This window comes from Triticum dicoccoides, chromosome 4B, assembly GCF_002162155.2.
Source record: "Triticum dicoccoides isolate Atlit2015 ecotype Zavitan chromosome 4B, WEW_v2.0, whole genome shotgun sequence".
NCBI classification, from domain to species: Eukaryota; Viridiplantae; Streptophyta; class Magnoliopsida; order Poales; family Poaceae; genus Triticum; species Triticum dicoccoides.
In genome coordinates this window covers 57,725,024-57,797,112 of record NC_041387.1, presented here as the reverse complement: position 1 = coordinate 57,797,112, position 72,089 = coordinate 57,725,024, and the positions used below count along the sequence as shown (strand labels likewise).

The following is a 72,089-nucleotide window of genomic DNA, read 5'->3' as shown; positions in this document are numbered from 1 at the left end:
ATAGTAATTTTCGGTTAGGTAGTTCCCCTTTTTATAACCTAAGTACTAGCACTAGTACTAATACCTGCATAGTGGGAACACATTCAGGTTTGGTACGTACTAGTAGGTGTGAGCAGGCTTTCGAATGTGATGGGAACAAGGTAAAGATTAATTGATGGTTTTGGTTTCGAGGCCCGAAACGGCTCCCGATGAGTTTAGCGGAACATAAATTTCAAGTACTACACTGCTCAAATGCGTAAATATTATGTTACTATCAAAAATTGGCACAAAATACGAAGGAGACCAATGGAAGTACTACTAGCAACCCACGATTTAACTATTCGCATGAGCGCAGTGGAGTAATAATGTCTTTCTTCCGCCCTCACGTCCACTCAATTTGCATGCGCTGTATTAATTGACCATCAATGAAGTGAGTGACTTTACACGCGTCAAATTATCACATGGGGTGGATCTTGGTACAAAATTGCGTCCGCCCGTGTACCCGTGTGTGCGTGCGAGGGAATGAGTGCGTGCGTGGCGTGCGTGCACATCTTCGCTTCGTGCATGTACCGCCAGTATGGCTCAGGGAGGACGAGTGCATTCTTCTAGAACCAGCAGCACGCCAATGTGATCAATCCACACAAGGAGGTCGCGACAACGCCTCCACATGTGCCACGTGGCTTCATGAACTGTAAGAGAGACACTGTGTAGCGTGCCATTGGTATTCTAATTTACGTGTTTTGCACATACTTGAAGTACTAGTAAGGTACACGTGCATTGCACGCATCAGATTTTGCAACCAAATTAAAAATAAATACCACACTATAGCATGTAATCTCTGAGTCATATATGCGTGATGTAGCCCTTCGTTTAATTCTTATAGTTCATCTCATTAAAAATCAATTAGTTTTTATAAAAAAAACTAAGAACGCGTGAATAGGAAAAACATGGGATTATAGTGGAATGTCGTCTTGAATCCTACAAGATTGTACGAGTGTTTGATTGTGCATAGAAAAAATGTAGAATTCTTTCAAAGAGGTTTGAGTGGATGGGATGTTTCCTATGAAATCTAGTGCAAATGAATCATATGGAAAAGTTCCTATGGTTTACAATCCTACGAATCAAACAACCAAGATAGGAAAAATTCCTAATGATTAGAATCCTCCGAAATTCCTTTGAGAATCCTTTGAATCAAAGAAGCCCTTAATCTATTTTATGATTCATGGAATTGTGCGTTGTAAAGCATAAAGTAAAAACAAATAATGGCAATTCAACTAGAAAAAAAGTTTGGGCAGTTATGATACGGAAGAGTCTAGAACAAAAGAGAACCACTGTTGTTTTGAGATTTGTGCAATATGCTTAAGCTCAACCATGGAGTCTGCTAGATTGTACATGTGGCAAAATCTGGTGGGGGCTAGAAGATGGTGCGAGGGGCCGAGTGGAGGGAGACTATGAAGGAATGCACAAGTGCGAGATCGATATTTAGAGAGAGGGGGCGAACACGTGCGCTGTTGCACGCAGTGGCGGAGCCATGAAAAATAAATGAGCTAGGGGGCCAAGCATTGCTAATCCTTTACAAGGAGGGTCAATTCATGAAATTAAACCTTTTTTAGCAGCAATTGTCTAATGATCACATTCATATTAGCCTCGATATATAGTGATGTTAGGGAGGGGAGGGCAGGGCCCTTACTGCCCCCTATCTTCGCCATTGTGCACGCGTCTGAGAGATGAAGCGGAAGGCATGGATGATGAGAGGGGGACATTGGATATATAATTAATGTGGGTGTATTAGCTATATATGTTAATCCTATATAGAGAGGTATAGATTGATCGATGTGAACGTGGGAAAGAGGGTGAGACCTCACTGGATATATCGATTGATCAGTTTGTGTTGAAAACTATGAAAGACCTAGCTATATACACACATACATAGAGGAACATCGATCGTTGTGCATGCACGCGTGAGAGATAAAGAATGCCCGATATGATGGAGAGGGGGATGTGTGTGGGTGTGTGCCTTCATGGGAGACCGACCTGAAGAAAAAATTTGCATGCGTGTGATGGATAATGTCGACTGGTAGTGTGTGTGCATGCATGCACGAGAGAAAGTTAGTGGTACAGTTATAAAGAGAAGACTAATGTGTGGGTGTAAAAGAATAGGTGAGGTCATAATCAATGTAAAGTTGAATTCAAATATTTGAATAAGAGATCCTGATGTTTGAAACCCATGCATGCATGAATATAACGGAGATCTACGTGGTGTGGTTTGGAAACGAGCATGTTGTAATGTATACACATTGAACAAGGTCAGACTGATTTGAATTTGAGATACCGATGGCAGACATCATTTGCCCACGTCGCATCCGTGCATGGACACACTATTCTAATTGGAGATGATGGGCGGCTTTCGCATCACATATCTATATCTATACCCCTATATATATATTATATTATATATATTTTATATTGTGTGCGGGTAACTTTAACTTTGAAAGATGGTCGTTGGATGAGGCGAATCCGATGGTCCAAAGATGGAAAATTTGAGCACTATTGGCCATTGGATATCATCTAGATTCCACTAGATTTCGCCACATGTATAATCTAGAAGACTCCATGGTTGAACTTAAGCATAATGCACAAACATCAAAACACAAGCACTTCTTATTTGTTCTAGAATCTTCCGTATCAGAATTGCCCAAAGTTTTTCTACATGATTTGCCATTATTTGTTTTTACTTTATGTCTTACAACGCACAATTCCATGAATCTTTAAATAGATTAGCTTTCTTATAAAAACTAGATGATTTTGAATGAAATGAACTATAAGAATTAAACGAACATCTACATCATGCATATATGACTCAAAGCTTGCATGCTATAATGTGGTATTTATTCATAATTTGGTTGCCAAATCTCATGTGTGCAATGCACGTGTACCTTACTCTAGTCTAAATGGTGTTTGGGTGTGTGTTGTGCGTGTTGAGGTGCAAATTGTCTTTTTTTGGTACACGTTAAGCTTGTTCTTCCGAAATTTCAAGCCGCGCCTTGTTATGCCGAAAATTGAAGCTAGTGTCTCTGTCTATCGTGCTGCGAAACTCCCGCCTCTTCAACCCGCGCCTTGTTAGCCCGAAATATTTAAGATATATCTTTGTCTCATTGTGCTCCGACAACTCCCTCCATCTCAACACGCGCCTTGCTATTCCGAAATTACAACGCGCGCGAAAACTCCCACCTCCTGTGAAATCCCGACACGTGAAATGCCCGTGGTACCCCTGAACCGAAAGAACCGCCTCAAATCGATGGGGGGTACTTTCGTAACTTACCCCACATTTCAGACAAGCGCGTCTCTAAGCCATGGTTCCCCACTGTCATCCCATCTGCCCACCCATTCGTACACCGAGGCCGCGAAAACCCGCGACGAAACCCCACACCCTGCTCCGTCCACCACCCAGCCGGAGCCTCTTCCCCGACGACATCATCCACAGCAACACCTCGACGTCCCTCATCCATCGTACCGGATGAGGATCCGTCGTCGATCTCATCGTCCTGTCGGTTCAGCCACCCCGTCCTCCACCTCCAAGGAGCTGCCCCGATGTTCCACTCGTCTTTCGCGCCACCTCCATTCCCACACCACCGTCTTCACCTTCACCACCGGAAGAGCATCATCATCACCGTTTCCTCGGATGAAGTTGCGGCCTAATCGGCACCACCAAAGAGGTTGTACACTAATCGCCGCATTTTCTTCTTGATTCGATCTCATGGTGCTGCCGGTGCTCGGTCCCAAGCCGACACGGCGCGGCTCCATCCACGGCGGCGTCGCCGACCACTTCCTCCACGGCGTCGCTCCCTCGGTGGCGATGTCCACATCAGTAGGAGTTGTTGCTGCTTTAGCTCTCGCTCGCGCTGCTGCTCTGCTCTTGCTCTCGGTCCCCTGCCTGGTCTGCTCTTGCTATTGCTCTTGCTCGTGCTGCTGCTCTTGCTCTTGCTCTTGCTTGCGATGCTGCTCCAATTTGGCTACACTTCAGTCGACTGAATCGACTTTTGGGTCAGTCGATTTTCAAGGGGTGGGTTCACCTGGGTGAAGGAAGAACCAGCCGCAGCGGGGAGGGGGGATCGCCGGAGAGGTACCACACTATCTATCTTAGGGTTCAGGATGGGGGCGGTGGTCACCGGCGTTGGCGGGGCGGTGGCGTGGGGATCGCCGGAGAAAAAGCTCGGCACGGGCGGGGCTAGAGGGATGGCCGGGGCGGCGGCGGACCGGCGGTGGGGAGTGTTTCCGGGGCAGGCGGGGCGGCGCACCACCGGCCGCGGGCGGCGGGGGGCTACTGTTTGGCCGGTGGTTGCTGGCGGCTCAGGGTGGTGGAGGTTGAAGATGAACCGCAGGCCCTTGATTTCGTATCCAACGGCTGCAAAATTGACTGACCAGAGATGAAAAAGTCAGTCAACCGACATGTAGCCTCACCTTGCTAGTGCGTTCAGTTTCGACAGCAAAATTCAGTTTCGACAGCAAAATTCAGTTTCGACAGTTAGGTTCAGTTTCGGCAATTAAGTTCAGTTTCGACAGTTAAGTTCAGTTTCGACAGTTAAGTTCAGAGATGAGCGGCTGATGTATTTTACATCTAGCACTTTGTGGTTATGTATTTTACGTCATGTATTGGAGATGCTATTAGAATTCCACTCAGGTTAACGTTGTTCGTTGTCTCTCTTGTCCTGCTTCAGCCTCGACGTTGTACAACTCATCGGAGCTGCTCCAACGATGAAACCCTCCATCACAGCAGAGCAGTACCTCAGGCTTCATCTCCAGACGCCTAAGATCTTCTTCCCCTCCTCTGACAGCAAAGTCAGCCAGAGCATCCTCACCGGCCAACCCAATCATGCTGAGATCGACATGGCTTCACCAAAGAGGTTGTACACTTGTTGCATCTCTTTTTTACTCTACACGTTATATATATTGTCCACTGAGCACTCGTAGTAACGGGAAATACGATTATTTTATCCTACTATATGACAAGCAGTGAGGTACCAGGCAACTTAGCTATCCGTGATGGACTCTCTTGAACGCCATCATTATTTATCTCTGCGCGTTTGAGCTGTGCATTTGTTGATGGGCCTGGGAGTTGAGCTAGTATGGCAGTGGCATGGGTCCAAAGTAATAGAAGTAGCACAAAAACATTTTTTTAGTGTAGGATTTTCCTTGCTCAAGCCTGCCTACTAGAATCGCTAGTGCTTGAAAGGAAAAGTGAATGAAAAACATAGGAATTGAAAAGTTTCCTATGGTACTACTTTTCATGAATTTGGTCCAAAGGAATGGAGCAAAGGAAAACTGTAGGATTTGTTCCTTTAGTGTATCCTTGAAAGAAAAACCGTAGGAATTCTAATTTCCACTTCTCCTCCTTTTCATATTCCTATTCATCAAGCACAAGACTAATAGATAGTAGCATAATAGCATTATAACCGTACATTTTCTTGTGGTTTGACTTAATCTCACCATGCTTTTTTGCATCCTGTGATCTTCCTATTGTGAATCAAACACCCAGATTGGCAGAAATCCTGTGTTTTTAAATTCTCTGTTTTGCACGTGCATTCCTATCCTATTCCTGTCTATTTCTTATCCCTGCATTGTTAGAATCCTCAAATTCAAACAAGCCCTTACTCAATTACTTCTGTTACAGATATGTGTCAAAGAAAACCTTGTGTGGTTTGTCCTGCTCCTCCGGCGCTGTGTTCCACCCCAGCTCGGCTGCTCCAATGACGGAAGGGTTCACCACAGCAGGGATCCGCTCTCCAGACTGTCTTTCGCCGCCTCAGATCTTCTTCCCCACCGCCGGCAGCCACGACAACTGCATTACCATCATCAACTGAGCAGATGACCTTGAGGACTACACGGGTCCGCAAGAGAGGTCGCACTCTTCCGTGTCTGCTTACGTTATGCGTCTCTTAATATGATGACATGCTACATTATCGTTGTGTTCACCTATTAGACTCCGAGTCAGGTCCAAACTAATGCTGAAACTTGAGTTTTAAATGGTTGTGGGGTACATATTGGGGCAGCAATCAGTACTATCTGTCTACTATCTGGTTAATCTCCGGTGTCTACTATGAGTTTCATGTTGGGTGCAAACAAACATTAAAGGAGACATTATCTGTATTTTTTAACTAAAGCTATTGTCTGCCTGCTATCATTGGTTTTGGGTCTATCCATAGTTTGCTACCATCACTCTGGATTTGTGCATGCACTCCTTACATAATCTCACTATGTTTTATTCCTATGCATGCCAGTTATTGTACACAATGGAACTGATCATGTAGAGCAAAAGAGACGAGCCTTGTGTGGCAATAAAATTTCATGCAGATGTCGTTCCATGGTGGGCGCAAAGGCAGCCCCCCCTCCACCCATTTCGGATCGTAATCAAGAGGAAGATAACTGTTCTGAGGGGGATTCGGAAGGAGAAGACCACTCCTATTTACCCCATGAGGTCTTCGCTCTAACTTGGCATGCTGATGTTGGTAATATCATGCATATGGTGCCTTGCATTGCCTACTGTATACATTAAAGATGTCATCTGCTTAGTTTAGACATGATTTGTGTCAATGCCATCTGTTTAGTTCCTTTATCGTATATGTGAATCATGCAATGCCATCTTGTCTAGCCAGGCATCATATATGTGAATTTTGCAATGCCACCCTGGTTAGCCAGTCATCTTATATGTGAATTATATCATGCCATCATTTTTTTATTATGTGTTAAATTTGTCAACAATTTTAGTACATTCAATTACTCTTCCTGTGCATCAGCCATTCGGCACGGTCATGGAAAAATCTGGAGTGGAAACAAGGTCTTCAGAGCAGACAATGCTATCTGACAAAGCGCATGTCTTGCTAGTTACCGATAGCTCCTCAGAGGAGGATTCAGAGACAGATGACCAATCATATTTCCCCCCCGAGGTGCATGCCCTAACTTGGCAGGGTTATGTTACTCATATCGTGTGTATGGTATCTTGCATTGCTATGTCATTTGCTTAGTTTAGACATGCTTTGTGTGAATGCCACCTGTTTAGTGTCTAATTACCATATATGTGAATTATGCAATGCCATCTTGTTGCAAGACATTATATATGTGAATTATGCAGTGTTATCTTGTTGCAAGGCATTATGATGTGAATTATGCAATGCCATGCTGTTTAGGCAAGCATCATATATGTGAATTATATCATGCCGTCCTTTTTTGTATTTCTCATTGCTTTTGTCGACAATGTTTGTATATTCAACTGCTCTTCCTGTGCATCAGCCATTTGAATTGGTGATGGAGAAATCTGGAGTGAAAACAAGGTCTCAGAGCAGACAATGCTACCTGCTGAAGCAGATATCTTGCTGGTTACAGATAGCTCTTCAGAGGAGGATTCAGAGGTAGATGACCAGTCCTATTATCCCCCTGAGGTGTATGCTCAAACTTGGCAGGGTTATATTACTCATATAATGCATATGTTGTATTGCAATGCTTAGTTTTTACATCATATACACAATATTGAATGCCATCTCCTTAGTTGACACATCATATATGCAATTGCCCTCTGCTCACTTCCTTAGTATATATATCATATATTTGAATTATGTCATGCCATGATGTTTACATAGACAGCATTTATCTGAATTATGGCATGCCAACCCATTTTCTAAAGACATAATTAGTTATATCATCTCATCCTGTTTACATAGTCATCATATTTTAAATTATGTCATTCTATCCGTGAATTATATCATGCCATCATGTTTCCATAGACGGCATGTTTGTGATTTATGGCATGCCAACCACTTTAATAGACACATCGTATAGTTATATCATGTCATCCTGTTTACATAGTCATCATATTTTGAAGTATGCCATTCTATCATGTTTAGTTAGCCATCATACATGTGAAATTGTGTCATGCTATCCTGTTTAATTAGCCACCATATATGTGAAATTACGTCATGCTATTCTGTTTGCTTAGACAACATAAATGTGAATTATTTCATGCCCTGTTTTCTTCCCTACTATCCATTGCACATGTCTATCTTACAATGTCCGTACATTCAATTACTTTTCTTATTTATCAGCCATTTCAATTGGAGGGAGTGATGGCAGTATCTGTGGGAGTAAAAACACGGTCTTCAGAAAAGATCGTGCTACATGTCGATGCAGATAGAACCACGGTTGTACTTGCCCAAGAATCAGCCCCACCACACATAACCCACACTCATGCAGATTGTACCCCTACCCAGTTGGACAGAGAACTAGCTACACCCCTTCTAACCCCAACCCCAGGAGATAGACACCCAATTCCCGTTGACACAACACCGTCTCCACCACAGAGCACCCAAACACGAGCAGTTAGTAAGGCAACTGCAGTGCCCAAATCACGAGGACCACCACTCCGAACCCGAAGTCAACGCTTAAAGCAGAAGAAGAATTGTTCTCAGGTCAGGTTCCATAGCTATGGTTCATACTACTTTGCTCTTGCATCACTGTATTTACTGATACCAACCAATTTCAAATTTGAAGGATGCAATTGAAACTCCAATGGCGCAACAGGTATGTTTTAAACCTGTTTCGTCAACGTGTTTGGCTGTTTGCTATTGTAACTTGCTCTATGTTTATTTCAGTTTCAATTGAATAAACAGTTATGTTCTCATGCCATGCACATTACAAGTGTTGTTATTGTTGTGTAGTTTCCCACACTTATATTCTGTCTATGCTGCTTTGTCTTAAACAGATATGATTCGAACTGTATCTATCTTGATTTGGCAACATAAACTAGAATGATATAGACCATACAGTGACCATACTACATAGATATATGTTTGTTTCATGTTGTTATCCTGTCCACCTTACTAGTGAACTGGTTTACCAAAATGAGTTTCATATACTACATTGCAAACCTGAGATGTGTTTGTTTGTTTCTCTTTTAGAACGCGGATAAAATATTGGAGAAGAGTACCTTGTTATGCAATGGTAAAGGAAGTAATGCAGATAAGGTTCAAGATAGTGAGACATCCCTGTTGGTCTCCAAGAAAGCTGATAAAACTATATTGAGGACACTGAGACAACCCCAAAGTCCTGTCTTGATGTAGTGTTCGAGTTACTAGCTACCACTACTGGCACCAGCTCTTCGAACTCGTTACCTGAATCAGTTCGGCTTCTTGAGTCTCCACTTCAAGTTGAAAGAGTTCGATCAGATGTTATGCGACAGGAAGTCGAAGGACTGAGGAAGTCCCTGCAGAATTCAGATGCATACTTTCTGGTGCAACAGCAAGCGCTGGAGGACTTAAGCGCCAAACAAGAGAAAGTTAATAAGCTTGCTAAGCATCTTGCCAGCATTATGGGTACCCAGGATATTGTTTCTTGAGCTCTTCTGAAGTGGTTTCAGTTCTAGACTTGTTTTGCTGCGGCATTTATATGTTGATGTGTTCCCTATATTTGCACTAGTGGCGAACTTTGATGCCCAGTGGATGTAATATGTGTAATAGCCGTGATAGCCTAGTGTAAGTTGCTTGCTTATTTATTTCCTTGTTGTCTTGTTTATTTGTTTGCTTGTAGTCAGTGCAGTTCTTTTTCTGCTATTTGCTAGTGGCTGCAATAACCTATTTTTTAAAACTAGGTCACAATAACCATGGGCTAATATTTACTGTAGTGACACTGGGCCTCCTACGGGCCATAGAAATAGTGGGCCTTCTACGGGCCGTAGAAATAGTAGGCCTTCTACGGGCCGTAGAAACGTTGGGCCTTCTACGGGCCGTAGAAACAATGGGCCTTCTACAGGCCGTATCATCAATGGGCCTTATACGGGCCGTATGATCGATTGGCCAAACATGGGCCAATAACAGGCCGTATTATGGCCATAAACGGGCTAGAGTTGGAATCGTCCGTTCATGGGCCGACCATAATGGGCCATTGTTAATAGGTCGTATTTGATGATGCTATGAAAACGGCCCAACGTATTAACGCACCACAAACGGGCCGACTGTAACCACGGGCTGAATTTGGCCCACAAGCAGAAAATGACAGTAACGGGCCGTAAGTAAACGAATGCTGGAAATGAGCCCAAGAATAAATGGGCTCTGAGAAGGCCGAAAGATAACATGGGCTGGAAACGGCCCAATGGAATAACGGGCCATTAATTGGTATAAAGTGATACACTGTTCATTACGGGCCAGTTTCACCACGGGCCGTTAATGGGTGTAAAGTGATACACTGTTCATTGCGGGCTAGTTTCACCACGGGCCGTTAATAGGCCAAGAGTTACATAGGGCCTCATATGGGCCGAAAGACGTCATGGGCCATACATGGGCCAGAAGTGAAAACGGGCTGGAATCATATTGGATGGCCCAGATGACGCTACTGGGCCTAATTCGGATAGGGCGTAATGGGCCTTGGGTTAGCGGGCCGTAAACGGGCTATATGCGAACAGACCGTTAACAGGCTTTCCATGGGCCGGCCCACCACCTTTTGATCAAGTCAAACGGGTTGGCCTTTTCACAGGAATGGGCCTCTATTAGGCCGTGCCACGTGCTGACGTATCATAGGCGCCTTCTGTCCAATGAGTGGATGACATCTGTCCCAATGATGAGCCGACACGTGTTTCCTCCAGCCAATGATGATTTTACACGTGGAAAATCCCCATTGGTCGGGGCTGTTAACGGGTTATCGGATCCAAAACCGACCCACTAGCTTAACGGTGTTCCGTTATGGTGGATGCCACGTGTCGGTCACCCTTGACGAAAGCACTTCTGTGACGCGCGATTTATCTCCACGGAAGTGGACACTTTCGTGATGATAATTTTGGTAAAGTCATGGAACACTTCTACGACAGCACAGGTATGACTATCTTGATTCTGTCATAAAATCGTCATGGATGTACATGCATGACAAAAAACACGACCTACTGTGACAAACACGTATCATCACGGAAGTCTATTTTTTGTAGTGATTATTCATGCTAGAATTGTATTAACCGGAAACTTAGTACATGTGTGAATACATAGACAAAACATATTGTCCCTAGTATGCCTCTACTTGACTAGCTCGTTAATCAAAGATGGTTATGTTTCCTAACCATAGACATGTGTTTTCATTGATAAACGGGATCACATCATTAGGAGAATGATGTGATGGACATGACCCATCCGTTAGCTTAGCATTATGATCGCTATAGTTTCATTGCTACTGCTTTCTTCATGACTTATACATGTTCCTCATACTATGAGATTATGCAACTCCCGAATACCAGAGGAACACCTTGTATGCTATCAAACGTCACAACGTAAATGGATGATTATAAAGATTCTCTACAGGTGTCTCCGAAGGTGTTTGTTGGGTTGGCATAGATCGAGATTAGGATTTGTCACTCCATGTTTCGGAGAGGTATCCCTCTCGGTAATACTCATCACTATTAGCCTTGCAAGCAATGTGACTAATGAGTTAGTTGCGGAATGAAGTATTACGGAACGAGTAAAGAGACTTGCCGGTAATGAGATTGAACTAGGTATGATGATACCAGCGATCGAATCTCAGGCAAGTAACATATAATTGACAAAGGGAACAACGTATGTTGTTATGCGGTTTCACTGATAAAGATCTTTGTAGAATATGTAGGAGCCAATATGAGCATCCAGGTTCCGCTATTGGTTATTGACCGAAGATGTGTCTCGGTCATGTCTACATAGTTCTCGAACCTGTAGGGTCCGCACGCTTAATGTTCGATGACGATATGCATTATGAGTTATGTGTTTTGATGACCGAAGTTTGTTCGGAGGCCCGAATGAGATCACGGATGTGACGAGGAGTCTCAAAATGGTCGAGACATAAAGATTGATATATTGGACCATGTTATTCAGACACCGGATGAGTTCCGGGAAGTTTCGGGTAAAACTGGAGTGCTAGAGGGGTTACTGGAACCCCCCAGGGGAACTAATGGGCCACCATGGGCCTTAGTGGAGAGAGAGGAGGGCGGCCAGGGCAGGCCACCCCCCCCCCTTGGAGTCCGAATAGGACAAGGGAAAGGGGGGTGGCACCCCCCTTTCCTACTCCCTCCCCCTTTCCTTCCTTTCCCCTCTCTCCCTTGAAGTGGAATCCTACTAGGACTAGGAAGTCCTAGTAGGACTCCTCCTCTTGGGCGTGCCCCCTATGGCAGGCCGGCCTCCCCCTCCCTCCTTTATATACAGGGGCAGGGGGCACCCTAGAACACATAAGTTTCTCTTAACCATGTGCGGTGCCCCCTCCATAGTTACACACCTCGATCATACCATCGTAGTGCTTAGGCGAAGCCCTGTGCCAGTAACATCATCATCACCGTCACCACGCCGTCGTGCTGACGGAACTCACCCTCGTCTTCAACTGGATCAAGAGCACGAGGGACGTCATCGAGCTGAACACGGAGGTGTCGTACGTTCGGTACTTGATGGATTGGATCGCGAAGAAGTTCAACTACATCTACCGCATTATTGAAACGCTTCCGCTTTCGGTCTATGAGGGTACGTGGACACACCCTCCCCTCTCGTTGCTATGCATCACCTAGATAGATCTTGCGTGATCGAAATTACCGTGTTCCCCAACAGTGCTCCCCTCGGAGCCCCCCTCTGGTACTTCCTTGGCCATCGTGTGTCTTCTGGTCCAAAAAAAATCTCCAAAAAGTTTTGCTGCATTTGGACTCCGTTTGGTATTGATTTTCTGCAAAGCAAAAAACAGCAACTGGCACTGGGAACTATGTCAATAGGTTAGTCCCAAAAATTATATAAAGTTGCTATGAAATGATTGTAAAACATCCAAGATTGATAATATAACAACATGGACAATAAAAAATTATAAATACATTGGAGACGTATCAGATATGTCTCCAACGTATCTATAATTTTTTATTGTTCCATGCTATTATATTATCTGTTTTGGATGTTTTATATGCATTAATATGCTATTTTATATTATTTTTGGGACTAACCTATTAATATGTTTTGAAGCCCTCCGTGACTGATTCCCCCTCTGGTAGAGTACCGGAAAAGGCCTTCAGATGGAATTGCGGAAGAACAGAAGTTTGCGGCGGCGGAAAAAATGTTTCGGGTGGTGATACGTCCATTTTGCATCATGCTTTTATATCAATATTTATTGCATTATGGGCTGTTATTACACATTATATCTCAATACTTATGGCTATTCTCTCTTATTTTACAAGGTTTACCATGAAGAGGGGGAATGCCGGCAGCTGGAATTCTGGCTGGAAAAGGAGCAAATGTTGGAAACCTATTCTGCACAACTCCAAAAGTCCTGAGACTCCACGAAACAACCTTTTGGATTTAATAAGAATTTATCAGCAAAAGAAATAGGCCAGGGGGGCCACACCCTGTCCAGGAGACAGGGGGCGCCCCCCCCCCTATAGGGCGTGCCCCCTATCTCCTGGGCCCCCTGGTGGGCCTCCGGAATCCATCTTCTGCTATATCATCACTTTTACCCTGGAAAAAATTGTGGGCAAGCTTACAGGACGAAACTCCGCCGCCATGAGGCGGAATCAATCTAGGGCTCTGGCGGAGCTGTTCTGCCGGGGACACTTCCCTCCGGGAGGGGGAAATCATCACCAACATCATCACCAATGATCCTCTCATCGGGAGGGGGTCAATCTCCATCAACATCTTCACCAGCACCATCTCCTCTCAAAACCCTAGTTCATCTCTTGTATCCAATCTTGTATCAAAACCACAAATTGGTACATGTGGGTTGCTAGTAGTGTTAATTACTCCTTGTAGTTGATGCTAATTGGTTTACTTGGTGGAAGATCATATGTTTAGATCCTTTATGCATATTATTACTCCTCTGATTATGAACATGAATATGCTTTGTGAGTAGTTATGTTTGTTCCTGAGGACATGGGAGAAGTCTTGCTATTAGTAGTCATGTGAATTTGGTATTCGTTCGATATTTTGATGAGATGTATGTTGTCTTTTCCTCTAGTGGTGTTATGTGAACGTCCACTACATGACACTTCACCATTAATTGGGCCTAGAGGAAGGCATGGGGAAGTAATAAGTATATGATGGGTTGCTAGAGTGACAGAAGCTTAAACCCTAGTTTATGCGTTGCTTCATTAGGGGCTGATATGGATCCATGCGCTTAATGATGTGGTTAGGTTTACCTTAATACTTCTTATTGTAGTTGCGGATGCTTGCAATAGCGGTTAATCATAAGTGGGATGCTTGTCCAAGTTAGGGCAGTACCCAAGTACCGGTCCACCCACATATCAAATTATCAAAGTACCGAACACGAATCTTATGAACGTGATGAAAACTAGCTTGACGATAATTCCCAATGTGTCCTCAGGAGCTCCTTACTCATTATTAGAAATTGTCCAGGCTTATCCATTGCTACATAAAGGATTGGGCCACCTTGCTGCACTTTATTTACTTTATGTACTTGTTACTCGTTACCATTTATCTTATCACAAAACTACCTATTACCTACTATTTCAGTGCTTGCAGAGAAAACCTTACCGGAAACCGCTTATCATTTCCTTCTGCTCCTCGTTGGGTTTGACACTCTTACTTATCGAAAGGACTACGATTTACCCCCTATGCTTGTGGGTCATCAAGACTCTTATCTTTACCGCTTTATTTAGTTCGATCCTTTTCGTAGTATCTTGATCTATTAGTTCAAAGTTTTGATATCAAGTAGTTTTGAGTTTTGCATTGTGATCCCTTTATGTAATCGAGCACATGTGCTATCTATAATAAAGATTAGTGTTGAGTCAAGGGCTTTCCTATGTTGCTATGATCTTGAGAAAGTAGAAATAATAAAAGAGTTTATATTGATCTTATGGATAGTGATAACTTCACACATAGAAAGTATGAGGCATAAAAATTGTTGAGAGTTGATGAACGTAGCCTTGGTCATCGTTGCAATTAATAGGAAGTGATAAGGAAAGAGGGGTTCACATATAAATACATTATCTTGGACACGTTTTATAATTGGGAGCACTCATTAAGTATGACATGCTAAAAGAGTTGACGTTGGACAAGGAAGACAACGTAATGGTCTATGTTTTCCGACATCTCAGTTAAAGTATATTGTCATTGACCTTCCAAACATGTTGAGCTTGCCTTTCCCCCTCATGCTAGCCAAATTCCTCGCACCAAGTAGAGATACTACTTGTGCTTCCAAATATCCTTAAACCTAGTTTTGCCATGAGAGTCCACCATGCCTACCTATGGATTGAGTAAGATCCTTCAAGTAAGTTGTCATCGGTGCAAGCAATAAAAATTGCTCTCTAAATATGTATGAATTATTAGTGCGGAGAAAATAAGCTTTGTACGAACTTGTTGTGGAAGTAATAAAAGCGACGGACTGCATAATAAAGGTCCACATACAAGGGGCAATATAAAGTGACATTCTTTTGCATTAAGATTTCGTGCATCAACCCTAAACGCGCATGACAACCTCTGCTTCCCTTTGTGAAGGGCCTATCTTTTACTTACTTTATGCTTGAGTCAAGGTGATCGTCACCTTTCCCTTTTTATTTTATCCTTAGGCAAGCTCCTCGTGTTTGAAAGATCATGATGCATATATCCAATTGGATGTAAGTTAGCATGGGCTATAATTGTTGACATCACCTAAAGGTGAATACGTTGTGAGGCAACACAATAAGCCCCTATCTTTCTCAGTGTCCGGCTGAAACTCTATAACCACATGTATTGCGTGAGTGTTAACAATTATAAGAGACTACGAGATAGTTGAGTATGTGAGCTTGCTGAAAAGCTCTATTATTGACCCTTTCTGATGTTACGATAAATTGCAATTGTTTCAATGACTGAGATTATAGTTTGTTAGTTCCCAATGAAGTTTTTGAACCATACTTGACATTGTGAATTGCTTATTATTTGAGCATAGGAAATCATATGACAAAATCTATATATGTTGTTGTTATTAGAATGATCATGATGCCCTCATGTCCGTATTTCATTTTTTATCGACACCTCTATCTCTAAACATGTGGACATATTTTTCGATTTCGGCTTCCGCTTGAGGACAAGCAAGGTCTAAGCTTGGGGGAGTTGATACGTACATTTTGCATCATGCTTTTATATCAATATTTATTTCATTATGGGCTGTTATTACACATTATATCTCAATACTTATAGATATTCTCTCTTATTTTACAAGGTTTACCATGAAGAGGGGGAATGCCGGCAGCTGGAATTCTGGCTGGAAAAGGAGCAAATGTTGGAAACCTATTCTGCACAACTCCAAAAGTCTTGAGACTCCACGAAACAACTTTTTGGATTTAATAAGAATTTATGAGCAAAAGAAATAGGCCAGGGGGCCCACACCCTGTCCAGGAGACAGGCCCCCCTATAGGGCGCGCCCCCCTATCTCCTGGGCCCCCTGGTGGGCCTCCGGCATCCATCTTCTGCTATATCATCACTTTTACCCTGGAAAAAATTGTGGGCAAGCTTACGGGACGAAACTCCGCCGCCACGAGGCGGAACCTTGACGGAATCAATCTAGGGCTCTGGCAGAGCTATTCTGCCGGGGACACTTCCCTTCGGGAGGGGGAAATCATCACCAACGATCCACTCATCGGGAGGGGGTCAATCTCCATCAACATCTTCACCAGCACCATCTCCTCTCAAAACCCTAGTTCATCTCTTGTATCCAATCTTGTATCAAAACCACAAATTGGTACCTGTGGGTTGCTAGTAGTGTTGATTACTCCTTGTAGTTGATGCTAATTGGTTTACTTGGTGGAAGATCATATGTTCAGATCCTTTATGCATATTATTACTCCTTTGATTATGAACATGAATATGCTTTGTGAGTAGTTACGTTTGTTCCTGAGGACATGGGAGAAGTCTTGCTATTAGTAGTCATGTGAATTTGGTATTCGTTCGATATTTTGATGAGATGTATGATGTCTTTTCCTCTAGTGGTGTTATGTGAACATCCACTACATGACACTTCACCATTAATTGGGCCTAGAGGAAGGCATGGGAAAGTAATAAGTAGATGATGGGTTGCTAGAGTGACAGAAGCTTAAACCCTAGTTTATGCATTGCTTCGTTAGGGGCTGATATGGATCCATACGCTTAATGTTGTGGTTAGGTTTACCTTAATACTTTTTATTGTAGTTGCGGATGCTTGCAATAGGGGTTAATAATAATTGGGATGATTGTCCAAGTTAGGGCAGTACCCAAGTACCGGTCCACCCACATATCAAATTATCAAAGTACCGAACGTGAATCTTATGAACGTGATGAAAACTACCTTGACGATAATTCCCAATGTGTCCTCGGGAGCTCCTTCCTCATTATTAGGAATTGTGCAGGCTTATCCTTTGCTACATAAAGGATTGGTCCACCTTGCTGCACTTTATTTACTTTATTTACTTGTTACTCGTTACCATTTATCTTATCACAAAACTACCTATTACCTACTATTTCAGTGCTTGCAGAGAAAACCTTATCGGAAACCGCTTATCATTTCCTTCTGCTCCTCGTTGGGTTCGACACTCTTACTTATCGAAAGGACTACGATTTACCCCCTACACTTGTGGGTCATCAGGTGGCTCCTTGTTGGTTTCCCAATATTTTATAGTTTATAGAGGTGGAATTATAATTTAGAGTGTGAAGGATCAAAGATGCCTCAACCAAATTTTACTTTCCTTAGTTGATTTTTAGAGGGGGATTTCAGAAATGTAAGCTCTCTACAAAGGCAATTGGGTGATACACCCTAAATGATGAGCTACAACAAGCAAGCAATCTACACAAGGCAAGACTAGCAAGCAAGTAATCTCAAAACTCGCACTATTGTGGTAGTGCTAATCTCTGTTGTAGAGGTGGAGGTCGACGAATGCCCACACGACAACGAATGTTTCTTCTAAGGCCAACTCCAATGCACGGCCCCATTTGGTCTGCATGTATCCGTTTGAGTCTAAAGGGACAAAAACGAAGACCCAACGTGCAGACCTGTCCCATTTTTTGTCCGTTATGTGCCCCTCGGACCCATTTTCATCCAAAATTTGCTTGCTATTTGAGTCTGAAGCCGACACAAATCAGAACTTTTCTACATCCCCGTTGTCTGGCTGTATCCGCTGCACTCCCCGCCTCCCCCACCTGCCATACACCCACCCAACTCCCACCTCTCTCTCTCACCCCACCCAACCACCCTAACTCCAACACACGACGGCGGCTGTTGTTTCTGCAGGACGAACGCGCGGGTAAATCAGGGGGCAATTGTGGGTCTTAGGACAAGCCTTTGATGAACAATTACACTATTAATATGTAATTTTCATGATACAAATCCAATGACATCAATTTTATGTTGCATAAAATCTATATCTATACCTCTATACCTACTAATAAAGCAAGGTGTGTTTCTCCGATTTTTTCATTCGTTCACCATTGAAAATATTTTTTTTATTCGAGGTGGTACTAAATTTATGTCTGTTCGTGTATCAGAAAAGAAAAACGCCAGAATTTCGTATTTGGGCCGCCTGCAATGTGGCCCAGAAAAGCCAGTCCATTTATTTTCGTGCCCACCTGGAAAACCCTATTAGTTGCATATGGCGTCAAATAGCCGCACCTTCGCACAGTGCGCCCACGCTGGGCTGAACCTTTTTTTTCCTGTATTATGTTTCTATTTTGTTTTTCCGTTTCTTTCCCTTTTTCTTTCCTGATTATTTTGCCTTTTTTCCTTTCAAGTTTATTTTTCTTTCACATTTTCTTCAAAAATTCATAATTTTCTAAAAAACTCATAATTTCAGAAATAAAACGATTTTTTAGAAATGTTCATAATTCCAAAAACTATCATGTTTTGTAGAACTTTATATCTTTGTTCTCATTCCAAAAATGGTTCAAATTTAAAAAAATATTCCATTTTTTCTTTGCGTTTTCCAAAGTTGTACACGATTGTCCAAAAGAATGCATTTAAAAAATGTTGCAAATACGAAAATATTATTGTTTGGTGAAATATTCGCAAATTCAAAATAATTTCTGAGTTTAAAGAAAACTCATTTTCTAAAATTGTTCTGAATGTTTAAAATATGTTTCATTTCATAAACACAAATTGAAAAAATGTTCATCTTTTTATAAAAGCTTCATGTTTTCAAATAAAATTGTGAATTTTGAACATGTAAAATTTTGTTGTGTATTTCTGAAAATGTAAAGAATTTCGAAAAAAAATGGGATTTTCAAAATTATTCATATTTCCAAGAATATTCAGCAATTTATATTTTTTAAAAAGTTCAAAAAAACAAAAAATGTTTCAAATCTGACATTGGAGAATGGTTCGAGCTGGACATTGGTTGATAGGACTCGTTTCTTCGAGTGGCTAGCAGCACATAATCGTTCTTTGAGGATATGGTTTCGATCCTTCAACACATCATTTTTTGGATTTTTGCGCGCCTTACAAACATTGGTCGTCTTGAAGCCTGCCAGTGTGTTGGGCCATACACAAACTGATGTGTGTCTCACGTGCTATTTTACGCAACTAGCGGCATATAGTAGCCCCCACGCAGTTGGCCCAAGAAAAAAATTGCGTCGCACAAGCAATATTGGGCCTCAACTGCACTCCCTTACTGGGTCATCCACCTCCGGCCCATCAATCCTCGTCGAGGAGCCAAAAATATTTGTCGGTCGTAAGGAATAGAATTTGTGACATTGCATCCACATCCTCAGGCGAATGCCAACTGAACTAGAGCGGCTTTGTTGCATAAAAATTGTTGGTCCTCCTATTAAATATACATGTAGGTTTTGTTCCGCCCGCTCATAGTTCCTGAATTTTTTTTTGTTTGTACCCCGTGTGGGACAAATTGGGCCTACCCACGCATTTCTTTTTCTGTGAGACGAATAAGCAAAAAAAAAAGCCCCGATGGAATTGAACTATGGACCTTCTGTATTATGTTGATGGATAAAACAAGCTCATCTATCTTTCAATTATGATGAGAATAGTATAGCCTTGAAACTTTATAGTAAATTCCCACCAGTTTGTATATGTCCATAGGTTGTCTGGTAATAAGAAGTTTATATCAAAATAAGAAAGTTATCTCGAGAATCATGAGCAGAAAGAGGGACTTCATAAATTATTGTCGGTGCTAGCTTGCAAGTGCCAATAAAAGAGAATATGTTGATTTGGCTCGAATAAAAAATTATGGGCACATGAGCGCTAAAACAAAAAGAATAAACCCTAAAAAGAAGGGTCATTGTTATCTAGTTATGCGCTAATTATGCTGATGAAATGGGATTTATGCGCTACAATTAGTAATCCATCTGGTTACGCCATCATGAGAGTGATCGAAGCAACCGTACCCCGAAAGTCGCCGCATAGCTACCGAATAAGGAGGCAGACACAACCGCCGCATAGCTACCAAATGAGGTGGCAAACACAACCACATGACGGAGGTGGACCCGGAGGAAAAAAAATGCACGAATAGGATGGTTGCCGCCACACCAACTATCAAGACCTCGCGGGACAAACATGACCCACGAGAAGACCACAACTCGCTCTATCGTACCGCTACGGAGATCGTTTTTGCTGGGCACATCAATTATCTCTCCCGTTGCTTCTCGCAAAGAAATGTCTCTTCCTGTTGCAACGTACGGACATATGTGCTAGTACATATTAATAAAGCAATTGTGGGTCGACTATTTATCCTACCGAGATCTGACATGCAGAGCAAAAACGGAGGGGGTATATCAATTGACACTAAAAAATGAAGACACGTGACTATCAACGGTCATGTTTACCACTACACATGTCTCTGAAAAAGAAGCCTTATAAATTTTGTCAGAATTCAAACGGTGTCAAATTTGATCAAGTTTATAGAAAAAATATCAAAAACTACAACACCAAATTAATGTCATTAGATACATAACAAAATATATTTATATATAATGTCTGTTTTTCTATATAATTGTTCATGATTTTCATCAGAAGTTTAAGAGCATGTACAACCGGACTTGGCAAATTCGACTCATCAACGCGTCCGCGGACATTGATCGGTGACGCCTCAAATATTTGATTCTACATCCGGACATCTCAAATTAGAAACCTCAAATCCATATTATTACATGTAACATAAACCAATCTTTAAGCGGTCCAGTTCGTCGTGCCCATGTCCGGCGGTCGGCTGAGCTTCCCAAAGTGTTGGTCTGGTCGCCGGAAAGGTAGAGTAGGGCATGGGACACGAGCCAGCTCACGGGACTCAGGTCGCCGCCGTCTCACATGTCCTACTCTTCCTCGTTGGAGCCCGGAACCCGAATGGTGCCGGTGGACTTCAGATCGATGATGGATCCGTCTTGGGACGGGCCGGAGACATCCACCACGACGCGGTTGCGGTGCCTGGACTGGTGTACCATATGGGGCGCCGGAAAATGCGACTCCGTCTCGCCAACGTCCACTGCCGCGAGGGTTGTCGCCATCTCCCTCACCCGCTGCCTCGCACAGAGGACACGCGGTGCCATGTTTGAGTCGATGGACGCCCATGGTACGTCCATGGCCTCGGAGCGCCAATGGAGGGGTTGCGCGTCCTCCACTACGTTCGGACGCCAGTCGGACCGCACAGCCTCCGGTGAGGCAGCTACGACACACTTAGTGTCGGATCCATGGACCATTTGGACGGACGCAATGGATTTCCAATGGAAGGAGGCCGAGCGTTGCCTCACACGGGCCTTTTCCCGGGAGCGGCTGAGCGCAAGCCGAACAGCCATCTCCTCCTCGGGGCCGCGTGGGATGAGTTCGGAGTCGACGGATCTGGAGGTGGGGGATCTGAATCCGCTGCCCGTCATGTTGGAAAAGGCCAGAGCTTGCCGGGCAGGAGCTTGAGTGGCAGAGTGGAGTGTGGGGGAGTGAAGTGAAGTGGTTAGGATTTGGTCCGGCAAGTGGATAGGGAGGAATATATGTGGGGTCGGGTTGGCCAGTGTTGTCCGGGTCCGATGTAGTGGACGCTCCCAGGCGCCTCATATCCGCCCCATATTTTGGGCTGGGTATGAGGGGTGCTGATCATCCTGGACGTTTGATGCTCGTTTGAGGCGTCCGCCTGGATCAAATTTTCGCGCCCGATCACTCGTCCGCCCGTGCGTTTTAAGCAGATTTGGGACGTTCGGCTGTAGATGCTCTAATTAAACTTTGCACCGTTTTGACTTAAACCAAAATTTACAAGGTTCTCTTTTTCAAAGACAGAGAGGGAGTACAGGGCCAGCAACTCGGCCCTCTTGAAGAACAGAGAAGTCTCTGGCATTCCCGCCGACTGCTTCCTCCAGCATGCGCCCGTACATCCCCAAGGCAACCTTCGCCTTCTGCCACTCGCTCCTCTCCTCCCGCTTCCGCCCGTCCGCCGCCTCGCCGGCGGCGCCGCTCCTCCCCGTCCAGGCCATCCTCACCACCGCCGGCCTCTCCCCGCGCCACCCGGAGCTCTCCCTCGTCGCGCTCAACTCGCTCCTCCGCGTCCTCGCCCGCGGCGCCTCCTCCCAGGCCCACCCGCTCCTCGCCCTCCGCCTCCTCCTCCTCATGCTCTCCCCCGCCTCGCCGCTCCCCGGCCCCGACCACCTCTCCTTCCCCTTCGCCCTCTCCGCCGCCGCCGCGGCCCACGTCGCCCCGCCCCCCGGCCCGCAGCTCCACGCGCTCCTCGTCAAGAACGCCCTCTTCCCCTCCGACCACTACGTCACCACCGCGCTGCTCCAGCTCCACGCGGCCCGCCCGGACGACGCGCGGAGGGTGTTCGACGAGTTGCCGAGGCGGGAGGCCATCCACTACGACCTGGTCATCGGGGCGTACGCGCGCGCCGGGATGGCCGCCGAGGGGCTGGCGCTGTTCAGGGCCATGTTCGCGGACGGGGTGGCGCCGGACGCCGTTGTGCTCACGACGGCGGTCGCGGCGTGCGCCCAGTCCGGCGCGCTGGAGTGCGGGGAGTGGGTGCACCGGTACGTGGAGAGCAACGCGCCAGGGCTGCTGGCGGACGCGTTCGTCGGGTCGGCACTGGTGAGCATGTATGCCAAGTGCGGCTGCCTACAGAAGGCGGTCAAGGTGTTCGAGGGAATGCCGGAGCGGAATGAGTACGTCTGGGGTACCATGGTCGGTGCGTTCGCGGTGCATGGCATGGCGAGGGAGGCAGTGGCCTGCTTGGAGAGGATGGCAGGCGAGGACGGGGTGCGCCCGGATGGCGTGGCAGTGCTCGGGGCGCTGTCCGCCTGCGCACACGCCGGAAAGGTTGAAGACGGGCTCAGACTTCTCAAGGAGATGCGCCGGCGGTACGGCGTCACCCCGGGGCACGAGCACTACAGCTGCACTGTCGACATGCTGTGCCGGGTCGGGCGTCTGGAGGACGCGGTAGGGCTAATCGGGACAATGCCGATGACCCCGCTCGCATCCGTGTGGGGGTCTCTCCTAGCAGGCTGCCGGATGTACGGCAACGTCGAGTTGGCAGAGGTGGCAGCCAAGGAGCTCGAGAAGCTAGGTGTTGGCGCCGACGAGGGCGTGTACGTCCAGCTGTCCAACATTTATCTCGATGCCAACCGCAAGGATGACGCGCGGAGGGTGCGAAAGCTGATCGGCAGCCGGGGGCTCAAGAAGGTCCCGGCGTATAGCGCGGTGGAGGTCGACGGCGAGCTAAGCTCTTTTGTCGCTGACGACCAGGCGCATCCGCGGCGCTTTGAGATATGGGACGTGCTTGGGCTGCTCGCTGACCAGATGGGGCTGAAATCAGACGAGGAAGAAGAAGAAACAACCTTTTTGTTGCGTCCTTGTATAACAAGAAAAACAAATTTAGAAACCATGTGACAGACTAACAAGTTAAGCAGTGAGCAGCAAACGATATTTCTTGATTTATTGCCAAGGAGTATGATACTCAGGAAACAACAGAACATTGTTCAGCACCAAACACAAAGTATTTTGTTTCGAGTTGTTCCTTGTCTTTCCAGTTTTGTTCAAATTTGACAGTGTCCTCTTGATATACGATGGAATGATTCGCCAGCACTGCTCGACCTCATGATCATACTAAAGTCTCTATTTCCCTAAGAGATTCTGTATTGTTCATTTTAGAGATTTTTTTTACCTTAAAATCTTCAGCCATATTGCCATAATCAAATACAAGTCTCTTTTGTAGGATTGTTCTTCTGGTATTAGGATTGTTCTTCTGGTATCATTAGGGTTACAATTACTATTTGACTTTCAGTTCTTATATTGGTGCACCTTTAACCCGCCCTGTATTTTCTGAACAGTGTAATTAAGGGTTTGCTTCGCCCACTGATTGGATCATATGCTACTTAGTTAGGTAACCCAATTACCTGTCATTTTTAATTCCATTATGCTTAATTACCTGTCAGTAGAATCTATCTTCACCTACAGGTTGCCTGGATGCTTAGTTCAGAGTCATCCATTTCTAATGCTAGAATATGTTGCAGACTTTAAGGTGTGCAACCCATACCATCAAGAGAAAAAAGATACCAGGAGACTTCTGTTTGCAAAGTATACGTGGATGTTGAGATGGTTAGTATGGTATGAACCTTTTAGATTAGCCATACAGTGCAAAAGGAAGTATTAAGATACTTACAAATCATGAGTTCGAACAACAGCCTATTACTCTCTCTTTTTTTGCGGGGAAACAGCCTATTACTTCAGAGTGGATATTTTGTTATTCATGGTTGAGACAAACACTTTGATACCAACAAACCAAATTCTCAAGCAAGAAACAGTGATGTTTATTCATCTTCCTTAGTGAATTATCATTTTCTAACTAGCTAAGTACAAATTTGATGAACCATAAGGGGGATTCTACCCTCATCCATGTAGTATATGCTGTCATGGTAGTTGGTACGCTAAAGTGCGAGACTCGTCGTTTTCATTATCTTTGACAAGTAAGGATTTTTTTTTCCCTGTATACCAAATGTCTAGAACCTCCAGGTTTTGCATCTCGTAGTGATATTGCGGAAGTCTTTTGAGAAGGATGTGATGATTTCCATGTTATTCCATAATAGCCTTTCTCCAGCCCGACCATTTTAGAACAAGCTTTCCTTTTTTTTCCCCACTCTTTCTCTTATCCTTGGTTCATTTTTTCATAATTGTGAGCTATGTGTGCAGTATACATAACTCTTTGCAACTAAAAACAACCCATTATAGGTTCTTTTGGCTCATAATTCTTGAAGATTTATGACGGGAAGGACAAACTATTATAAGAAGCTTTACGTTCACATCAATATTTACAAGGTATAATACATTCATGCATAGGGACGGATGTGTGATATGAAACCAAACATTTTTCACAAACCAGTTTCCATGGGATCTTTTCTCAAAAGATGACCAACTTTGACCAATAACCCAACATCTTTCTTATATATCATCAATCAAATTCCCCTAGAAACTGCAACGAGAGGGCGTTTTTTCATCCATCTTTCTTTCTCGCAAATTGGCACCGTACGTACATATAAATTGGTACCGTATATAATAATGCTTCTGCAGTCTCCACAGTTCATGTTGAACTGGAAATAATACATCAATCGCAGCTAGTACTAAATAATCGTAGTGGCCACCGAAGTGGGTACTAGGCCGGCAATACCGATGGAGCAACCCTGCAGGTGTTGTAGGACTGGCAATGGCAACACTTTCTCTGTCCCGCCATGCCCGGATACACTCGGGTCGTGTCCCAGCAGTCGTTGCACACGATCCATCCCTGCACCCACCCACAAACACATGCCGGGAGTAATGGCATCAGAAAACCATCAGATTTATATAACCGGGTCTCATCGGATTTATAGAGTTTAGTAAATGAATCTGGGTCAGTTGCAAATTTGCCACTGACCTTTCCCATGTGTAAGAAACTCGCCTCAATCTGACAAAAAAAGATACAAAAAAAATCTCAGGCCGGGGCCAAGAACACGAAGAGAAAATTCACACGAAAAGGAACCCAAGATGAGATCATGCCGATGCTGTGGATCTTACTGAGAAAATACTCACCTCGGCATCTAAGGCCCTCAAGAATTTTTCCATGTCAAAGATGGACACGGAGCACATGGGGCAAGTGAACCTGCAACACGTCGAGGATAGCGTTATCTATCCAAGCAAGAAGAACAAGATCACACGAAAGGGATGGGATGTGTGGGCAGGGGGCATGGCCGCATGGGCGATTACTTGTCGTGCTTGAGCATGTCGTGGAAGCACTGCAAGTGCATGGTGTGGCCGCATCTCAGCACCGACGCCTCCCTCAGGGAGTCGAACAGGTACTCGTAGCAGATCGGGCAGTTGTTCTTCATCGAGTCCTCGATGCAGACATGCTTGTCCCGGAGGGTCACCGAGTAGCACGATCCTGCGGCGGCGGCACCCGACGAATTGAGATACATATACAGTTGGAATCGTTGAAATTAGGACTGTGTCATGAAAGGATCATGAATGTTGAATGCTTACCGCACTTGTGGCAGTGGAAGAAGTTGTCCTTGCCTCCAACTCTGTTGGAAGATAGATATGCATGTGTCACAGTTTCAGTTAGTCAGCTCGGCAACTTGAACTTTCAGGGCGATGTGTCAAAAGTAGAACTGAATGGAAGTGGAAACTCATTTGTGAATTTTGTGTATAATCTTGCATAATTTGGCCTGGTTTTGTATGCTTTCAGTCTCCCGATTAAGCATCAGTTGTGAGGATATGATAGGAGTACCTACCTGCAGATGCCGCAGTCTTTGCAGTGGTATTGCTCCTTGTCAACCTGCACAGCAGCAGCAAGATCCCATCAACAACAACCCAATCACCACCAAATCTAAATCGGGCACAGGGACAGGGACAGGGACAGGAACGATGGATCTCATTCTCACATCGTCGTCGAAGAATTTGCACGCCCGGCAGAAGTACTCCCCCATGCACACGCCGCAGTTGCTGCACACTTGCGCCACCTGACGATCACCAACCAATCAATCTGTTATACCCAAACTCAACTCTGAAACTAGTAGCAGCACAAGAAAGAAGAAACTAGAGAGGGAATCGCCATCAGATGCTAACCGGCTGCTCGGTGTCACAGACGAGACATATGACCTACGGAGGAGAGGAAATGTTGTTTTGTTAGCGAGAAATCAAGTTGAAGAAGGTGAAGTGAAGAAACAAGATGGGAGTATAAGAAATGAAGAGGAGGAAGCAGTGAGAGAAGTGCGCACCGATTCGACTGCGTGGCGGTCGAGCTCGTGCCCGTCTTTCTAAGCCCAATCCAAGCAAGAAGAAGAAGATGCAGATGAAAAGGCAGAGATTATCCAAAGAACGAAAGAATTGTGAGGACCACCAACCCAACCAGACCAGAGGAGAGAGCAAAGAGAAGAGAGGCAGAGCAGAGCAGGGCAGAGACCGTGGAGTCGTTGTGGCAATGGCGGCAGTGGAAGACGTCGTTGCAGCAGGGCGCCCGGATCCTGCACCGCCTCCTGTAGTGCTTGCACCTGCGCGCACACACGACGAAGACGAAGAAGCAGTCTCCCCGTCAGCCAAGGGTACTAGTTGGTTAGTACAGACAAGTAGCGGACAGAGGGGAGGCCGACGAACCCGAAGCCCATCTTGGCGAACCCGTGGCGAGCGGCGTCGAGCTCCATGTCCATTGGCGGGATTGCTGTTCTTGTCCGGGCTCGACGGAGGCGGTGGCGGCGGCGGCTTCGGATCTGGCTTCTCCTCTGCTTTTGTTGCCTGTTGCCGCGCTTGCTCGCTCGCTAGGAGGAGGGTGAGGAGAGTATTTTATACTGTCGCTGCTGTCTACTGTGCCTACTCTGGTCTGGTGGTGGTGGGGTGCGTTGCCGAGAATGGAAAGAAACGGGGGTCGAGTTGGGGATTGGGTCATAGAAGGAGAGAAGAGACAGGCGCTGTAAAAGGAGGGAGCCTTCGTTGCTCGGTGCAATTGTTTTCCCTTCTCAACTTCCTCTCTCTTCTTCTTCTTCTTCTTCTTCTTCTTCTTCTACAGTTGTAGGAGTATGACTGAAGAGCTATTTGTTTCCGGAGCTGAGAGGATCTAGATGCTAGACCTACTACCATTTCTTTAACTTATCAAGAATTCAAGATCCAGGAGGAGAGCCTTTGCGCTTCTTGCTTTCTTTCCCCCTTTTTTTATTCAATGAACATACTACTATAATTATCAACGGCGTTGCTTTTTGTTACAGGAAGGAGGTGGTGGCGTGCGGGGCGAAAGATGGAAGCTCCGAAAGCACTCAAGATGACGATTCTTTACTCCTCCGGCGGGTCACTGCATTCTAACTCCACAGCGTACGCGTCAGCCCCGAACCCTCTGAATCATATCTCATCAGTTTGACCGACGCCGGGGGCAGATCCCCGAGCATAAACGCATGGTTGGTTTGTTGATCGGTCCTGTCAAGGTCGACCCGACGCCCCTTCTTTCGTGTTTCTTTACCAGGAATCAGATCAGGACGGCGCAGCTGCAGGCAGGGCAGTAAAACATTCAATCGTGCGGATCATGAAGCCCAGAGTTTTCATAGTCGTTCATTTCGCCGCCGATCGCTCCATCATCATCGGCGTACAGTACGTGATTTCTTTTCTTTGGTCGATCGGATCGCCCTGTTGCCTTGCGTGCTCGCGTACGAGTGCTAATAATTGAATTGATTGATGACGCCTGGTCGTGCAAGTGTAACCGTAGTAGTGGTGCGCACGAGTCGCCCGGGGATCTCGTGACTGACTGACATCACGTGGGCTAGCATGGCAGCTTGGAATCGTCATTGTAAAATAAGTTTTGGGAACCAGCACAACCCTTTAGGGGTGGCTTATCTCATTATATATAATGGTTGTGTTACAATACGTACATAGGTACAGAAGTTATACATAGTCTAACACCCTCCCTCAATCTTAGCCACTTTCTAAAGAACTGAGAAGGGTAAGATTGCGCCTACAAGTCTCAAACTGTGACAGTGGTAAAGGCTTAGTGAAGATATCTGCAAGTTGATCCTTAGACGAGATAAACTTGATCTGAAGTTGCTTCTGTGATACACGTTCCCGTACAAAGTGATAGTCAACTTCAATGTGTTTCGTTCGGGCATGAAATACTGGATTTGCAGAAAGGTATGTAGCACCGATGTTATCACACCAAAGAATAGGAGGCTGTGGTTGAGACAAACCCAACTCCTGAAGCAAAGACTGCACCCAAATAATCTCTGCAGTAGCATTAGCCACAGCCTTGTACTCAGCTTCAGTACTGCTACGTGACACAGTAGCCTGTTTCCGAGCACTCCAGGCGATCAAATTAGAGCCAAAGAATACTGCATAACCCCCCGTGGATCGCCTGTCATCTGGGCTACCAGCCCAATCTGCATCAGAGAAGGCCGAAAGGACCCGAGAGGAAGTCGGCCGAATATGCATACCAAAAGTCAGGGTGAACTGAACATAACGAAGAATGCGTTTAACAGCAGCCCAATGAGTATCTCTGGGAGCCTGAAGATACTGACAAACCCTGTTAACAGCATAAGAGATATCTGGTCTCGTGATCGTCAAGTACTGAAGTCCACCAACAATGCTTCTGTACTCTGTGGCATCCGCGGGAGACAAAAGCTCACCATCAACAGCTGTTATCTTGTCGGTAGACGACATGGGTGTGGTGGTCGGTTTGCACTTCAGCATGCCGGCTTTTTGTAACAACTCCAAGGAGTACTTCTTCTGCGTAAGGACAAGACCAGTAGCACGAGAAGTGACCTCAACTCCAAAAAAGTAGTGAAGCTTCCCAAGATCTTTGACCGCAAAATCAGCACCAAGAGAGCAGACAAGAGCATCAGCAGCATACTGAGAAGAGCTGACAAGGATAATATCATCGACATATACCAAAAGATACATAGTGACTTCTGGCTTCTGTAGAAGAAATAATGAAGTGTCAGCAGTGGACGGCACAAACCCATGAGCACGAAGGGCAGAGGCAAGGCGGGCATGCCAGGCACGAGGAGCTTGCTTCAAACCATATAGTGCTTTGGAAAGACGACAGATATAGTCAGGACGATCAGGATCAGAGAAACCAGGCGGCTGTTTCATATAAACCTCTTCCTCCAAAAATCCATGTAGAAAAGCATTCTGCACATCAAGTTGACGAAGTGACCAACCACGAGAAACAGCAATGGAGAGAAGAAGCCGAATAGTGGTAGGCTTGACAACAGGACTGAAGGTGTCCTCATAGTCAAGACCATGACGCTGCCGAAAACCGCGAGCAACAAGTCGCGCTTTGTAACGCTCAATAGATCCATCCGAATGCTTCTTCACTTTGAATACCCATTTTGAGTCAATAACATTTACCCGTGGTGGTGGAGGAACGAGAGTCCATGTCTTGTTACGAAGAAGAGCATGAAACTCCTGCTCCATAGCCTCTCGCCAATGTGGAATGCGCAGGGCAGCCTGATATGAGCGAGGCTCAGAAGATGGATCCGCAACAGCAGCAGCCAAACAAGCAGCCAACCAAGCAACCGTACCATCCGTACGTTCCTTAGGTTTGAAAATGCCACTGCGACTGCGTGTATGTGGTCGAGACACAGGAACCACCGAGGTCGACGGAGCAGCCTGCAACGGGCTGGAGGACGGCGACGTTGACGAGTCAGCCGGTGACGAGGAGCCAGGCACGGTAGCCTCGGACTCAGTCGGCGAAGAAGGCCGGCCCACCGGCGAAACCGGCAGAGCAGACGAAGCAGCTGGCGACTCCGGCATCCCAGACCGGGCCGATGGCGAGCCCGGCATAGTGGGTCGTGGCGCGGCCGGTGTCGCGGGCCGATTTGCGGATGAAGGCGACGTGAGGACGGCGTCGCGGACCCGAGCTACAGGCGAAGACGGCGTGACAGGCCGAGCCGCGGGCGAAGACGGCGTGACAGGCCGAGCCGCTGAAGACTCGGCGGCTGCTGGCGAAGAGGGCCGAGCCGCTGGAGACTCGGCGGTCGCTGGCGTGGCGGACCGAGCAGTGGAGATGCTCGGCGCGACGGGCTCTTCGGGTGACCATGCATGGGCACGCGAATCGATGCCATGCAACATAGGGCAATCGACGTGCCCATCAGAAGGCGGCGATGATGATGGTGAATCCTCCAACAGCTCCAAACGAGCCCCACGTCCGGTTCCTGCACCATGGTTAGGTAACAGCAAAGGAGAGTATGCAACATCATCAAATTGGTCAGAAGCAACAGAGGATGAATGCAGAGATGGTGGTTCGACAGTGGACACAGGAAGTTTGGCAAAGGGAAAAACATGCTCATCAAACACGACGTCCCGAGATATATAGACACGATTAGTGGGAACATGAAGACATTTGTAACCTTTATGAAGAGAGCTATATCCAAGAAAAACACACTTCTTAGAACGAAACTCAAGCTTGCGCTTATTATATGGACGAAGATGCGGCCAGCAAGCACACCCAAATACCTTGAAAAAGGTATAATCAGGTTGTTCATTAAGGAGAACCTCAATGGGAGTCTTCATGTTTAAAACACGAGTGGGAGTACGGTTGATGAGAAAGCATGCAGTGGTGAAAGCATCACTCCAAAACCGAAACGAAACAGATGCATGGGCCAAAAGAGTAAGACCAGCTTCAACAATATGACGATGCTTACGTTCGACTGAACCATTCTGCTGATGTGTATGTGGACATGCTAAACGATGAGCTATCCCAAGCGACTGAAAGAAGGAGTTGAGGTTGCGATACTCGCCCCCCCCCCCCCAGTCCGACTGGACATGAACAATTTTGTGCTTAAGAAGATGTTCAACATGTTTTTGAAACTGAACAAAAATATCAAACACATCAGATTTGCGTTTAATAAGGTAAAGCCAGGTAAAGCGACTATAAGCATCAACGAAACTGATATAGTAATTATGACCGCTGACAGAAGTCTGAGCAGGACCCCATACATCTGAAAACACAAGTTCTAAAGGATGTTTCACCTCACGACTGGACTCCGAAAAAGGAAGTTGATGACTCTTTCCCTGCTGACAAGCATCACACACTGCTACATCTTTATTACTAGACAAACTAGGAAGCTCATGACGACGCAAAATATGACGGACAATAGGTGTGGCCGGGTGACCAAGACGAGCATGCCACTGTGACGGAGAGACCCGAACTCCACTGAAAACACGGGCGACGCCAGGATGCTCCAGACGGTAGAGGCCCTGGCACAACCGCCCACTAAGAAGAATGTCCCTCGTGCCCCGATCCTTAATAAAAAGATCAAAAGGGTGAAATTCACAAAGCACATTATTATCACGTGTGAGTTTAGGAACTGAAAGAAGATTGCGGGTCACAGATGGAACTCGAAGAACATTGCGAAGCTGAAGACTCCTATTGGCATGTCTAGTGAGAAGAGATGCTTGACCAATATGAGAGATGTGCATACCTGCTCCATTGGCGGTGTGGATCTTGTCGGAGCCATGATAGGGTTCACGAGTGTGAAGCTTCCCCATCTCGCTAGTCAGATGCTCTGTCGCCCCAGAGTCCATGTACCAGTGTGGATCGATGGAGTAGGACTGAGTGTGTCCCTGTTGCTTCTGCGGCGCGGGACGATCAGCCATGGCGACCTGACGGGCATTGCTGCGTGTATCTTTGCCGTCATTGCCAAGACCAAGGAAGCTTCGCTGGAAGCGCTTATGACACTTGGAGGCCCAGTGCCCATCGCGGCCACAAAGCTGGCACACATGTGGACCGCCAGCCCCCGGTAAGGTCGCAGTAGGTGGGGGGGCCGAGGCGGGCGACGGTGGCAGCCCCAAGGGAGACCGGGGTGATGAAGAAGAGCGGCCACCCTTGGTGGCGACGTTGGCCGAGAGGGAGCCAGTGCCCCTGGTGCGGCGAGTCTCGACCCGTTGCTCAGTGAGAAGAAGCCGAGAGAAAACCTCGTGTGCCAGCATGGGTGTCGAGTTGCCCCGCTCGTTGATGATCTCGACTAAGGCATCATACTCCTCATCAAGACCATTGACAATAAACGAGTTGAACTCGGAGTCGGTGAGGGGCTGTCCAATGGAGGCCAATGTGTCGGCAAGGCCCTTGACCTTGTTGTAGAACTCAGTGGCCGTGGAGTCAAGCTTCTGACACTCTCCAAGCTGACGACGGAGTGCAGAGACACGAGCCTTGGACTGCGCTGCAAAGGTGCGCTCAAGGATGGTCCAGGCCTCATGAGACGTCTTCGCGAAGACAACAAGGCCGGCAACTGCCGGCGAGAGCGACCCCTGGATGGAGGAGAGGTTCGCCTGGTCCTGCCCCGTCCAGACGCGATGGGCCGGATTGTAGACCGGACCGTGCACGCTGTCTACCAGCGCGGGTGGGCAGGGAAGCGATCCGTCGACGTAGCCTAGCAGGTAGTGACTCCCCAAGAGCGGGAGAACCTGCGCACGCCAGAAGATGTAGTTGTCTGCGGAGAGCTTGATGGTGATGAGATGACCGAAGTGAAACGGCGGCGGCGAAGACGATCCCATCGAGGAGGCTGCCTGTGGTGCAAACACCATGGAGGCAGCCGGAGGCACCGAAGCCGATGCGGGAGGAGGCGGGACCGCAGCCAGGGCGGGCGCCGCAAAGCTCGCGGCCGGTGCGGACGCCGCCAACCCCGCCAGCGGGGCGGTGTGATCCGCTCGCGGCAGGAGCGGCGGGACGAAGCCCGCAGCAGTGGAACCGGTGTTGGCGGCGCTCGACATGGCGGCGGCGCGATCGGTGGCGCGGCGGCGGCGGTGAAGGCGGCGGCGGCTGCGGCGGCGGTGCAGGTATTAGGGTTTAGAAGCGGAAGCGATCGTAACCTAGCGTGATACCATGTAAGATAATAAGTTTTGGGAACCAGCACAACCCTCTAGGGGTGGCTTATCTCATTATATATAATGGTTGTGTTACAATACGTACATAGGTAGAGAAGTTATACATAGTCTAACAGTCATCCACTGCAAGTTGCGCACCGCGCCGGCCATGGACAGACACGACCAGCTCTGCTCTGGAACCGAGATCGGTCAGTGGTTCGCGCGCGAGTGTAATTGCTTTGGTAGGATCGCTAGGAGATGCCACAAGTGATACACACACGTCCGCACGCACTCACTTGTCACAAAGAGCAGCGCTGCCTACACTACCTTATTTTTAATCATCGTGCAGACGTGCACACATAGAACGAGTTACGAGTGTGTCGACGATTCTTACCAAGAACGAGTTACGAGTGTGTCGGCGATTCTTACGACTGTGACGTGCACACACGCAATTTCACTCCGTAGCGATTCCCATCAAACCTCGAGGCTCTCATGTCGGTCCCTCCCGACTCCCTGCAGCACAGTAGCACCGCAGGATCCAACAGCATAATTAATTTGCTACCAATATTTGATATTGCTAATGTTTGGTAAGCCAATATCTGTCAAAATCGAAAATTGCCAACATTTAGTAACCTTTTGTGAGATTGGCAATAAAAATTGGCACGCAATCAATCTCTAGCCAACATTTGGCAATTACCAAAATTTGGCGTGCCAATTTTTATCATCAAATCAATTATGCTTTTTTTTTTGCAAAGCTTTGTTGCTGGAAATACCGGAACGATCACCCGGCAGACTGCTAACGGCCACCCCTCCCTCGATACGGCCAAAATGATTGTTTTGGCTTTTGGTCAATATTTAGCGTGATTTTTTTGAATTTGACCCGTTTTGGTACCGTTAGTCAAGCAGGCGGCAGGGTTTGGTCAATGTCCAAACTACGTGTGCTCGTGGCAGAGCTCTACCGCCGTAGCTAATGCTCGGCGGCGGAGCTTCACCCAAATTGTGGGTGGGTCGGTGGGGCCTAGCCGAAGGAGATTACTACTAGGTTGCTATTCCATGGCCCAATAGAGGAGATCCTAGTCAGCGTCTTAGGCACCAACCAGGGGTTCCGACGCTCCACGCGCCAGCATATACGGGACGGCCCAATAGAAGCGATCCACTTTTTTTCATCGGTTCCAGGGAAAGACCAAAGATCTTGCGCGGCAGGTCCGCTAGAAAAACTCAAAAGAGAAAGAAGTCTCGTTAATCTTTTCATGCTCGTTCCAAGTTTGAAGTACCTTTTAGCCAAAGAAAAACCCGCTTCCTGACATGATTGCCTCTTTATCTTTATATATAGATAGATTCTATGGGGTTATTACTTAGTAAGTCTATTTTGTACAAGAGCCCCTCCTATCTGATAGAAAAGGGTCCCATGATCCCGAGCCGATCTTACCTTGGCTCGCAAACCCCAAGTTTGTCTATGAAGAACTAATCTAATTGTATTTTTTTCCTAAAATGGATTTCTTATGTGGAATACTAATGGATAGGGCTTCGTTGCTAAGTGCTACAAGACAAGCGCACAGCTCGTTCGCTTTCGGTCAATGGTTGATAGGTCAATGATTGACTAGTTGACTAGTCAACTGTTGATTTATCATGATTTAGATGAATGATGAACTGAAAACACAAAATAAATGCCGTCGACGATGGCATTATATGGGTTTCAACCTTGATGTTCTATCGTTTGGTCGCGTACACACAGCACAAACTCATAGACAAACGAGGTATCTTGACATAACTGTATCAACGATACATTGTTTATCGTATGACAAAATTTGTGCATTTTGGAAACGGTATGGCAAAACAGGCGCTGTGAAGGCTCCACTAACATACTTCAGTAAAGAAAAAGAATACAACGGGGCTACTCAAGAAACAAAAGCCACCAAAGAGAAATCGACCCAGATTGTTATGGCGCCATCTGATAAGATCTCAGGGAATTTCATGCTAGACAACTTGCTTGGCGATGGGAACATTACATGGTGGTGATGAAAAAGAAAAGGAAAATAAAAAGACAAGAAAAAATAAAAGAAAATTGTGGGCGTGCCGGCGAGGCCTAGCCGAAGGAAATTACTACTAGGCTGCTATTCCATGACTCTTTTTTTTTGCGAGAAAAGGAAGATGATATTAAAGCTTCGTTTTTACAGAAAGATCCAAAAAAAATGAAAATTACACACGGGTCCCTCTGGATCCCGACCACGCCGACGAACAAAACGAGCCGGTGGCGCGCCGCTGCCGCTGCTCCTCTTCATGCCTTTGTTCGGAGCCAGCCCCTCCGCAGCCGGGAAGTCGCCGGACAATGGATCCGAAGATCCTGCGCCCTGAAACGCCGTCGTCATCGCGAAGCTTCGCCACACCATCTTCATCTTCAACATCAGCACCCGGATCCGCCGCCTATGCAGATCCGGCGAGGGCTTGACGCGCACGGTGGTTCCGACGAACCACGAGCACGGGGAAGACGAGCACTCCGCCGCAGAGCTCCGTAGAGCACCACCGCCGAAGGGAAGGAGCACCGCCATCAAACTCCAAACCAACTGCGTCGCCGCCTCCACAACGCTGCCGGCTGGATCCCAAACAGACCCTACACTATGTACACGCCGAGATCCGGGGCTTCCCCAACCTCCCGCTGCCGGAGCAGCCGACGGAGGAGGAGAAACCCCTGGATCCCCGGCGGGCGAGGTGGATCGACTGGGGACGTTCACAAATCGCCCCCTCTCTACTATAGACGAAGAGGGGTGCTATTCCATGACTCAATAGGGGACCTCCTAGTCAGCGTCTTAGGCGCCAACTAGGGGTTCCGGCGCCCACGCGCCAGCATATACGGGACGGCCAATAGCAAGAGATGCCATCACTTGGCAGGCGCGCAGCTCGTTTCCTTTTGGTCAATGGTTGAAAGGTCGACGATTGACCAGTTGACCAGTCAACCATTGATTTTAAAAACCCAAAACAATCATTGACAAAAATGGAAAAAGTTGAATTCAAATAAGTTCATGGACTTGAAAAGAAACTGAAAAAAGTTCATGAATATGAAAAAAGCACAAAATTGGAAAAAGTTTACCGATTTAAAAAAAATCCATCAGATTTAAAAAAAGGTTCATCAATTTTGAAAAAAAACACAAAAATTGAAAAATATTCATATATTTTGAAAAAGTTCATCAATTTAGAAAGAAAAAATCACAAATTTGAAAAAAAATTGAATTTGAAAAGGTAATCATTTCTCCAAAAAAATCATTAAATTTGAAAACAAAAGTTTATCGTATCGAAAAAGTTCACAAATTTTGAAAAAAGTTCATCGAAATTGAAAAAAGGTTCATCGGTCTTAAAAATAGTTAACAACTTTTGAAAAAAAGTTCACAAATTTAGGAAAAGAAAAAAGGAAAAAGGAAAGGCAAATAAAAGGACAAAAGAAGGAAGAAAAAGGGAGCAAGTGAATGCAAGAGGTGTGGTGTCCCGGGTGGCTAATGTCGTTTATGGGGAGCAAGCGATCTCACGCGCTTGTTTTTTTGGTTTTTAACGAAGAAAAAGAAAACTAAAATGGGTCGGCCCAGTGTGAAGGGTGTGCGCACCGGTTTGCGGTTCACACATTAACGGGCACAACGAGTGCCGAATAAGAAATGCCCAATAGTAGGTATATCTTACGAAAAATTGCATGGCTGAGCGGGCCAGGGCATGGGTTCGCACAACCCTAGCTCCATGGTGGTTGCCTTCTATATCCTACGGCCAGGGATAGGGACGGTATGAGTTGAGTGTTCGAAATATGCCCTAAAGGCAATAATAATGTATTATTGTATTTCCATTTTTATAATTAAAGAGTTGATATTTCATGCTATAACTGCTATGATCCTGAAATATATGATTCGGTGGAAAACTCATATGCACGTGTGAAATGATAAACGGTAAAGTATAAGTTCCTAGTCTTGCCTCTAAGATCGGCTCAAGTGTTGTTGGTGATCATGTTTTCCGGATCTAAGGATGTCGTTAAGTGTAACGATAGTTCTAAAACAAACATTGAGAGTATGACGTTAGAAGAACGATCATATTGAATCGACCCAAACTTGTTTGTTATACTTTGAGATAATATCGTCTGAAATCAATTGTTATAACAAGGAGTGTTAGAATGTGTTTTTAGTTCCTCGGACCATGAGAGTATTGTAGTCACTTCTTACCATAGGTGAACTTTGGGGTTGCTCAAACATCATCTGTAACACGCTGATCATAACGACAACTTACAAGTTCATCAAAAAGTTTGACAAGGGGCTTGATAGCTCGAGAGTGGGATTTGCTCCTCCAATGATGGAGAGATATTTTTAGGGCCCTCTCGATGTGACGGCATCAATCATCGTCTGTCCATATACAGGTGACTACATCACGGGGATGCCGGAACATTTCAACGAGAAAGAAGAACAAAACCGGTAACAAGAATGATGATATAGTGAGCATGTGCATGACTCAGAAGGATACCAGCACACCTCGGGTTTTGTAAAGTATCGCAAAGCAAAGGCAATATCACATGATAACCAAAGGTTCATTCTAATGTCATTCGTGCAATCATAGGGATCGATATGAACGTCCACGGTTTCGCTATCGGTCATTGAACGAAGTGGTTTCGTTCATGACTATGATTTACCGAACCTACGGGGTCACAATCTTAAGGTAATCATGATCTACTAAGTGTTAGTAGGATGAGAGTATCAACGATTTATTTGCGGAATTGTTTCATTAATATTCAAAATAGTTTTGAGAGGAATCGAAAGCGTTTCGGGGTCACTAGAAGGGTTTCAGAGATTATCGGATAATACCGAGTATTACCGATAAATAATATAGAGGTGAAAATTGTTTCCGGTTTTGTTAAATTAATAATAAAAGCCTCTAATAATTGCTAGAAGGCTTTCATATTTAGTAATTTAAATCAACGGGCCTTAAAAGGCCAAGTGGTGGAAGGAGTATTGGGCAACCATGGCCCAATAGGTAGTGACGCCCCCCCTTTCCTTGTGTGTGTGTGTGGGGGGGGGGGGGATTGGACTAGTCTCCTCCCCCTTGACCGGCAACCCAAAGAGGGCCTTTCCCTCCTTGGTGGCTGCCCCTCCCTTCCTGACGCCCGCAACCTATTCGACGGAACGCCCAACCCGACGCCCAGCGGCCGACGTCCCCGACTTCAACGAATTCATGGAGAGCATCATCTACGATGGTCGTGGCCAAGCCTTCCACCCCGACGGCCAAGGCCAAGGCTTCGATCCCGGTGAGACCCAAAGCCAAGATGGTGTCGAACACTTTGGTGGCCACGAAGAAGAAGAGGCCGACGACCATGGCAACTCATGGCATGAAGACATCTATTGCGAAGAGGAAGAATAGGGTGTCGACATTGAGGAGGAGCCTTTATTTATCGATGAGCTCACCCAAAGAGCCAATGCACAAAGGAGGAAGCAAAGCATACGCACGGGATCGTACACCAAAGATGAGGACACATTGATTTGCGAGAGTTGAAAGGAGATCGGGCAAGATTCCAAGACCGGGGTAGAGCAAAAGGGTGTCATATTTTGGGAAAGAGTTCATACAACCTTTCATGAACGTAGGAAGTTTCGGCCCTACAAGTTTGCGAGCACCTGTGGCATCAACTCAATCCAAAAGAGATGGGGGTTTATTCAACAAGAATGCAACAAGTTCTGTGTTGCGCTTGAGAGCGTTGAAGCCCGTCCCGTGAGTGCCCTAGGCGTGAGTGACTTGGTATGAACTTCTTCTCTTCGTTCCTATGCCATGATCATGGTTGGTGCATGTTTCTTGCATTATGTGTCGTTAATATTACATTATGGCCTTCGCTTTGATTGTGTAGGCATTCCAAACTTTGGAAGCCTCCAACGCCCGACATTCCAAGAAGCCATTCACCCTCACCCATTGTTGACGCTCATCAAAGATCGCCCCAAGTTCAAAGATCAATATGCAGCTCTAAAGAAGAATGGAGGGTCGGCGCCCGGGGTTGGGGATGAAGATGGAGTGAAGAGGCCGAGGGGCAAGACCAACTTGAAGGTGGACGAGAAGCGTGATGCGACCCCTTTCGCCTTGCAAGAAACTTTGCAAGGCATGATGACCCAAAAGAAAGTAAGGGACGAGAGGAAGCGCCAAGAAAAGGAGGAGCAAATGAGGATATACATGGAGCTCCAAACAAAATAGCTCGACATGGGAGAGGCAGTCAAGAGGAGTAAGCTCGACATGAAGGAAGCCGTCCAAGCGAAGAAGCTCACGATCATCGAGGCCACCAATGCCGACACCAAAGCAAAAGAGGTGGGCTAGCCATCATGACCGTGGACTTGACCAACATGTCTCCTTAGAGAAGTTGGTTTGAGAAAAGGCAAAAGGAGATGTTCGACCAAGACGGCATGACCTAGGAAGGCTGCGAGACATGAACTATGGCCTTTTTGGAAGGCTGGCAAGTGTGCCGACCGTTGGCTTCATTGCCAGCGTGAAAACTAGCCGCTCGCTTTGTTATCGGCCTAAAAACTTGGGGGTTGATCATTTTGTAGGCTGGCATGTGTGCCGGCCGCTAACGATCTGGTCGGCATGAACTATAACCACGGTGCCAAAATTCTAGTCATCCATTGGGAGCACGGCCAACACAAATGTAAAAAAGGCTGGACGCTGCCCTTTTGCCCGGCCCAAACGAACAAAATGCGAACAGGACAAATGTCCGTTTGTGATCGTGCTAGCCTTACGTCATTCAATCCAACACCATATTTCATTGCACATTTCCTTACGCCGCTCAATCACCATGGATGACCAAGCTACCAAATTATTGAGATGCGACCTGTGAATGAAAAAAGGAGGATATGATCGTCAACAAAAATCCCAACTGGTAATTTTTAGGTACAGTCGGCTGCGATTCAATGATTTAATACTTGTCCACCAACGATTGTATTGTACAGGTTTCACCCTTGATGTTCTATCGTTTGCTCACGTACACACAGCACAAAGGCATAGACAAACGAGATATGTTGACATAACAGTAGATGATACATTGTTACATATGACAAAATTTGCGCATTTTGACACAGTATGACAAAACTGGCGCTGTGAAGGGTCCGCTAACATACTTCAGTGAAGAAAAAGAATACAACGAGGCTACTCAAGAAACAAAAGCCACCAAAGAGAAATTGACCCAGACTGCTATCGCGCCAGATGATAATAGCAGACAGTATGTACTGCTACATCTTGGGAGTGTCATGCCAGACAACTTGCTTGGGGTTGGAAACATTTCATGGCGGTGACGAAAAAGAATGGGCTGCCTGCCTGTTACGAGGGCCACAAGTTCAAATGCTACTATGGATGGATGGATCATGTCCCGTATATGTGTCTGTGGACCGGTGGGCCGAATCCTTGGACAACATCCATCCATTGCTTCTCCACTACCAGAATTGAACTGTCCAGTAGGTGGCCAGCAAACAGCACCGGATCTTTAAATGCAAAAAAGGTGAAGTTATTCCTTTTCTCTTGTTTCAAATCTTCGTCACGATGTTTACGCTTAACCTTTGTTTTCGCAGCCTTTTGTGAGTCTGTCTTTTCTGATGTTGACAATTGGACATCCTGGACAACTGGCAATCCAAAATCAATAACGCACATTGCCCTGGAAAAGAAAGAAACATTTATGCGTTCAGCGTCATGTTAATCATTGTCAGTCTACTAGTAACAAGGCAAAAAAAAAACAGCAGACACTATTAATTTCCATATAATCAGATTTCCTCACAAATGCCTATCAAACAAATCAGCACTTCATGAAACATGTATTAAATCAGCACCAAGAATGTGTTAACGCACAGGGCTCAGAACATTAAAACACCAGCAGCATAAGTGAACCAGCCAAAAACAGGTCAGCAATAGATGACAGTAACTAGCAAAACACTAAGCATTAGAAGGTTATTACCTGGCACTGTATATCATGACTGAAAATGGGCTCATTTTATGAAATGAGAGGCCAATGACCTCTCCAGGGAAGTCTTGGAATCTCGTGGGTAATTCATGTGTATGACGCTTAGACCATTCGCCCAGTTCTTTTGCTTCCACATCAAATACATATACCTCATTTTTAGAGGTAGTTATAACAAGGGCATTGTTCTTGGGACAAAAGCCACCGGATGTAACCGAGCCACCATTCATTCTCGGTATGAACCAGTGTTGTCTGCAGATAATAGAAAAAGGTTTAGATATGGTACAAAAGCATGCCTTCCAATGCATAATCATGAAACTGATGGTCTGCCAAGTCATATGCCAAAGGACTGCAAATCAGATTACATTGTACTCCATACATTAGTAAATTATTAGTATCTTACTAGGCATGAAAGCAGATTCAGAGCACACAATCGACTGATATGAAGCATACCTCTGGACCTCAAGGTTAAATATGTAGACATCCCCAAAGCAGTTAGCTGCAGCCACCCACTGCCCATCAGCACTCACAAACATTTTGGTGACAGGTGGTTCTTTGGAAGAAGTTTTTGTTCCATCTATCTTTCTTGTAGGGCGAAATATATTTGAAATTTTTCTCGACGCAATATCCACAACCTGATTTGTGCAGTAGAAATGAAGTTCAGAAACAAAATAACAGAGGAATCAGAAGACAAAAAAAAACATCACCATGGGCTTAACCATCAAGATGTATTTCACCCTACAAGAAATAAGTCAAATCATTGGGGATAGAAATCACATCCCAGTTCTAAACCTTGTGATTTGACCATTCATGCTCAATTCAACACTGGCAAAGATATGAGTAATAAGGCCCAAAAAGACAGAAGCAGAACCGTATCAATTTGTACCTTCAGATTAGTTAGACGTGCTATTACTAGGTTCAACATCTTATAGTACTATACTGGATGTACAAAACTTCAAATGGACTGTTTTAACTGCATATTGTGATCTACTAGAATTGTTTCCAATAAGCTATGAGATGAATAGCTTTAGGCGCATGGCAGCCGCAACAGCATAAATTAAGCAGTTACAATGCACAGATAATGGAGATCATCTACTAATCATTCTCCTATGAGTACAAAAGGGGGCCAGATCAGAGAAACACTTACATAAATTTTCCCATCATTGCAAGATAGAACCAGACTGGATGAATCATCAGTGAACATCATGCTCTGAGAGCATGGTATTCCCTTTGGCAACTCTATTTTGTCTAGAGAGAACTTCTTTCCGCCCTTGTGTCTTAGTGCGAAAAGGCAGGGCTTTACACAATCCGAATAGGCAAATAGCATTCCATTGGTAGAGACAGCACTTGCTATTATTTTTCTAGACCCCTTGCTTTTAAGATGTACAACTTGTCGTATCGTAGCATCTCCTCCGGACGATGTACTTGGCGTCAGTTTGTTCTTAACTGACACAAGTAGAACGTCCAAGCAGTTGACAGACTGGACAAGCATCACAGAATCTCCGTTAACTGTGCAATCTCTTGCTAAATTTATCAATGGACGTTGAGGTGCAGGGCAGAAGTTATGAGGTGCATATAGAGTAAACTCCCGTGCAGAATAAGCAAACAGCTTGGTGTCATCCCCACCAGAAATGAGCATCGGTACACCCAGATGTGCCCACTTGCGGTAACTGAATTCATCCTTGCGGCGAGTCTTTACCACCTTTTCCTCTGGTACAGCATCTGACAGAATAAAAGAACTCAGATAAATCAGCGTACTCACAATTGGAGGTCAGGTTACAATATGCACAAACACAAACCTTCTTTGCATATTGGTACGGCCATAGTCAATGCCCTTACATCATGAGAATGGGCCCTAACATATCCCACATAGACCCACTTGTGCATTTGCTCTTCGGCCACCTTCTCACTATGAGCACTGAACTCATCTTTCGATGCCTTGTACAAAATTACCTACAGATCAACTGTTCAGTTAGAAAGCGAAGAAAACCAGGTATAGCATGCTTGACTCAAGGGTTCTTGAATTGCAACAAACAGAATTAACACATTTAATTGAGAAGTCTATTTGCAATTTATATGGTGTATTTACTGCACAACTATAATTTAAGAAAATGTCCCAACATGTATTGCATTCAACAATAACAAACAGCTTCTCGAGTTTTTGAAGGCAAAAACACACATAGAGAGAATTTTTCGTAAGTGTAGTTAATCCACCTAACAGCTGTTTCAGCAATGCTACCAACCTGCCCATCAGATCCTGCAGAAAATACCCGGTTCTGACTAGGCACAGTTGCTAGTGCATTAACATCGCCTTTATGGTAAGTGTGGGCTTGCAGAAGAGTTCCATGGCGGTTATCCCAAAATTGAACGCTCCCAGAACTATCCCCGCTAACAAGGGTTCCACACCTACATAGCAACAGCAATAATCAACACAAGCAAGTAGAGGGAGAAGAACATTGAACATAAGAAAATGTGTTGTCTTACCTTAGAAATAGTAATGACCATATACAAAATTCACTTCCACTACCAGCACCCCCTAATCCAGCAGTGATGCGATACTTTTCATGGAAAATTGTTGAATCCCAGCATCTGATTAATCTGTAGAGCATAGTACAAGACTATATCACAAAAATGAACCCATAGAGACGGCATCCCATAAAAAAAAGCAATGACCTATAACTGAGAAATAATTGTAGAAGAGAAAGAAAGATGGTCAACAGTCTAATTATATGCACGGGAAGAATCACATATGATCCATCATAAAAAGCTATTTACACTGGAATGGTATGTTAACATACCCATCGCTGCTTCCCGAAAATATGAATTTGGCATTATTACTCCATGTCACACTCAAAACTCGTCCTGCAAGTAAGCACATAAATAAAAAATCACCCTAGTTGAAATCACTTCCAAAATAGGGAGATGAAAGATATACAGGACATACCGCTCACTCTTGGAAGAGATCTATAGTAGGTCAGTGGGCCAGATTCAGGCACATTATACAAGCGCACAGAACCATCGTCACATGCCAGAGCCAAACGCGGAAATTCATTCACACGATACGAAGAGCTTGTCTTCGCAGAATCATCTTCATCATCAGAGCTCTGACCATCATCAACATAACTTAATTCAGAGTCGGTAGATCCATTATGATTTGCATGGCCATTCGCAGCACATCCTGAGCTTTTATTTCCAGAAATCAATTGATCATCTGTAGGCTCCACGGCCATCTGCCAGACCGGTACCCCAACGGTATCTAGGACAGTCTACAAAAGAGAATAATAAAACCATCATGATTGCATCCACAAACTTACAGTTACTAATGGGATAGCAAAGCGATAAATATACAAGTAAATTCAAATAAAAACAGATGTATAACCATCCAATGGAACTTATGTCAGATATACACTCCTAGCACATTGCATTTTCTGCACCCAAGATGGTAAGAAGACCAGGCATTCTATAACCCAATCACACGCTTGGGGGCGGTATGCACAAACCTAGAACTTCAGGTCATTGCTACAGACCGTCAACAAGTTGGAAACCTATCCCCCTATGTTTCTGAAATGACGAGTGCGTTCGAATTGGAACTGAAATGTAGCACAAGCACGCGAAGTGCGGCACCTTTTGCTGCAGGTGGAACAGATCCCATTCAGCCACCGACCCATCAACGCTGGAAGAGAGCAGACGGCCCCCTGCGCCATTCGGCACCCACACAAGCGATGTGACCCTCGACTCCGCGCCTCCCTGTATAGTCTGCGGCCACAGAAACCCAAAATCAGGTCACGGCGAAATCCCGGGGTCGCTCGCAGAAACCTCGGCGCGGCGAGGAGGGTGAGGGGGGGAGGGAGCGTACGAGCTGGTTGTGCCACCCGACCGAGCCGGGGGAGACGAGCCAGAGCTCGAGGGAGCCGTCCTCTCGCGCGGCGGCGACCTGGGAGGCGCAGGGGGAGGTGGCGAGGGCGACGATGGGGGAGGGCGTCCAGGCGACCGCGCGGCCGCCGCAGTGGTGGATGCGGAGCTTCTCCATGCGCGCGTCGGTGGCGGCGTTGGCCGCGCGCCGGCCGGCTGGCTGGCTGCTCTGGCGATCCGCGCGTTCTAGAAGGTTCCGGGATGGGAGCTCGGGGGCGGCCGCGATGGGGGCGCGCGCGGCGGGATTGGGGGGGCGAGGGTGTGATGATGCTCAGAGAGAGAGGCGGCTCGCCGCTCGTTAGGGTTTTGCGGGGCGAGGAGGTCAAGTAGGGTTGGCCGGGACGCAAGCGTGAGGGCCACGAGAGGTGAGGCTGGCGAGCTGGGCCTTCTTGAGCGGCGGGACGGGTTTAGTGGGCTTGAGAGATGTCGACGGCGTGGTGGTTTTGGGCTGTGCTGAGCTCGGTCGGCTCCAAACCTTTTGAGTGTACAAACCGGGTTGTTGAAAAAAAAAACGTGTATTTTTTTTTCGGGGTAATGAAGAGCTTTATTCATACGAAGAGGCGCCGGCACTATCATTCATGAGGCTGGTTACCAGCAAACCCGGCGGAAAGTCCATCCAGCACTCCGACACCTTCAATATGCATGCATGTTTTGCACAAAGGTGGGTCGGAACGTTAACATGCCTCTTTACATGTAGAATATCAAAAGAAGTAAAACTAGCAGCTAGCTCCTCAATATTTAAGAGTAATGGCGCTATCATAAAGCGTGAAGTCCGGCGCGAAGCAATCTGTATCAATTTGCACCCGCGCAAAGCCACGAAGCAATGCCACCACCACGCCTTCACATACAGCAGAAGCCTCTGCCACAAGTGGATCTGTAATGCCTAGGCATGGTTTGCACCAAGCTGTTAGGAACGACGAGGATGACCGAGCCACACCACCAATGCCTGCTCTGTGCTCCAACATAGAGATTCCAGCATTAGTGTTAATTTTGATCACCTCACCATCTGGCGGTCGCCACCCATGACTTGGCAGTATGCTAGCATGCTTGGTTGGAAGCTCTAGCACCGCAAGAGCATCTCTAATCATTTTTAGTGATTGCATCGGTTCCATACTTGCCTTGTCATGAGTAATGTTGTTCTGAGATGTCCAGATAGCCCACATCACCGTCATAATCTTAGCTTGGTCTGAAACATCGAAATGAGAGTCAGAGAGAATATCCCTGGACCAAGTCAAGCCATGCAGCTCCGGTAACTTGATGCCCAGCCACTCGCGGGCTTCTACCCATAAGCGTTTTGCATGTGTGCATTGTATCAACGCATGATAGATATCTTCATCTGCTAACAGACAAACTTTACACCTGGCTAAAGTCGCTATGTGCATGTACTTGAGGGTGCTCTCGACATGAAGTATCCCCCGAAGCACACGCCACCAGAACACGCGAACTTTGGGCACCACATTCAGCTTCCAAAGCTTCGAACACATCTGTTTGTTCGTCTCTGAAGATCTGTAACCAACCCTTCTTCTAGAGCAAGATGCTCGTTACGACTCATGAGAGTTCGGTACGCCGATTTTACAGTGTAGATGCCTGCTTTCTCCACTGACCATGCCCAGATGTCATCTCCTCCCATCCGCCTTAGAGGGATATTTAGTATTGCTTCTGCCTCAGGAGAGATAAATTTGTTCCTCACAATGTCAATCTTCCACATTCCCAGACTAAACCTCGATCAGTTCTGAAACCGTGTTCATGTTTGTCGTGCCAGTTTGTACTAATGGCTGCATGGAGATAAGCCCCGGGATTCACGGGTCCCTCCAGATCGAGACCGTCGTACCATCACCAATTCTCTTGATCAAACCATCCTCCAATGCTTCAGAATAGCTCGCCAGTTAGCCGAAGCGTGCGGGTGCGCTCTAGCGCCCAGGAAGTCGGTATTTGGGAAGTACTTCCCTCTGAGCACTCGCGCACAAAGCGAATTCGGGCTCGTGATAAGTCTCCATCCGTGCTTTCGGAGAAAAGATAGGTTGAAGAGCTGCAGGTCTCTGAATCCCATCCCTCCCTTCACTTTCAGGGTTGCAAGTGTGTCCCAGTCAAGCCAATGCAGAGATCGACGATCAAGGGAACTAATCCACCAATATCTCGTCATGCATGAGGTGATTCCCTTGCAAACTTTTTTAGACAGTTTGAAATAGCTCATAGAGAATGCTGGGATCGCCTGATGACTTCAGGCGCACCTCTCTTCCCGCACATGAAATCATGCGCTTCATGCCTCCCTGCAACTGACTTCGGATCCTCTCTCTAAGATGTTCAAAGGTGCCACTTGTTATCTACCCCGTTGCAGTAGGCAAACCAAGGTATCTCTCGTTGAAAGCCTCGACCGAAATGCCAATGATAGCTTTCAAACTTTGTTGAACCGGATCGCTTGTGTTCGGACTGAAAAAGATGGAGCTTTTTTCTCGGTTCACATTGTCCAAAGCAGTCCTCATAGATCTGTAGGACACGATTCAACCTTTGAGCATTATCCTCCTTTGCGTTCATAAAGATGAGGATGTCGTCTACAAAAAGGAGATGATTGATCCAAGATGAATTATTGCTCACTCTGATTCCGTGTATTCATGGAGTGATATGATGCTGATGTTTTTCAGAAAAGTTGCACGTATCAACTACAATCTCCGTACAGAATTAACTATCACTGAAATGAGTGTACCTAGACACGTACGAATGGAGAGAGTATCGTTTAGCTTTCTGAGAGGAGTAATTGCCAGGTATTATATGAGAATCAATGTGTTTTGTCTCACGCGAGGACTTTGAACTGTTCTACACATTTATTTTTTGAATGCAATTTCGGTTGGTGAATATGGACTTACTTTCAAATCTCATGTGAGGTACAACTAGACAAGCCTTTTCAAATTGAGTGGGCGTGTCGACATTTTAAATTTTTAATGGGCATTGCTTCATAGCGATAATTACTCTAGCATGTTGGCCCATTTGGAAACAGCAAAACAACCTTATTTTCAAAGGGATATGCCCATCCTCTAGGGTCTAGGGCAGGTAACACGGTTTTGTAACGGAGGTCGTCTTATTTAAGTTCAGGCTGGAGCAATAGCTTGTTCCTCTCTTGTAATCACTAGATTATGATGGCGCGCGTTGCCGCGCCCGTCTATTACCAATATAGTAAGGGTGGAAGAGTACAAATTCATGATGAATCGAAATAATTTTGTTTTCTGGAAATATATAATGCAACAAATAATATGAAAACTAAATATAAACTGAGGTCATCATTTTTGTTTGAAACTTAATAACAAACTAAACTTTTTGGATTAACAAAGCATTGCACCGATACTTGGTCTTAAAAAATAATACTTAAGTCATGTCAGCTAATTGCCTAGGAACACAATGAACACAAATAATTATAGCAAACTCACGATTTAAGGGCACTACATGATATGTAATGGTCAGATCATTGAATAATATTTCTCTTGGTTTGCATGATCATTTTCAAGGTTAAATATATCTTGACATCTAAAATAAGATCCAAAGCCACAGATTGAAATTTCCATGAGAATTCCCTTACACCAGCAAATGCTCATGTACATTGATCTGCGCAGTTAGCAAAAGGAACAGACCTTTCAGTGTATGATTTTCCTGATTTGTATCTCCCACCCCTCCTAGGGATTAACTCAAGATAGCTAATTGCCCCCTTTTGGATCACACATAATCAATAACCACATGTTTAAATGATGAATGTAACACACAAAATCCTTTAGAAATGCTTATTCTAAAACAAATTAATAGCACAAACAATAAGTATGAACTGAATAGGAATGAATTCTTTTCCTTTTACAGCAAAACATTTTTCTTAAACACCAATAACAATTATACTTCCAGGTAAAAGAGGTACAATGGTTCCCTAGAAAAAAGAGGTACCAAGGTGGGGGATCCTCGTCTCCCAACACAACAAACTCATGGATAACTGCTTTATCTTCATAGGGACAGTGGTCGAAGATTATCTTGACAAAATCTGTGTATTAAGTGGTAGCAGTCATCACACACTACTATCGTCGTCAGGCGGTGTGACCGACAAGTGACAACCATCCTTCATAGTCATGTCTACCTCCACGTCGTTGGATTTAACAGCAGTAGTAAGCCATGTCTTAGGTCATGAGCTTCCACAATCTGAGCATCCTGGACATAATCCAGTTTCATATTTTGAAACGGCTATACGAGAAACCTTTACCATATCGCATGATTGCTCTAGCATAATTGCATAAATGATTTCATCCAAAGAGGCATCTATATTGAGCTCAACAAACCCAGGTGCTGGCATGCTCCACCCAATCCTTTTCAGTTTTGTTGTATATGTACAGAGCCTTGGGAAATTTTAGATGGTCATCACTATCCAGCTCGGGAATTAACTAAAACTAACATCACACAAGGCCACCTATATATGTAACTGTTCGGTTCAACAAATGTTTTCTGATGCAACCCATGTCAGTATACACTCATTGAAAAATATTATAAATACACACAGTAGGGAGAAATTCCTATTGTTTTGCATGAAAACAAATTGGCTGAAACCTCTGCGTATTATACATGGCATCAGGCATCTGATTTACATCCAGAACATGCTGCAAAAATAATGACTGAAGATGCTTACTTGCTAACACCTTACATGATTTTAAGAACATGCTTGGCTTTGGCTTTGTCAAGAAAATTTATCTTATCTCCTTCAATTACCTAAAAATAATATGCCACAAGACACTAATCATGTCACAATAAATGGTCAGAGATGAAACATCATGCATCATATTAAGAACGTGCATTGCCATATGAAGAGCACAAAGTGCTTACAGAAAGTGTTGAGCTTCACAACCTTTTGGAAATGCTAACTGCTATATGTGCACGCACACACACGCGCGCATAGACTGCATTTTAACATCGTCCTGATGACAACGCGGAAGTTTACAGTGAAGGGAGCGCTTGTGGCCACAACAATACATGATCAGACAAAAATCTCAGACCAAATCAGTATTCCTTTTTCAAGTACTCTTCATTAAACAAAGATTCTTTACCAAGCTTTTGAGAGAATATTGGTTCATGTCCAAGCTGGGTATGGATCCAATCCATGATTGACTTTATTTTGTCGTGGATACCTCAGATATGCCTGTATGTATGTACCTGCTTCATTACTTCTTCAAATCAATAAGTAATGCTGGAATTCACCGTGCATGTCATATAATGAAAGGGATACCTTCAATTAGAGTCTTCGGAAAAGCATGTAAATTCATTGTCCAAAAGGATAAACAGAAGAATTGCTCCATATGCCATCGTTATACGAAGCTATGGCTCCCTTGGATTCCTAGAACAGTCCCCTCGATAGAATAATCCATCATGATACAAAAATTCCCAAACGGGATAAAGATTAAGAACCCAATCGTAGTGATGGATCAAAACAATACCGTCCAACTGTAGACACTCTGTGCAGCAGGTTGAGCACACATAGTAAGATGACACACGGATAATAACCTGACAGTTCGCCATTGGAGGGGAAGAAAAACCCAACCCATCGGAAACGACCATGAATCCATTAACTCGGAGCGCCTTCTATTCATTTGGGAGTAGAAAAATAACATCAATCAGATGAATTCCGAAATTTGATGGAGAAAGAATTGGGGGATCAGGGAACAGAGAAGATGAAGTATCAACATGCCAAAGTAAGGTGGAGGAGGAGACTGCGAGGAACAACGCGATGTAGAAACTATATGGATGCCAGTGGAGTACTGTAAGAGCACAGATCGAATGGTAACTGACATGTGCAGATTGATTACCATTAAGTGAGTAGGAACGGACGCCGGCAAGTGGGCAAATCAATTGCCATTAAGGTCTGTACCAACAATGACTTCTATTCCGATGACTGAATCGCCGGGCGATGGTTTGCTATCCCGTCACTGCACCATGGTGTTGCCCCGCGAGGAGATCCTCTCGCTCGCATCGCAAGAACCAGGCATGGCCTCTCCCGCCCGGTTATGCGTAGGTCGCTCGCCGCGGATCGGTTCGCCCGCCCGCGAGATGGAGCTGCTGCCGAACACACGGGATGGGAGGCTATGTGATTCTTTTTTGTTTCGTGGAACGGTTCGCCCCCAAGCGAGAAGTGCGGTTGCAAACTCTGCGCTATTTTTTCTTCCGTTGGTCACTTGCACATCTGAAGCCCAGCAGGCCCAAGCAATGGCAGAACGTCCATTTTGTTACGGGAGCAGCGGCCCAGCTCGTATAGCGATCTTTGGTTAGCAGCGAACAAATCCATCCAACAGCCAGAATACCTAAACTCGTAGATCTGATGGCCAGAAGGCTTGATGACCTGAGAGGGCTAGAAGGATGCGGGGTTGTACATCCAACGGCCAGAATACCTAAACTCGTAGATCTGATGGCGAGAAGCCTTGATGGCCTGAGAGGGCTGGAAGGATGCGCGGTTGTAATGTCTTTAAATGTATACACGACCTAGCTTAGACAGTTCCTTTGTTCTTACTAGATCTTTTTTTAGAACAATCCGTTGCGTCATTAACGTAAAGCCCAACTCGAGCCATGAAGTGAAGTGACCTATAAACAACAAATTGTACAAATGATTCACAAAGAAAAAAATGCAAGCAATAACTTAGGCGAGCTATTTGAAGGAATTTTTTTGTCAGTGGCGAATCTAGCCCACTAGGCCAGTGTGGCCAACAGTGCTACTGTACATATACATATACACATACCATTTTTTTTCTGACCCTAAAAAATGTACATTTTTTATTTTTATTTTTAGCCTTTCTCATATGGTACAAAAACTATTTCCAAATCTCTGGGTGGGTTGTGGCCCGCCTTGGCCACCCTCTGCCTCCGCCATTGTTTTTCGTGAATTGTCTGTAAGTGATTATGTTTGTATTGTGTTTGTATTTGCCTTGTATTTACTATCGACAGACAATGATAATTGTTACCCTATTTTCTTACTCCAGCTCGGATGGTCGAAAACTCGACCGCACCTCACACGGCAAATGACCTGAACTATCAAAATTGGGGATCCCCACCCGGAATCACATGAACAGAAGAAAATCAGGCGGACGGACCAGACTATCGACGAACCATGAAAGAGTGCTGTCAACGAGCATGCACAACTTAAACGCCAGTCGCCAACGACGCAAGGGTGAAAGGTCGGGTGAGATGGAAAAACGCGTCATCCGAACAGGTCGCATCGATGGAAGGCCGAGAGAGATGGTAAAAGACACCACCCGACCTGTCGTAATGGGCCAAGTCCGGGTAGACATGACAAAACAACGTCATTGCCAGCCGCAGCGGCCAAAGTTTAGCTAGCACTCACAAACAAGACCCACATTACAAAACACGCCTTCCGGTCAAGACAACCCGACGCCCCACTTAGCAGAACCCAAGCAAAAGCAAGCGCAGCGTTCACATTGCATCTGTGCCAATGACTATTTGAAGGACGTGTTTACTAAAACTTATCAATGACCCGCTGAGCTCGTGGGCAACGACCAACTTTAACAAAGAAGGTAAGCAAGCTGATACATCTCAAATGTATCTACTTTTTCAAACATTTTTTCTTGTTTTGGACTCTAATTTTCATGAGATTTGAATGGAACTAATCCGGACTGACGATTGTTGTTGACACTCGAAAATGACATGATCTCAATGAGTGGCTTGAAGTTGTAGCAAGATAAAGTCAAATTTCTAATTGGAAGTCACCATTGAATAGTTCCCTTCGAGAAGATCAAGATGGATACAAAGATAGTCCAAAACGGAGTTCGGATGCAAGAAGTATGACAATTTCAGGGATGCTCATGTTGACATCAGATTATAAAATGGCATGATACTCAATTAAGATAGCCTCCTATGCAAAAAGTTTCAACATAAAAGCTGCGCGTCTCGTCGAAACAGTCGATTTTGTTATTAAGATCGTCTAAACCCGAGTTCGTATGCAAAAATTAGGGTCAACACGGTGCGGACCGGCTAGAGATCAAAATATTACGCTTGACATCACACACATGTTGATGGATGTCTGATACAATGCGTGAGCAATTAGCCCTTCAAGATGGCCTCGAATCGAAAAACACTTAACATGAAAGTTGTTCGTCTGGTTAAAACGGTCAAGATTGCTTTTGGGCTCGTTTCCATCCGAGATGGTTTACCACCTCAAAAAATACCGCAAGGTGTAGCCAGTTTTAAACCGAACAATTTTGAAAAGTTTGGACAAAACCATCCGAATTTGACTAGGGTTTTGGACGTGAATCCAAGCCTTTTCGAAGTCCAGCCGACTCTTATATACCTAGGAGGTGACGACCGATTGAACAACACACAATCGAACAAATCATCTACCACTTTTTATCTTTTATCTTTTTTCCTTAACCCTAGTTCTTCTTCTTCCTCGTTCTTCGTTCGTTCTTCTTGTTGCAGGGCGGCGAACCTCGAGGCCCTAGGGGCGATCAGGTCGACCTATGGCAGCCCATAGCCGCTGCGTGCCTAGACGGGGTCCCTTCCGGGCACGTGGGGTTTCGGGTGCTCAAAAGCGCCCGCCGGATTGCTTGCGTACCGCGCTTCCAGACGGGTCTCCTTTGACGCGAGCTGCGTTGCATTACCCTCGGCGTTTGAGGTACACGGTGACGTGTTCGTGTGACCACACTTTTTGGCGACTCCGCTAGGGACGAAGCTTTGAACGGTCTTCAGCCCGTTCTTGCTACGAAGAGATCGTCATCTAGGATTTTCAATATACAAAGGTAATATGAATACCCAATTCTCTAGATGCAAATAATTCATATGGTGTTACTAAATCGTTCAATGAGTATACTCTATCAGCCAGCCTTAGTTTTTCAATTATTCATCTAATTACGTGCAAAGACCGATTCAAAGTAATTTACATGCTTCAACTTCTTATGATATTAGTAACATGTACCATATGTACTCCAACTCTTATGCATCGGCAACCCCACAAATCGTTATGCCGATGAACGACGTGATGAGTTTGGTCGATCAAGTTGAAACACCTCGTGTATGAACTTCCAATAGCATGCGGCAAAGTGTTTCACATTTTTATTCATCGGCAACTAATTTGCAATATACTAGTTCAACCATGCCGATGGATGGGAGAATTGGCCATGCTACTACTAGCTATTCGTCCAGTTACTCTCATCCTCATATACTAAACCTCATGACAGTAATTTTTCAGCACCATACACAACCGTAAATGTTCATAATTCGGCATCACACCTTCCTGGTCATAGCCGAATAAATGTAAATTTTATAGGAGCAGTTGTGCCCAATATTGTAGAAGATGAGATAGTGATGGCTGCATTGAAGAGTTTAACCCAGGATTAGTGCTCTTTGCCTTGAACAACATGAAAAGGGGCTATTTCCTGATTATGAGGCAATAAAAGCTAGAGTTTTGCAGGAAGATGAATCTTTGCCAATTGATAAAATTGGCGAGCAAAAATATGGTTTTCCAACAATGCATATGCCTTCACCTAGTATTACATCATATTATACACCCCCTACAGAATTGCAAAGTTTCGGCAACACCAATATGTCATTGCCGAAAGAATATAAAAGCATTGGGGGCAACCATATCCGGAGTGGGCTGAAATTGAGAAAAAGCATAAAGCCAATTTTGCCGCTTGCCGCCAGAAACAAAAAGAAACAAAATTGACTCAAGTAAAAGAAGCATTGCCAATTGGTAGAATCAATGTAAAGAAGGATGATTTGAAACATGAAAGTGCTTCGGTTGAAAAAGCCGAATCAAGTAGTATATATTCTGAATCCATCAAGTCCAAAGAGGCAAATATTATTGAGAAAGGGCATGCCAAGCATAGCGAAGCGACCATACTTGATTTTTCTAAAATTAGTGGAACCTACTTCCTGCCCTATGAGTTTCGTGCCATAGAAATTGATGAACTTCAAGGACAAGAACAAGTAGTCGAACAAAGTGAAGGAAATATGCCCTAGAGGCAATAATAAAGTTGTTATTTATATTTCCTTATATCACGATAAATGATTATTATTCATGCTAGAATTGTGTTAACCGGAAACTTAGTACATGTGTGAATACATAGACAAACAGAGTGTCCCTAGTATGCCTCTACTTGACTAGCTCGTTAATCAAAGATGGTTAAGTTTCCTAGCCATAGATATGTGTTGTCATTTGATGAATGAGATCACATCATTAGAGAATTATGTGATGGATAAGACCCATCCGTTAGCTTGCCATAATGATTGTTTAGTTTTATTGCTATTTCTTTCTTCATGACTTATACATGTTCCTCTGACTATGAGATTATGCAACTCCCGAATACCGGAGGAACACCTTGTGTGCTATCTAACGTCACAATGTAACTGGGTGATTATAAAGATGCTCTATAGGTGTCTCCAAAGGTGTTTGTTGGGTTGGCATAGATCAAGATTAGGATTTGTCACTTCGTGTATCGGAGAGGTATCTCTGGGCCCTCTCGGTAATGCACATCACTATAAGCCTTGCAAGCAATGTGACTAATGAGTTAGCTGCGAGATGATGCACTACGGAACAAGTAAAGAGACTTGCCAGTAACGAGATTGAACTAGGTATAATGATATCGACGATCGAATCTTGGGCAAGTAACATACCGATGACAAAGGGAACAACGTATGTTGTTGTGCGGTTTGGCCGATAAAGATCTTCGTAGAATATGTAGGAACCAATATGAGCATCCAGGTTTCGCTATTGGTTATTGACTGGAGAGGTGTCTCGGTCATGTCGACATAGTTCTCGAACCCGTAGGGTCCGCACGCTTAACGTTCGATGACGATTGGTATTATGAGTTTATGTGATTTGATGTATCGAAGGTTGTTCGGAGTCTCGGCTGATATCACGGACATGACGAGGAGTCTCTAAATGGTCGAGACATAAAGATTGATATATTGGACCATGTTATTTGGACACCGGAAGTGTTCCAGATGGTTTCGGGTAAAACCAGAGTGCCGGAGGGTTTATCGGAACCCCCCGGGGGAACTAATGGGCCACCATGGGCCTTAGTGGAGAGAGAGAAGGGCAGCCAGGGCAGGCCGCGGCCCCTCCCCTTGGAGTCCGAGTTGGACAAGGGAAGGGGGGGGCGCCCCCCTTTCCTTCTCCCTCTCTCCCTCTCCTTCCTTCCCCCACTCTCCCTCTTGGTGGATTCCTACTAGGACTTGGAGTCCTAGTAGGATTCCCCTCATGGGGTGCGCCCTAGGGGCCGGCCGGCCCTCCCCTCCTCCCTCCTTTATATACAGGGGATGGGGCACCCCATAGACACACAAGTTGATATTTAGCCATGTGCGGTGCCCCCCTCCACAGTTTTCCACCTCGGTCATATCGTCGTAGTGCTTAGGCGAAGCCTTGCGCCGGTAACTTCATCATCACCGTCGCCACACCATCATGCTGACGGAACTCTCCCTCGGCCTCAACTGGATAAAGAGTACGAGGGACGTCACCGAGCTGAATGTGTGCAGATCGCGGAGGTGACGTGCGTTCGGTACTTGATCGGTTGGATCGCGAAGACGTTCTACTACATCAACCGCGTTACTTAACGCTTCCGCTTTCAGTCTACGATGGTACGTGGACACACTCTCCCCGCTCGTTGCCATGATTCTCCTAGATAGATCTTGCGTGATCGTAGGCAATTTTTTTGAAATACTACGTTCCCCAACCCAACACAAAGCACAGAATCAAGAAAAAGATGATGAAGAGGCGTTGAGGAGCCATCCAAAGGCGGAGCAAGATATTGTTCAAGTCACACCATCATCATGCTCTCCCAACATATTTGAAGAGGTATATTTAGAAAGTAATTTACCTATTTCTAGATTTGGTCAGAACTTTATTATTGATGCATCCATTAGAAAAATCCTCTGACCAATGAAGAAGGGTAATTTACTTGTTAGCAATAAAATTATTATAGAACATATCGGTCAACCCATTGCGCCATTTATAAAGACCAATAATGACTTATTGTTGCAGCCAAAGCTTTCCCCGTTGTTTTATCTAAAGTTAATATCTAATTGGGCAGCTTTGCTTGTTTCGTACTTGGCTTGCACTTGGTCTCAATTGAGACATGTATGTTCTAACTATTTTCATTTTAGAAATTTAAAGCCAAGGTTAATTTCTGTTGAGAAAACCGATGCTAATATAATATCTTACACAAAGACATCGGAGATAGAGTGCAAAACACAATGCATAGCCGAATGGGGTGATGCAAAATCTGAACCATTCGTATGCTTAACTCCAAAGCCGTTCTCACAGTAAGATCGCCTAGAAAATAAAAAGTTTACTTTCAATTCAAGCATGTGTGATCAAATATTTGATTTATTGCTGAAAAGTAATTACATAAGAATTCTTGATCACCATGTCAAGCCATCAATTCAAGGACAAATGTATTGTAGGTTGAATAATTCGTTCAAACATAATTTTCAGGATTGCAATAGGTTTCGTCAAATAGTTAAATCGGCTGTTGAAAAGGACGATTGAGATTTGTTGAAACACCAAAGGATGACCACTCTATTTCGATTGGTCCTGATGGTAAAAAGTTTTTGCATCGGCTTCTTCAAGCTGATTCATTAAATGATGAGAAGGTAAAAACAGTGGATGATGGGATCAAGTTTTCAAGTAAAGGAGTTGTTCAAGAGCATAATGAAGATATTCTTGAAAGCGGGAATTCCCGCAAGGTTGCATAGAAGACACCGCTGGGCACTTCCCGGTTCGCGCCGCGTCGGCTCCAGTGCCGGCTGGCTCGCCCTCCTCGACCCTAACATGAGCGTCTCGCTGATGAACCCCCTGGCGCACGCGCAGGTCCGCCTCCTGCCGCTCCGGCAAGACCAACTCCTCTATCCTAGTCCCTTCTGTTGCGAAACGCGGTAATTTCAAAAAAATTCCCACGATCACGCAAGATCTATCTATGTGATGCATAGCAACGAGAGGGTAGAGTGTGTCCTTGTACCCTAGTAGACCGAAAGCGGAAGCATTATGACAACGCGGTTGATGTAGTCGTACGTCTTCACGATCCGACCGATCCAAGTACTGCATGATGACGTCCCTCGTACTCTTGATCCAGTTGAGGCCGAGGGTGAGTTCCGTCAGCACGACAGCGTGGTGACGGTGATGATGATGCTACTGGCGCAGGGCTTCGTCTAAGCTCCGCAATGGTATGATCGAGGTGTGTAACTGTGGAGGGGGGCACCGCACACGGCTAAGAGATTGTCTGTTGTGCTATTGGGGTGCCCCCTGGCCATGTATATAAAGGAGGGAGGGAGAGAGGAGGCCGGCCATGTTTGCGCTGCGAGGGGGGAGTCCTACTTGGACTCCTAGTCCAAGTAGGATTCGCCCCCCCTTTTCCTTTCTTCCATGAGAGGGAAAGGTAAGGGAGAGAGAGGGGAAAGGAAAGAGGGGGCCCGCCCCCCCTCCCCTAGTCCAATTCGGTTTGGGCCAGGGGAAGGGCGCCCCTCTCACGTGGCCCTTTCTCCTCTCCTCCAATAAGTCCCACTAGACCCAATACTTCTCCCGGGGGGTTCCGGTAACCTCCCGGTACTCCGGAAAAATGCGTGAATCACTCAGAACCATTCCGATGTCCAAATGCAACCTTCCAATATATGAATCTTTACCTCTTGACCATTTCGAGACTCCTTTTGATGTCCGTGAACTCATCCAGGACTTCGAACAAACTTCGGTACATCAAATCACATAACTCATAATACAAATTGTCATCAAACGTTAAGCGTGCGAACCCTACGGTTTCGAGAACTATGTAGACATGACCGAGACACATCTCTGGTCAATAACCAATAGCGCAACCTAGATGCTCATATTGGTTCCTACATATTCTACGAAGATCTTTATCGGTCAAACCGCATAACAACATACGTTGTTCCCTTTGTCATCGGCATGTTACTTGCCCGAGATTCGATCGTCGGTATCATCATACCTAGTTCAATCTCGTCACCGGAAAGTCTCTTTACTCGTTCTGTAATACTTCATCCCGCAACTAACTCATTATCACAATGCTTGAAAGGCTTATAGTGATGAGTATTACCGAGAGGGCCCAGAGATACCTCTCCGAAACACGGAGTGACAAATCCTAATCTTGATCTATGCCAACCCAACAAACACCTTCGGAGACACCTGTAGAGCACCTTTATAATTACCCTTTTATGTTGTGACGTTTGGTAGCACACAAAGTGTTCCTCCGGTATTCGGGAGTTGCATAATCTCATAGTCTGAGAAACTTGTATAAGTCGTGAAGAAAACAGTAGCAATGAAACTGACATGATCATAATGCTAAGCTAACAGATGGGTCATGTCCATCACATCATTCTCCTAATGATGTGATCCCATTCATCAAATGAGAACACATGTCTATGGTCAGGAAACATAACCATCTTTGATTAACGAGCTAGTCAAGTAGAGGCATACTAGGGACTATTAGTTTTGTCTATGTTCACACATGTACTAATTAAGTTTCCGGTTAATACAATTCTAGCATGAATAATAAACATTTATCATGAATTAAGGAAATAAATAATAACTTTATTATTGCCTCTATGGCATATTTCCTTCAGTCTCCCACTTGCACTAGAGTCAATAATCTAGTTCACATCACCATGTGATTTAACACCAATATTCACATCTGTATGTGATTAACACCCATAGTTCACATCGTCATGTGACCAACACCCAAAGGGTTTACTAGAGTCAATAATCTAGTTCACATCGCTATGTGATTAACACCCAAAGAGTACTAAGGTGTGATCATGTTTTGCTCATGAGAGAAGTTTAGTCAACAGGTGTGATCATGTTTTGCAAATATTCTATGTCCACAATGCTTTGCACGTAGCTACTCTAGCTAATTGCTCCCACTTTCAATATGTATCCAGATTGAGACTTAGAGTCATCTGGATTGGTGCAAAAGCTTGCATCGATGTAACTCTTTACGACGAGCTCTTTTATCACCTCCATAATCGAGAAATATTTCCTTAGTCCTCACTAAGGATAATATTGAGCGCTGTCCAGTGATCTATTCCTAGATCAAAATTGTACTCCCATGCCAAACTCAGGGCAGGGTACACAATAGGTCTGGTACACAACACAACATACTTTATAGAACCTATGACTATGGCATAGGGAATGACTTTCATTCTCTTTCTATTTTCTGCCGTGGTCGGGCTTTGAGTCTTACTCAACTTTACACCTTGTAATACAGGCAAGAACCCTTTCTTTGACTGATCCATTTTGAACTTTTTCAAAACTTTACCAAGGTATGTGCTTTGTGAAAGTCCAATTAAGCGTCTTGATCTATCTTTATAGATCTTGATGCCCAATATGTAAGCAGCTTCTCCGAGGTCTTTCACTAAAAAACTCTTATTCAAGTATCCCTTTATGCTAGCCAGAAATTCTATATTATTTCCAATCAACAATATGTCATCCACATATAATATTAGAAATGCTACAGAGCTCCCACTCACTTTTTTGTAAATACAGGCTTTACTGCAAGTCTGTATAAAACTATATGCTTTGATCAACTCATCAAGGCATATATTCCAACTCCGAGATGCTTGCACCAGTCCATAGATGGATCGCTGGAGCTTGCACACCTTGTTAGTACATTTAGGATTGACAAAACCTTCTAGTTGCATCATATACAATTCTTCTTTAAGAAATATCCATTTAAGGAATGTAGTTTTGACATCCATTTGCCAGATTTCATAAAATATGGCAACTGCTAACACGATTCAGACGGATTTAAGCATCGCTACAGTTGAGAAAATCACATTGTAGTCAACACCTTGAATTTGTCGAAAACATTTTTGTGACAAGTCAAGCTTTGTAGATAGTAACACTACTATCACTGTCCATCTTCCTCTTGAAGATCCATTTATTTAATATGGCTTGCCGATAATCGGGCAAGTCCACCAAAGTCCACACTTTGTTCTCATACACGGACCCCATCTCAGATTTCATGGCCTCAAGCCATTTTGTGGAATCTGGGCTCATCATCACTTCCTCATAGTTCATAGGTTCATCATGGTCTAGTAACATGACTTCCAGAATAGGATTACCGTACCACTCTGGTGCAGATTATACTCTGGAAGACCTACAAGGTTCAGTAATAACTTAATCTGAAGTTTCATGATCATCATCATTAGCTTCCTCACTAATTGGCGTAGGAATCACTGGAACTGTTTTCTGTGATGAACTACTTTCCAATTCGGGAGAAGGTACAATTACCTCATCAAGTTATACTTTCCTCCCACTCACTTCTTTCAAGAGAAACTCCTTCTCTAGAAAGGATCCATTCTTAGCAACGAATATCCTGCCTTTGGATCTGTGATAGAAGGTGTACCCAATAGTTTCCTTTGGGTATCCTATGAAGACGCATTTCTCTGATTTGGGTTCGGGCTTATCAGGTTGAAGCTTTTTCACATAAGCATCGTAGCCCCAAACTTTAAGAAACGACAACTTTGGTTTCTTGCCAAACCATAGTTCATAAGGCGTCGTCTCAACAGATTTCAATGGTGTCGTGTTTAAAGTGAATGCATCTGTCTCTTATGCATAACCCCAAAACAATAGTGGTAAATCGGTAAGAGACTTCATAAATCGCACCATATCCAATAAAGTGCGGTTACGACGTACGGACACACCATTACGCTATGGTGTTCCAGGTGGCGTGAGCTGTGAAACTATTCCACATTGTTTCAAAAGAAGACCAAACTTGCAACTCAAATATTCTCCTCCATGATCAGATCGTAGAAACTTTATTTTCTTGTTATGATGACTTTCCACTTTGCTCTGAAATTCTTTGAACTTTTCAAATGTTTCAGACTTATGTTTCATTAAGTAGATATAACCATATCTGCTCAAATCATCTGTGAAGGTAAGAAAATAACGATACCTGCCACAAGTCTCAACACTCATTGGACCGCGTACATCGGTATGTATTATTTCCAATAAGTTAGTAGCTCATTCCATTGTTCTGGAGAACGGAGTTTTAGTCATCTTGCCCATAAGGCACGGTTCGCAAGCATCAAATGATTTATAATCAAGTGATTCCAAAAGTCCATCTTTATGGAGTTTCTTCATGCGCTTTACACTGATATGACCCAAACGGCAGTGCCACAAATATGTTGCACTATCATCATAAACTTTGCATCTTTTGGCATCAATATATATGAATGTGTGTATCACTACGATCAAGGTTCAATAAACCATCAACATTGGGTGTATGACTATAGAAGGTTTTATTCATGTAAACAGAATAACAATTTATTCTCTGCCTTAGATGAATAACTGTATCGCAATAAACATGATCTAATCATATTTATGCTCAACGCAAACACCAAATAAGATTTATTTAGGTTCAACACTAATCTTGAAAATATAGGGAGTGTGCCATGATGATCATATCAATCTTGGAACCATTTCCAACACACATCATCACTTCACCCTCAACTAGTCTCTGTTTATTCTGTAACTCCTATTTCGAGTTACTAATCTTAGCAACCGAACAAGTATCAAATACCCAGGGGCTACTATAAACACTAGTAAGGTACACATCAATAACCTATATATGAAATATACCCTTGTCCACTTTGCCATCCTTCTTATCCACCAAATATTCAGGGCATTTCTGCTTCCAGTGACCATTTCCTTTGTAGTAGAAGCACTCATTTCAGGCTTGGGTCCAGCTTTGGGCTTCTTCACGGGAGTGACAACTTGCTTGCCATTCTACTTGAAGTTCCCTTTCTTTTCCTTTGCCCTTTTCTTGAAACTAGTGGTCTTGTCAATCATCAACACTTGATGCTCTTTCTTGATTTCTACCCTCGTCGATTTTAGCATCACGAAGAGCTCGGGAATCGTTTTCGTCATCCCTTGCATACTATAGTTCATCATGAAGTTCCAGTAACTTGGTGATGGTGACTAGAGAACTCAATCACTATTTTATCTGGAAGATTAACTCCCACTTGATTCAAGCGATTGTAGTACCCAGACAATCTGAGCACATGCTCACTGCTTGAGCTATTCTCCTCCATCTTTTAGCTACAGAACTTGTTAGAGACTTCATATCTCTCAACTCGGGTATTTGCTTAAAATATTAACTTTAACTGTTGGAACATCTCATATGGTCCATGACGTTCAAAACGTCTTTGAAGTCCCGATTCTAAGCCATAAAGCATGATGCACTAAACTATCAAGTAGTCATCATATTAAGCTAGCCAAACATTCATAATGTCTGCATCTGCTCCTGCAATAGTTTTGTCACCTAACGGTGCATCAAGGACAAAATTCTTCTGTGCAGCAATGAGGATAAACCTCAGATCACGGACCCAGTCCGCATTATTGCTACTATCATCTTTCAACTTAGTTTTCTCTAGGAACATATAAAAAACATAGAGAAGCTACAACGCGAGCTATCGATCTACAACATAATTTGCAAAATACTATCAGGACTAAGTTCATGATAAATTAAAGTTCAATTAATCATATTACTTAAGAATTCCCACTTAGATAGACAACCCTCTAGTCATCTAAATGATCACGTGATCCAAATCAACTAAACCATGTCCAATCATCACGTGAGATGGAGTAGTTTTCAATGGTGAACATCACTATGTTGATCATCTCTACTATATGATTCACGCTCGACCTTTCGGTCTCCAGTGTTCTGAGGCCATATCTGCATATGCTAGCCTCGTCAAGTTTAACCCGAGTATTCTGCGTGTGCAAAACTGGCTTGCACCCGTTGTATGTGAACGTAGAGCCTATCACACCCGATCATCACGTGGTGTCTCAGCACGAAGAACTGTAGCAACGGTGCATACTGAGGGAGAACACTTATACCTTGAAATTTAGTAAGGGATCATCTTATAATGCTACCGCCGTACTAAGCAAAATAAGATGCATAAAAGATGAACATCACATGCAATCAAAATATGTGACATGATATGGCCATCACCATCTTGTGCTCATGATCTCCATCACCGAAGCATCGTCATGATCTCCATCGTCACCGGCGCAACACCTTGACCTCCATTTTAGCATCGTTGTCGTCTCGCCAACTATTATTACTACGACTATCACTACCGCTTAGTGATAAAGTAAAACAATTACATGGCGATTGCATTGCATACAATAAAGCGACAACCATTTGGCTCCTGCCAGTTGCCGATAACTTTGTTACAAAACATGATCATCTCATACAACAATTTATATCACATCATGCTTGACCATATCACATCACAGCAAGCCCCGCAAAAAAAGTTAGACGTCCTCTACTTTGTTGTTGCAAGTTTTACATGGCTGCTACGGGCTTCTAGCAAGAACCGTTCTTACCTACGCATCAAAGCCACAACGATTTTTCATCAAGTGTGCTGGTTTAACCTTCAACAAGGACCGGGCGTAGCCACATTAGATTCAACTAAAGTTGGAGAAACAGACACTCACTAGAGCCACCAGTGTGCGAAGCACGTCGGTAGAACCAGTCTCGCGTAAGCATACGCGTAATGTCGGTCTGAGCCGCTTCATCCAACAATACCGCCGAATCAAAGTATGACATGCTGGTAAGCAGTATGACTATTATCACCCACAACTCTTTGTGTTCTACTCGTGCATATAACATCTACGCATAGACCTGGCTCGGATGCCACTGTTGGGGAACACGGTAATTTCAAAAAAAATCATATGATCACGCAAGATCTATCTATGTGATGCATAGCAATGAGAAGGTAGAGTGTGTCCACGTACCCTCATAGACCGAAAGCGGAAGCGTTATGACAACGCGGTTGATGTAGTCGTACGTCTTCACAATCCGAACGATCCAAGTACCGAACGTATGGCACCTCCGCGTTTAGCACACATTCAGCTCGATGACGTCCCTCGTACTCTTGATCCAGTTGAGGCCGAGGGTGAGTTCCGTCAACAGGACAACGTGGTGATGGTGATGATGATGCTACCGGTGTAGGGCTTCGCCTAAGCTCCGCAACGTTATGATCGAGGTGTGTAACTGCGGAGGGGAGCACTGCACACGGGTAATAGATTGTCTATTGTGCTATTGGGGTGCCCCCTGGCCATGTATATAAAGGAGGGAGGGAGAGAGGAGGCCGGCTAGGTTTGGGCGTGCCAGGGGGAGTCCTACTTGGACTCGTAGTCCAAGTAGGATTCGCCCCCCCTTTTCCTTTCTTCCACCGGAGGGAAAGGTAAGGGAGAGAGAGGGGAAAGGAAAGAGGGGGGCCGGCCTCCTCCCCTAGTCCAATTCGGTTTGGGCAAGGGGAGGCGCGCCTCTCTCATGTGGCCCTTTCTCCTCTTGTCGTGGTGGGCGCACGACAGATGCCAAGGTATGGCTAAAGAGAGGAGGAGGCTCGAGGGCGCTAGTGGTCTCCAGAGGCGAGATTGGTATGAGCGGGCGCGAGATGCCGGACATACCCAGGTTCGGGGCTCTCCGGAGAGATAACACCCCTAGTCCTGCCGAGTGTAGTTTGATGTTTGATAGTACAATGTTGCTCTTGGAGCTGTATGGGGGAGGAAGGAAGCTGGCCAAGGCTTAGGCTGCTCCTTCTCTCCAGTATTGCTGTCTCGGTGGCAAGTTCTGCGCTTACTGGCTCCTGGGGGGTTTTATAGACCAACCCCCCAGGGGTACAATGGTAATGTTACAAGTCAGTGGGTCCGGGTTGTCAGCGTCCGGGGACCCGGGCTAGGACGCGCTGAGGGCCTGTGGTTCGCGGGTTCCCCTAGGTGCGGGCCCCGCGTGCCTAGGGGGACTGTGGGCCGTCTTGTCGATCGTCAGGGCGTGGCCAAGTCGAGTCGTGTATAGTGGCTCTCTGTCAGGTTGCCGCTTGATGTCATCAATGGTGAGGGCAGGGGCATTGTAGCCACGCCAGCCCTGGTCAGCGGGTAGGTGAGGGGCACCGTTGCCACGCTCCGGCTGACCAGAGGCATGGGCGGGGCACTATTGCCTCGGTCATCGATGATTGAAGACTCGTCCCATCGTATGGCCTAGATGGGACGGGAGCTGACCCGTGGCTGGATTGCGGAGCACGCCACGGGTGGAGCTGGCTTGTCGAGGAAGCTTTGGTTGTGCCGGGTTCGGCTGTCTTGCGCTAGTTGTTGAGGCCGAGCCGACGTGTCTTGCCGGGTCGGAGAGCTCAGCCGGGTTGCAGGGCTTGGCCGGGTCGAGCGACCCGGCTGTCGTGGAATTGTCACGGCAGATGTCCTTAGTGTCAGGACTTAGTCGCGAGGCCAACGCATCTATGCGGTAGCTTGAGAGGGGTTGATCGGGACGAGAGACGCAACAGACAAGACAAGGATTTAGACAGCTTCGGGCCCCAGGAAACATCATCCGGAATAGCCCTACATGCTGTTTGAGGCTAGGTCTCATTATGCTCATTGAGAGTCGCCGCATAAGCCGGCTCCCCCTTTGTGTCTAGCTCTAGATATTGTTTATTGTTCCCTCCTTGGGGAGCCCTGCCCCTCCTTATATAAGTTAGAGGGGCGGGTTACATGTGGAGTCCTAGTAGGACTAGGACTAGTCTATCTTCTCTTACAAGTTAAATACAAGTCCGGGTCTTGCTTCCTCATAAAGGAAATATTTGTCATCCCTTTCCTCTTAAGCCGGCCCATCATAACGTGAGCCGGCCTTCTGGGCTTTGGGCCTTGTTGTCCATCTGACCCGCCCGCCGGGTTACTAATGAGTCGGCAATATTGGGCGGGTTATCTGTGAATCGCCAAGCTCCAGGCGGATCACCAGTGAGTCACCACGCTCCAGCCGGGTCTTCTAGTGAATCGCCAAGTCCGGCCGGGTCATAACTCCGGCCGGGTCATACCACGGGGTATATCCCCGACATTAGCCCCCAGTTTAATTTGGATTTATCCATGTGAAACTGATCCTGCAAAATAAACACCAGAACAACTTTGACAGGTTGTACTCCGGGTTAAAAATTCTTGTAAACCGGCACCTGATCATCCTTAAATCCTTGTCATTTCTTCCTTCTAAAAAATCCGAGTCAATAGACCAGTTTCATAACCAATTTGCTTGTAGAAAATATTTTGTAAATAAAGAATCCTCTTGAATCGGCCTTGAATGCTCTGACTTGACAAAAATATTGGTCTTCAAATATTCAACTGATGTTCAGTCGGTCTGAAGATGTAAAACTTGCCGGTTTAATATTACCAAAATTGCCGGGTTATAAAAACTGATAATTCCGGGTCATGATTGTTGCCAACGCCAGTTCATGTTTATTGATGACGCCGGGTTGCAGACACAAGGTCGTAATGGTTGGTGACGCCGGGTCAATCCGGTTTGCTCAAAAAAGAGAATTTGAAAATAGTTCTTCCATAATAATATAATACCTGTAGCCCCCAAGTCTTGAGTAGAACAAAGTGATGGCTTAAGACTTGTTTTAATATAAATACTGCCACTTAAGAAGAAATCCATGTTGTTCATCCCAGTCACTTAGTAAAAACTGAATACTCCATATTATGTATCCCCCAAGTGCCGGGTCATTATGCAATAATAAGCAGGGACTTTGTAGGTATAATCATATAGATTTGAGCAATGATGTGTAGCCCCCAAGGGCCGGCTCAGTAAGATAATATTGAGCTGGGACTTGATATATACTTCAATGAAAATAACATCATATGATGTAACCCCCATCATGGGACTTGAATCCACGTCCACAAGGTTAAGAGCCTTGTGCTGTACCAATTGAGCAGTGGACCCTTCAATATAATGAATAAAAAGCTTTGTACCTTCAATTGTTGACAGGAGCAATTGTGATGGCTTAAGACTTGTTTCAATATAAATACTGCCACTTAAGAAGAAATCCATGTTGTTCATCCCAGTCACTTAGTAAAAACTGAATACTCCATATTATGTATCCCCCAAGTGCTGGGTCATTATGCAATAATAAGCAGGGACTTTGTAGGTATAATCATATAGATTTGAGCAATGATGTGTAGCCCCCAAGGGCCGACTCAGTAAGATAATATTGAGCTGGGACTTGATATATACTTCAATGAAAATAACATCATATGATGTAACCCCCATCATGGGACTTGAATCCACGTCCACAAGGTTAAGAGCCTTGTGCTGTACCAATTGAGCAGTGGACCCTTCAATATAATGAATAAAAAGCTTTGTACCTTCAATTGTTGACAGGAGCAATTGGTAGCCCACAAGGGTCAACTCATTATAATGTGATGAGTCGGGTCTTCAATAATATGAGCAAAAAATTACTTTGCATGAGCCCCCAAGTGTCATGGTGCCTGCTTGCAGCGACATGAGACTTGCATATTTGATGTAATCGCAACTTTAAATAATGTAGCCCCCAAGTGCCGGGTCGTAAGCCTACAGCAACTCGGGACTATTCCTTCAATTGTAGAAAAAATCATATCTATTGATAATATGATAGCCATTGTGCTAAAGCGACTTTATAAACCTCAATAATACCGGTTATTAATAACCATGATAAAATCCAGCCATGTTGGCTATTCAAGATAATATAATCCGGTATGAAAACCTTATTCGTTCAGTATCATAATGAAAATTCAGCCAAGTTTGGCTATTTAAATAATATAACCCAATGATTTATAAGCGCATGATTCCAATGGCGCAATCCAAATATATACTGGTGCTTATAGTCCCAAGCCAGGCCGGTTTAATAAACACCGGATAATTTTTCATCATATACTGGCGACTTATCGTCTTAAAGCCAGGCCGGTTTAACAAACACCGGATAATTTATCATCATACTGGCGACACATAGTCGAAAGCCAGGCCGGTTTAATAAACGTCAGTGATTTATAATCATGCTTTATTCAACCTGTTTCTGCATACAACAAGTTTAAAGTGTCCTGGCGGTTTACCGCCGGACGGGTCGTAATGCCCAACATATAACCTGAGTTTATAACCAAGGTTGCACTTAAGAATAATCAAATATGAAATATATCATACCTGTGATATTGAATCACATTGCTGGTTTTACCAACTTTTTGTAGTAAGAGTGATAACCCCAATCTTGAGTAATGATAACTCCTTTCATACTATGCCGGTTGATGATAAACCGTACCGGGTTGTGATAAACACCGGTTTAACCATATATAATACTGGCGACTCATAGTCAAACCAGACCGGGCTGATAGTCTCCGGATTATAACTTGATCCTGTATTGACAACTTGTAATTGAAAGTCAAGCCGGGTTAATGAACGCCGGTTTACTCCATAATAGGATGGTAATAGAAAATCAAACCGGGCAGATGGCCTCCGGATTAAGATTTGACCGTGTTCCGTCAATTTGTAATTGACAGTTGAACCGGATTAAAACGTTGTCGCAACAAAAATCGAATAACAGTTACGAAAAAAAATTGGAAGCAAAGGCAATGATAAAACCGTTTGCAAAAAAGGAGGCTTTACTGAGCCGATCAGATGGTGTTACCATGGTCGGACACGACCAAGCTCCCAATAGGTGTAGCTATGGTTCAAGTCAGCCAGGTCCCTAACTGAAACCGTGGCATTATGCCGATCAAGTGGCGTGGCAATGGTTCGGGTTCGACCAAGCCCCCAAGTGACTCTGTGGCCTTAGGCCGATCAAGAGGCGTGACTGGTTCAGACTTGACCATGCCCCCAAGTGATCTGGTGGCTTTCGCCTATCAAGAGGTGTTGCATTGGTTCGGACACGACCAAGCCCCCAAGTGACATAACATGGTGCTTTGAAAAGCTAACCCAAGAGGTAAACCGGAGGCCGCTTTAAGACAGAACCTCCGTGTAACCACGCATGATGTAAAAAAGAACAGAGACCCCGCTTTATGAAGCAGAAGCCCCCATGTGATCAATAATATGTTAGGCCAATAAGGCAGGATACCCATGTTTGAACCGCGCATCATGGCAGCAGGTCCTCTTCGGTAATTTTTAACTTCTTTGCAAGAGATAAATTCTTCTTGAACCGGGATCTTGAACCGGATATTGAGAGCTTCAAAGCTTTGTGGGAGACATCTTTCCCTTGACCCGGATTTTAAACCGGAATCTTCATTTTCAGCCTGAAATTTTCTGACGGTCTTTAAACTCGAACTTGTGAGAAGTTAATTCCTTTTTGAACCGGACATTGTTAAACCGGATTTGGGCGCTTCGGAGCTTTGTGGGAGAACAGATTTCCCTTGAACCGGATTGTAAACCAGATATTTGAGAGCTTCAATGAGACTGACTTCCCTTGAGCCGGATTTTAAACCGGAATCCTTTCTGATGACCCGGATCTTCTTCATTGAGCCGGGATTTTGTAACTGTCATATACTTTCTAAGCCGGAAATTTTCTGACGGCCTTCAAATAACAGTAGCCTCCTGGACCGGGTTATCTTTCCCTCCATCGTCCTGGGGTTCTTAAATTTGCTGAAACTAGCAAGATTTGCTGAGTCATGTCATCGTAGCCCCCGAGTCTCAAGGTGACTCGAGGAGTTGGCTTGAAACTCTTCATATTTGACCATGATATAAACCGACATAACTTGTATATCATTGGTGTTGATAGCACGATGTAAATCCACAGAAGGTTGAGGTGACTGCGGCGGGTTATAAATGATCCCGTATGAGCCGTGTCAGCAACTCGGCCAATGGTTCCTTCCAACTGGCGATTTGAAGTTAACCAAACTGTAGTGGCGGCGACTTGTGCGCCTGCCCATTAAGCCATCCAGTGCAAACGGCGGTTGATAGTATATGATAATTTGCCTCCTTTTTGTTGAAAGAAAACCGGGCTACCCAAGCTATGACTTGCTCATACTCAATAAACAGCTCATGCAGACAGGTGCGGCCCGGTATGTTGATGTAGACCAGGCCGCGAGAGACGGACGACAAAAACGACCGCAACATCAGAGGCAGCTCAGATAGATGAGTCGGCCGTGGCATTGTAAACCGGTGCGGACGGGGAAGATCGGCACCGGTGTCGTAAACCGGCACGGACGGGCGAGTTAATCGCGTCGTTTTGATGTAGTGAACAATTGTCCTGCATCAACAATATTGCAGACCAAGGCAAAGATAAACTGCTTTTTGACAAAAATAATATGTGCCAATAAAATATATTTAAAATGGATATCACCTGATGTGCTAGGACAGAAATAATCCGCCATGAAGTTGATGATCACTAGGTTAAGTTGAAATCACTCACGAGTGAGTCGGCCGTGGGAGCAGACAGATGAGCCGGGCGCGGCGTTGTAAGTCGGCAGGGACGGGTGAGTCAATCGTAGGCGCAGTAAGCCACGTGGACGGCGAGTCGATCTCGAGCATGATCCCAACGAGTTGATGTAAACCGGGCCACAAGGGTGGCGACTTGTGCATGTTCATTCACCGGGCGGTATGACACAGACGAAACGCCGGTGCAGAACGCTACTATCGCGTGCTCCATACCTGTAATATAATACCTCATTAGTAATGAACAACTGTCCTGCATCAAAAATATCGCAAGGCAAAGTAATTGTTCACACAAAAATTAATATGTGCTGAAATAAACCGGACGGATATCACCTAATTCATCTGGA

At 45.1% G+C, this 72,089-nt stretch overlaps 3 protein-coding genes and 1 long non-coding RNA gene across 5 annotated transcripts; 1 reads left to right on the top strand and 3 right to left on the bottom strand.

Annotated features, from left to right (window-relative positions):
- The first annotated feature begins 22,254 nt into the window (after window positions 1-22,254).
- On the top strand, window positions 22,255-23,904 carry LOC119293335 (putative pentatricopeptide repeat-containing protein At3g28640). The gene has a single exon (XM_037571841.1). The coding sequence runs from the start codon at window positions 22,255-22,257 to the stop codon at window positions 23,767-23,769; it is 1,515 nt and encodes a 504-aa protein (XP_037427738.1). The 3' UTR covers window positions 23,770-23,904.
- A 1,306-nt stretch (window positions 23,905-25,210) lies between these two features.
- Window positions 25,211-27,838, bottom strand: LOC119294989 (E3 ubiquitin-protein ligase SRFP1). The gene is made up of 11 exons (XM_037573302.1): window positions 27,502-27,838; window positions 27,311-27,398; window positions 27,126-27,164; window positions 26,974-27,006; window positions 26,790-26,867; window positions 26,640-26,683; window positions 26,389-26,429; window positions 26,116-26,290; window positions 25,942-26,011; window positions 25,787-25,816; window positions 25,211-25,657 (listed from the first exon to the last, which is right to left on the bottom strand). The coding sequence occupies exons 1-11, from the start codon at window positions 27,552-27,554 to the stop codon at window positions 25,529-25,531; spliced, it is 780 nt and encodes a 259-aa protein (XP_037429199.1). The 5' UTR covers window positions 27,555-27,838; the 3' UTR covers window positions 25,211-25,528.
- A 12,848-nt stretch (window positions 27,839-40,686) lies between these two features.
- On the bottom strand, window positions 40,687-45,849 carry LOC119294986 (WD repeat-containing protein PCN-like). Its single transcript, XM_037573301.1, has 11 exons — window positions 45,489-45,849; window positions 45,257-45,388; window positions 44,577-44,898; window positions 44,431-44,494; window positions 44,117-44,230; window positions 43,876-44,038; window positions 43,432-43,585; window positions 42,780-43,354; window positions 42,086-42,267; window positions 41,630-41,884; window positions 40,687-41,332 (listed from the first exon to the last, which is right to left on the bottom strand). Exons 1-11 carry the CDS (start codon window positions 45,660-45,662, stop codon window positions 41,044-41,046), a joined length of 2,424 nt encoding a protein of 807 aa, XP_037429198.1. The 5' UTR covers window positions 45,663-45,849; the 3' UTR covers window positions 40,687-41,043.
- A 4,394-nt stretch (window positions 45,850-50,243) lies between these two features.
- On the bottom strand, window positions 50,244-51,312 carry LOC119294987. Of its 2 annotated transcripts, none has more exons than XR_005143640.1 (3): window positions 51,001-51,312; window positions 50,793-50,900; window positions 50,244-50,705 (listed from the first exon to the last, which is right to left on the bottom strand). It is a non-coding gene; the product is annotated as an uncharacterized LOC119294987 (long non-coding RNA). The 2 variants fall into 2 exon arrangements; XR_005143639.1 differs by having other exon boundaries at window positions 50,244-50,719; window positions 51,001-51,311.
- Between the last annotated feature and the right edge of the window lie 20,777 nt (window positions 51,313-72,089).

What these genes read in the sequence shown, in the direction of transcription:
- LOC119293335 (XM_037571841.1), top strand. Translation starts at nt 22,255, where the DNA reads ATGCGCCCGTACATCCCCAAGGCAACCTTCGCCTTCTGCCACTCGCTC.
- LOC119294989 (XM_037573302.1), bottom strand. Translation starts at nt 27,554, where the DNA reads ATGGACATGGAGCTCGACGCCGCTCGCCACGGGTTCGCCAAGATGGGC. An exon ending in TTCGCCAAGATGGGCTTCGG is followed by an intron (nt 27,399 to 27,501) that starts GTTCGTCGGCCT and finishes GTGTGCGCGCAG; the next exon opens with GTGCAAGCACTACAGGAGGC. An exon ending in ATTGCCACAACGACTCCACG is followed by an intron (nt 27,165 to 27,310) that starts GTCTCTGCCCTG and finishes GATTGGGCTTAG; the next exon opens with AAAGACGGGCACGAGCTCGA.
- LOC119294986 (XM_037573301.1), bottom strand. Translation starts at nt 45,662, where the DNA reads ATGGAGAAGCTCCGCATCCACCACTGCGGCGGCCGCGCGGTCGCCTGG. An exon ending in TGGTCATTACTATTTCTAAG is followed by an intron (nt 44,039 to 44,116) that starts GTAAGACAACAC and finishes GTTGCTATGTAG; the next exon opens with GTGTGGAACCCTTGTTAGCG. An exon ending in CTGCAGGATCTGATGGGCAG is followed by an intron (nt 43,586 to 43,875) that starts GTTGGTAGCATT and finishes GTTGATCTGTAG; the next exon opens with GTAATTTTGTACAAGGCATC.